Raw genomic sequence first — 63,839 nt, forward strand, 5'->3', positions numbered from 1 at the left:
CACACAAAGAAGCAGAGACCCCACAAACATGTGACAGAACGTCAGGTCTAAGACACCAGTGCTTTCAGAGGTCTGATGATGTGGAGACGGAAAATGTGCTAAAAAAAGTAAGAACGTGCACGTCAACACAGACGAAGCCACACAGGGCGATGAGACGGTTACAGATGAACAGCATGCAGCCATCAGCCCTCAGAGTGTCTGTCACTCACTGCCTGACGTCAGCAGCCGTCACTCCGTCACGGCGTCCTCGCTCGCCTCTTCCATGACGGTCAGTCTGAAATCAACTCTTTGAACACTACAGTGATCAATGCATTGTTGGGTCATAATGTGTGCATAAGGACCTGGATAGTCATCTGAAGCTGGACGCTCTACTCACCTCCACAGGACCAGGATCACAGCCTGAGGCTCCTCCTCCTCCCTGTTGGGTCTCATTAACTGTGTGTTAGAGCCTACCTCCTTCTACAGTAAAGTTACCTGCTGCATTTCCTCCTGCAGAGTTCGACCCAGACTGACGTTGGATCAGGCTGCTGTGTGGTGTGTTCTTATTGTGTTGCATGTTACACACACATTAAAACATTTCAGCTCTTACATTGAACAGACTCTTGATGACAACATTACATACATGTACAAGTAGTTTACATTTTAACCCCTCACAGTAAACAGTTAACACCCAGCAGCAACCTTTAGTAGACGACTCCTCCACAGTCACATCCATGTGGTGTCCTGAGAAGCAGCTCGCCTGTAACAAAGAACGAAGCAGCTCTTTAGTGAAAGCAGACAGTGAACAGCTTCTGTATGAATGAACTATTGCTCTGTACTAGTCAGTGACACTGCCTCCTACAAACTGAAGATCACAGTGCAACTTTATTTAAAATGTACAACCAGGCCGACCAAAGCTACAGCCGGAGTAAACATTTAACACCAAGAGTCAAAGTTCATTAAGGGATTTAGAAACAGGAGGCCGTTTAGTGCTAAGGCAGGTCATTCCACAGTGTGTGCTGCCCTCTGGTGGCCTGAGGGAAGACATTCACTGCATATTCATAACAGCATTAAACTTACTGTTAGTCCCTGCAGCGGTCTGAGCAGGCGTCCAGTGTCTGAGCAGGCGTCCAGTGTCCGAGCAGGCGTCCAGTGTCCGAGCAGGCGTCCAGTGTCCGAGCAGGCGTCCAGTGTCCGAGCAGGCGTCCAGTGTCCGAGCAGGCGTCCAGTGTCCGAGCAGGCGTCCAGTGTCTGAGCTGAACGAGACTGAAAAACAAAGAAGAGGACAAGGACACACAAACATCAGGTTTATGTGCCAATCTGGGACATGGAGGAACTCGGCCAATCTCTGCTTACTCACCAGCTCCTCATCCCCTCTGGGTCTCCTGGAGCCAGTCCTTCAGACATCAGGGCCTCTCAGACACAAGACGCACATGTTACCAGATACTCCACACTGAATCCATTCCAAGGTCCACAGAATTCACAAACCTTTGGAAAGCCGTCTTCTCTTCAGGTCTTCATCCAGTCAAATTCGTCTTCATCCAGTCAAATTCGTCTTCATCCAGTCAAATTCGTCTTCATCCAGTCAAATTCGTCTTCATCCAGTCAAATTCGTCTTCATCCAGTCAAATTCGTCTTCAAATGTTTAAATTGAAACGTCGCTTCAAATTCGTCAAAGACTAAATACCAGAGCTATTCTCTAAACAGGGCAGTGACATCACTTCAAGGGAGGGGCCGACACGGCAGCCATGAAAAAAAAAAAAAAAGCCAAATAAAACTTGGTCTTACCTTTCGGAGAGTTCCCTACGAGGAATACAGGTCATCAGGTTAGACAGAGTGTGTGTGTGTGTGTGTGTGTGTGTGTGTGTGTGTGCGCTTCTTGTGCAGCTATCGATGACAACCAATTTGGGTAGTTTGGTTTCCATAGAGATTTAAACTACACAACATGGCGCTCTCACAGATAACTCTACAAGGTTTGTGTGAGGATGTGAGCAGGATCAGCGAGGAAAAAAAAAAAAGTCAGAAACAGGCAGAGGCCAGGACGGACAGAGAGGACAGGGGACAGAGGACAGGCAGGGGACGGGGCCCACTTCATGAAGGAGGTTCAGCAAACTGCAGCTACATGTAGCAGTGTTATCTATTGAACCTAAAAACTACCAAACCTGCTTTGTGAGGGGCCCCAGCAACACATCAACATCACAGTGACACATTCATGAACAGTGTTCAGAGCTCCCCCCTCAGGAACTGACGGCCCAGCTCTAAGGAGGAGGGCTTAAAGTAACGAGTGCACGTGTGGGCGCGCATGACGAACGCATGTGAACACGGGTGAGCCATATTGACCCCCCCCACCACCAAAAGGTGAGAGTCATGTGACTCTCACCTTTTGGTGGAAATAAATTACAGTAAGATGGACTGAACTAAAATAAGTAATAAATAATAAGTCGGACGGACTAGTGACCTGTCATAATGGGAGATGACAGAAAAGGGATAGAGGCCAATGGCTCGGCGGCCAGAAGCCTAAGTGTGGCACACGGGCCGAAAGCTTAAGAGTGGCACTCGGGCCGAAAGCTTAGTGGCGCGGCGGCCACAACCCCCACACCACCCCCCCACACTTACTGGTTGAAGATCTTCAGGCAGATAAATGGACACCTACACTTGACCTAGTCGACGCAATAACGTACCTAAGCGGTGGTGACCACACGGGGCTGATGGATGGCGGCAGGCTCCTCAGGATGGCGTCCTCTTCTGCAGGTCACCAAAATAATCTTCCACTCGAATGACGCAAAGGATTAAACTTCTAATATTTAAATGGCTACGATGAGTGAACAGTCAAAGAATTGACACATTTTAGGATGATTTTATTCACATGTAAGATCAACAGCATAAATGAGAAAATGAGAGAAAGGTTGTAGAAAAGAAAAGAGTCGGCGTGGCAGCCAGGAAAACCAAGAGCTAGGTAATATGAACGCCTCTGTCTTACTGGTTGTTGATCTGCTTGCTTGTAGATCAGCCTAAAAACAAAACACAACAAAAAAGATTTTAATAACTACAGAACCACAGAAAGATCAAATTAACCTTAAACCTCCTGATGCAGAGTAACCAGTGAATCAGAATGCGTGGCCCCGGGGTTTAGAATCAGTGTGACACAGCTGCTGCTTTTACACGTCAGTAAAACTAAAATTCTTCTTCAAACCAGAGCAGCTGCTGCAGCCGGCGGCCTGTAGCATGAAGCTAACCTGCTCTGAAGAAACACATCAATGCTTATTGTTCCAAAGCCTAAATTATTTGTGTCCAACACTGATTTCATAACTCAGCAGGAAGCCGTTTAACTTCATGGAACAGGCTTTGTGAGCCTTCCCAGCATCATCCAGCATCATCCAGCATCATCCAGCATCATCCAGCATCATCAACACTGAGCCGTCTGAACAGGCTGATACACTAAAGCTTCATTCAGGCTCTGACATTTCAATATGTGCAGTTAAAATCAAAAAGCACAAACTGCACATGAACGTACAACAGGTTTGGTACGTTCATCCTTTAAGGTCATTTTAACTAGAAGCAGGGACGGGCCGTCACTTGGGACTCGACTCCAACATTACACTCCAGACACTCCAGGAGCAGACTTATGGATCAGAGGAAATCGATACCACAAACAAACACGGCATTGGAACAAGCATCAGCACTGACGTCATCTGAAAACAAGACACTTGCATTAAAAACTCTTATCTTATAATGTATTTTACATTCTGTGGGTTTCAGCAGAGACGCCACAGGGCAGGTGTGTTAACCCTCTGCAGATTATAGGCGAGCCAGGCTCCCTGAAGCCCCGCCCCTCAGAGCTAAACCAGTGACTGAAGAGAGTCGCAGCCTAAAAACAAACTGGCATGAAGAAAGAAACCTGGAGATAAGATGTTTTTAATGCAAGTGTTTTATTTTTCAATAATCTTTTTAGGTTTTAAACGTTTATTAGCATCAGTGGCTAACGGTTCACTCAATCCACGCTCGGTTCCAGTGTTTGGTTCACATTGAGGTTCTTTTTCTACTTTTAACACTCAGATGAGCACAAAACACATATTATCCAACTTATCCAACAGTTACCATGTTTTTTTCTATATAGAGCCAGATCATCACAGAAGCCGTGTAAGACGAGCGTTCCTATAGAACAGGTCTGCACCTCGTTCTTTTATTAAACAGCTCATGTTATTTACCTTATTTGCACGGCAGCACGTCATTTCTGTCTCTGCATGGTTGTGCGTATTTACCGCCGCTCTCTGCACACAGACACACACACTCCCACCGTCAGGGCGTGTGTCGCTTTGCCACCGTTGCTCATGATATGCTGGTTGGATAGACCGACCCTACCGACTACGCTAAGCTAAGCGATGCTAACAGTACTGATTCCCGTGTTTCTCTTTTTACTGAAATATATTATTTACATCCCGCTCTGTGAGCATTGACGGGACCTGCAGCAGCTTAGCACATGATTGGATGCAGAGTGCTGTGGGTCTCTGCTCTGCTGCAGCTGAACCTGCTGCGTGAAGCTACAGAGACTGACCGGCTGTGAGTGTTCTGAGGAGCTCGCGGCCGCTGCTTGTCGAGGACAGAAGTCTGACTGCAGAATGATTTCACGTCAGTCTCCAAGCGTCACCAGAGTCTCTAGTTAATTTTGCAAAGTTGCGAAATGTAGCGAGAGAGACGCCAAGTTGCCAACACTCGCCTCCATGCCGTGGTAAAAACGCCTCCCTGCTTTACTTGAACCGAACACAACACTCGCCCCGAACAGTTTGGATTTTTCCTGAACCGTCCCATCCCTAGTGGCTAACGTAGCTTGCAGTTGGTGCATGACTAACCTTTAGGTGAGAGCGTCCCCTCAGGGTTTGGACAGTGTCCAAACGTCTCGAACACCATGGAGCTCCCGCGTCTGATGTCCTCGCCTGGGGTAGAGAGAAAAGCCCGTTAGGATGTGTGAAGCTTGTGGAAACCAAAACTTCTTCCTACTAGTTACATGTAAAGTATCAGAGTCTTAAACTGGGGACACACCACACGATTCTACCCACAATTCCCTGTCAGGCAAAGTCTGCACTAGTTGTGGAGTCAACACAACCTGTGAGGGACACAGACCCGACCTCAGCTGCATCTATTCAAACATGGTGTCGAGTCTGAAGTCGAGTAGGGTGAACAGCACCTAACTGAAACGTGTCGTCAACAGCCAATGAAAAGAGAGCGCGAGAGGACGACAGGAAGTAGCAGGAACAGCAGAACAACGATCCACTCCTCTACTTGATCCAAACTTTTTCTACCTGATGTCTTCTGAGAGTTTGTTGGCAGTTAGCAAAGAACAAATTAGCACATTACTGCCACCTGCTGGTGCATTTGTAAACTATCAGCAGTTTGCTGTGCAACAAATCCTGTAGTCCCCTCATCAGGAGCACGAGGACATCAGGAGCACGAGGACATCAGGAGCACGAGGACATCAGGAGCACGAGGACATCAGGAGCACGAGGACATCAGGAGCACGAGGACATCAGGAGCACGAGGACATCAGGACCCCTCATCATAAAGATAATCTGCTGAGGCCAGCCTGTGTAACGCTGCCAGCTTTCAACTTTGAAAAGCCACGAACATGCAAACAGTGTGCACACAGCTTCAAATGACAGCAGCCAGATTTAACCCCGTTTATATTTAAGGTTTTATCAGTTAACTAGTTACCCCTTACCTAGTGGAGAGTTTCAGTGTTGTGGCTTAGATCCTAAATTCTTTAATCACCAGACATTTATAACAACAACACCCTGTTTACTGCATGTTGAACTAGCCCCTCTTAATTAAAGCACGGCGGTACATCAGGTATAAAGCCAGGGACAGGCCGACACCCCGGCCCGCGGTCACAATTAGCCTAACAAGCTAACACACCTGACGACAATTAAGCAGCGCTAATTAGCATTAGCGGCTAACGTAGCTAACGAGTCAAGGCATCAGCTGAGGTTCAGCTCCTCTCTGGAGTTTGGACTGAATCGTTGAGCCAGGCTGAACACCTGCTGCTGCTACATCCACCCTGTTTATTTAACTTAACCAAACCACCGCAGCACATAAAGGTACAAACGCCGGGAACAGGCCGGCTCCCGGTGCACGGTTAGATTAGCCTAGCAAGCTAACACACCTGACAACAACCAAGCCGCGCTGAGGGTCTAAGGTAGCCGCGGTGCCGCCACCAACCTGTCAGTGAGCTCCAGCTTCCAGAGTTTGGACCGAGTCATAGAATAGAATAGAATAGAATAGAATAGCTCCTCGAAACCAAACGTCTTCGACCCAGTTCACTGACAGAGAGACTCACCCTGGACACCGGAACCGCTGCCAGCTCCACTGCGACAGGCCGCGGCCGGACTGCTGTGAGGGAGGAGCAGCTACCGCTAATTACCTATTAGCATCTGATCGGCGGAACGTAACCAACGGGATGACGTCACCTACGTTTTTAGCCGTTTCATACTCAACGCAAGGGCAGGGCACGCAGAGTGACGCATTGCGAGGCCCGTAATACCACAGGTCTCCGGCGGGGGGCAATAACGCAAGCGATGTAGTTTCCATTTATTATTATTATTATTATTATTTACAGAAGAAGAAGAAGTACGGCGGCGGAGGAGGAAAAACTCAGCGAACCGCGAGGCAGTGTTTGTGTGTGTGTGTGAAAGGAAACGCGTCGCTCGCGCCGCTTGCGCACATTGAACTCGACAACTTCCGGGCCTGAATGAAGAACAGGAAATCAAATGAATTGATAAACACATCATTAGTTATTGATTAGTTATTGATCCCACATCAGGCAGGAAAATAAGAAAGATACATTATCATTTAAAATGCAAACAAAACAATAAAATAACATTTAATCAGATAAAATAAAAACAATTTACTGTTAATTTTAATTTAATTAAATTACATTAAATTAAAAATGAATGTAAGATGAGAACAATATAAACAAAAAAATGTAAAATAATATCATATCAAATATAATAACATCCTGCCCCCCAGTGGCAAAACAAAACTATGTCTGTCAAAGGAAGTTATGAGAGTAATTATTATCAATGCAATACTAACAGTAACCGCTGTGAACAGCAGGGGGCGCTGCAGTTCTGTTGATAAGGACAACGTGTGTCATCTCACAGCATTCATGACTCAATTAGTCTAAAGACTAAAGTCTTTTAGTCCAGCTTTGATCCAATTTTATCATTCAAACATTTTTATTGTCACATTTTTATTATTTGACCATGTTTGAAGCGGGCGCCGGGTCTCAGCAGACGGGTTTCTCCTCGTTGCTCTGTCAGTTTGTGGCAGCAGCAGAACAGAAGAAGGAATTTATTCTTCATGTTGACAGAAACACAACAAACACACTGCGCTGCACAGAGCTCAGCACACACACCTGTGATCAGCACACACACTGCCCCTGTCCAGGTCTTCTCTGAGGACGAGCAATGGGACACCGAACTGTCTCTTCAGATTCTCCTGTCCTGAGTCCGCTCACTCTGAGCTTTAGAACTTCAGATTATTTCTGGTTTTAAAACATTTGAAGGTGTAGACATGTAAATATCTGAATCCACCTTCTGGTCGATGTCCTCAGCAGGACTCCGGCTGGACACATGGTGGCGCTGTGGGAGCAGCGAGCAGCTTCTTCCAGTGTGTTGCCTGGCAGCAGCTGCTGGGGATGCGTGTACGGAGGGCGATCAGTGCCACACCTCATCGTGGAACATCAGACACACATCAGCAGCAAGATGTAGGTCAAGCTTCACGGTTGCCATGGTAACCAGCCTCATCACATAATGTAAAAAGCACCCTGAGCTTTTACTGTGAAACTAACACACCTGGTGCTGTGGACCGACACTTTTCCATCTCCTCCTCTCCTCCTCTCCTCCTCAGTCCTCACAGCGGCACTCTTCACCCTCCACAGCTTCCACCTACTTTAAACCTCACCGGGAACCGCAGAGAGCAGAGCTGAAGCCGCAGAGCTGAAGCCGCAGAGCTGAAGCCGCAGAGCTGAAGCCGCAGCGCCGCGTCCACGTCTGGATTCATCAGCATCAGGAACATGTGGACTCACCGTCTGTGCGTTTAGAGCAGGTAAGACTCTTTACCTACAAGCTGCTGCAACATCACGATCCGATCACTGATAATCCAGCAAATCAATCAATCAGCAAAGTAAGGACCTGAAAACCTCTAAACCCTGAAACGACAAAAACTCACAAAGTGACTTTCACAGAGATCAATGCTTCATGTAAACTGAAAAACACACTTGATGTCATGTTTTAGTCTGTGTGTGTGTGTCTGTGTGTGTGTGAGTGTCTGTGTGTGTGTGTGTGTGTGTCTGTGTGTGTGTCTGTCTGTGTGTGTGTGTGTGTGTGTGTGTGTGTGTGTGTCTGTGTGTGTGTGTCTCTGTGTGTGTGTGTGTCTGTGTGTGTGTGTGTGTGTCTGTGTGTGTGTGTGTGTGTCTCTGTGTGTGTGTGTGTCTGTGTGTGTGTGTGTGTGTCTCTGTGTGTGTGTGTGTGTCTGTGTGTGTGTGTGTGTGTCTCTGTGTGTGTGTGTGTCTGTGTGTGTCTGTGTGTGTTTGTGTTCTTCAACACACAGACGCTGCATGTGCACAGTCCTCTCCTCGTGTTCTGTAACCTTTTAGGTGTGAAATAAAAACATCATGTCTCACAGACACACACACACACAGACACACACACACACCCTCCAGCTGTGACCTTTCACACACCTGCATCATGTGTTTTGTCTTCTCATAAAAACGTGTGTTTCAGTGTCTGTGAGGATAAAAGCTTTATTTTCACATTTCTCTGTGAGCCTGAAGTGACCTCTGACCCTGGGTCCACTGAGGTCAGAGGTCAATGGACTCTATCCTTCATCAGACTGACAGACACAGGCAGCAGAATCCTGGACAAAACACAAGCAAGACGAAAACTGTCCACACAAAGACGGCAACGAGACACACCAGCACTGAATCCCACCGAGAGGCTGCTGAGACGTCCAACTGTGTTTGAAATACGTACACACATCTGATTTTTAAGATTTATTCAAAAGTACTTTATGACTCTACACGCCCCAAAGAGTTAACTTCAACTAGATCCAGCTCTGCCCTCCTCACAACAGCAGCTCCTCATGTAGGAGCTGGCAGCATCTGAGCTGCTCGTCTGTTTCAGAAACTGGTTCACACATCAGAAACCTCAGGCCCCCGGCGGCGGCTCACATGGGCCCCGACGGCGGCTCACATGGGCCCCGACGGCGGCTCTTAAATGGCCTCATGTAATATGCAGCGTGTGAGGATTAGTGAGCTGATGTGTCAGACGGGGAATGAGGCATCAGATCCATTAATGAGGTAAAGCAGCTGAAATATTTAAAGACGGCAGCACATCTGCTGCAAGTAGGACAGAGCTGAGGCTCGGCTGCTCTCAGGCTTTGTCTCCTCCGTGATTCTCTTTGATTCCGTCTCGCTGTGTCAGCTCAGAGGAGCTGGAGCGATGTGGAAACAGGTGAACAGACCCACACAGAGCAACGGCTCAGGCGCCGTCCTGACGTAGTCTGGGGACGGATGCCGGTCCACAGCTCTCCTGGTCTGAGAAGCTCTGACGGTGTGCTCCTCTCCTGCAGGTCCTCCTGTCCTCCACCATGAGTGTCACCTCCAGCTCCATGGCGGGGGCGGAGGCGTGCAGCACCAGCTCGTCTCCGATGTCTTTGGGCTCCAGCGTCTTCTTCAGTGAGGCGACGGCGTCCTGTGTCAGAGACCCTCTGGACTTCTTCATCATAAATGTTGGGGGGAGTCGCTACGTGCTGTCCCAGGAGCTGCTGGCGTCCTACCCGGAGACCCGGCTGGGGAAGCTGGCGTCCTGCAGCCGGGACTCGGCGCTGGACCTCTGCGATGACGCCGACTTCCTGGAGAACGAGTTCTTCTTTGACCGGAACTCACAGACCTTCCAGTAGGTGGCGCAACCTTCTCCTCCGACAGGCATGTGCTTTAAAGCTACCGCTCAGAGTCCGGTCACATGATGTGAGGGAGGGGGGAAGCGGTGAAGAGCTGTGTTGTGGTTGTGTGTTTGTGTCACTGTGGCTCCGCCCACCTTTACAGACATGCTAACTGCTAGCAGCTAGCTTCCAAAGACCTCAGCAGCTTGTTGGGTCCTCTTTGACCACGTTAATTGAAGTTCATGACTGACAGGTGATTCATCCAAGAGACGAACAGTTTAACATGGAGGTCTGTGGGGACTGAGTCCCCGTTGAAGCGAGGCGGCTGATTGGTCGATGTAGCCTCCCTCTGGAGGTGTGTTTGGAGAACAGAACATGGAGCACATGGCTTTTTAACAATGACCCCGCGGCTGTGTGAGTTAAACCGCACAGAACCGCGTGAACACTCACACACACTGTCACAGAGAAACCACCGCGCTGATGGAGGAATCATTTAACCGGACCTTTAGCGGCGCTCAGAGCGGGTCGGGTACAGGCTGCAGGTGGTTTCCTCAGGCGTCAGCTCAGGGCACCTTCAGCCCCCGATGGTTGTTCATGTATTCCATGCTCTGTCCTCCTCAGTAAAGCTGTCCGTCTGTGTCCCTGTCCACAGGTATGTGATGAACTACTACCGGACGGGTCACCTGCACGTCATGGAGGAGCTCTGCGAGATCTCCTTTCTGCAGGAGATCGAGTACTGGGGCATCGACGAGCTGCGCATCAACTCCTGCTGTCGGGAGCGCTACTACCGCCGCAAGGAGCAGAAGGAGACGCTGGACGTGCAGCAGGAATTTAAAGCCGTTGACGACGAGGACGAGGACTTCGCGGGCGCCGCCTGCCCGGCTCTCCGCAGGCACCTGTGGGACCTTCTGGAGAAACCTGATTCGTCCCGTGCTGCCCGCGTCTTCGGCTCACTCTCCGTCGTCTTTGTGGTGGTGTCGGTCGTCAACATGGTGCTGATCTCACTGGACCTGGGGGAGGACGTTGGCGTGAGCGGCGTCGGCGCGCCTCTGGTGCTGGACGCTCTGGAGTACGTGTGCGTCATGTGGTTCACAGGCGAGCTGGCGCTGCGCTTCCTCTGCGTCAGGGACAAGTGCCGGTTCGGCCGCAGCATCCCCAACGTGATCGACCTGCTGGCCATCCTGCCGTTCTACGTGACGCTGGCGGTGGAAAGCCTTCATGGAGGATCCACCGAGCTGGAGAACATGGGCCGCGTGGTGCAGGTGCTCCGCCTCCTCAGGACGCTCCGCATGCTGAAGCTGGGGCGACACTCAACAGGTGCGCTGCTTCCCCACTCAACTCTCTGTTAGCACAGTTAGCATGACAGGTGGAGGGGAAACGGGAACGTCGACCGAAGGCCGCCATTAGACGAGTTACCGTTAGCATGAATCACATGACATCTATGCAGCTCATGGCGTCGCAGCTACGCTTCACTAGCTCGCTCATGAAGTGCAGGATAGCTCATTTATAGCTACAACTGATCGACTGATACAGGTTTATTGATCGACAGCTCAGCCGGTCGGTCGGTCGACATGTGTCTGAACAGGTCTTTGATTCATTTCCGTCCTCACGTGTTCTGGATCTGTCCGAGGAATTCAAACATGCAGGGAGAGAAGAAGAGCTGAGAGATGACAGGCGAGGGAAAACAAAGAGCAGAGAAACATGATATTCATTCATATTTTGGCAAATTCCTCCAGCAGACGCAGGAGAGAGGGCGATTATATGTGTCAGCCTGGGACGTGCGAGCGCTTTGATCTGAGGGATTCTGGGAAAGAGGATCATCCCTGGACTCGACTCATGAATAATAAATAAAGGGAACGTGGAGAGAGAGAGAGGGGGAGGAAGACGAACGGATCTGAGCTGTAGTTCTCAGCGCGGCCTGGTGGCGGCAGTAGTCTCTCCCTGCTGTAATGTCAGGCAAGGTCACGCGGTCTGTGTGACGCTGCAGCACCTGGGCGCCGGCCGTCCGGCAGAGCAGCATTGTCCTTATCTGAGTTTCCATGACGACGGCTCAGACATTTAAAATCATGGATCAGAGCGTGATGCAGAGAGATGTGTTCAAAGACTGACAGCAGCTCCTTTCAGACCGTCCCCGGCTCGCTGGCGTCCTCCTCCTCCCAGAGGACGGCGCAGAGATGGCGAGTCGTTCCGGGGTGTGAACGGCGGCTCACACGGGGATGTATTTATAAATGTCTCCTTTTTACAGACCTCACACTCTGCAGATAGAGTGTTCGCCACGTGCAGACGACACAGACCTGGTTTTACACAGAAAGTGGAAATCTTCCGGTGTCCTCTGTGTCTTTTTCTTCCTCGTGTTCGTCCTGATCCCTCTTTTGTCTTTTGTCTCCTTCCAGGCCTGAAGTCTCTGGGGATGACCATCGCTCAGTGCTACGAGGAGGTCGGCCTCCTGCTCCTCTTCCTCGGCGTCGGCATCTCCATCTTTGCCACGGTGGTCTTCGCCCTGGAGCACGACCTCCCCACCACCACCTTCACCAGCGTGCCGGCCGCTTGGTGGTGGGCGACCACCTCCATGACCACGGTGGGGTACGGCGACATCCGGCCCGACACGGCTGTGGGGAAGGTGCTGGCCTTCCTCTGCATCCTGTCCGGGATCCTGATCCTGGCGCTCCCCATCGCCATCATCAACGACCGCTTCTCTGCCTGCTACTTCACAATGAAGGTGAAGGAGGCGGCCATGCGGCACGGGGAGATGCTGAAGAGGCTGGCCCGCGGCTCGGTGGGGGAGGTGGTGGCGGTGGGAGGAGGAGTGGGTGGAGGCGTGGGTGGAGGCGTGAACCTGAGGGACGCCTACGCCCGGAGCATCCTGGAAATGCTGAGGCTGCATGGGCGAGAGAGGGCGAGCACCCGAAGCAGTGGAGGGGAGGACCTGTGGTGGTAGAAGCGGCTGAGCTGTGACCTCAGAGGTCAGAGGTCGAGACGTTGCTGATCCAGAGGATCCTGAGTGCAGCCTGACAGTGAAGAACCTCAGAGTCTTTCTGACATCAGTACTGTGACAGTGTCAATCATGTGATGTTTCCGTGGTGATGTAGCTAGGGGGCGGAGCCACTGATCAATTCTCAAACCAGTGAAACCAGCAGCAAACCAGCTGAACTGTGGAGCTGTTCAACCGCCGTCAGATGGAAGCCGCCATTTTGTTTATCAGTCTAAGTTAATTTGCTAGAGTTAGCTCTGTAGATTAGCCACTTGCTAATGTTAGTGTTATTGTTTCCTGTGAGTGTGACTCCACAAAAACAAGGCCAGCACACACACACAGACACACACACACACACACACACACACACACACAGACACACACACACACACACACACACACACTGACACAGACACACACACACAACACACACACAGACACACAGACACACACACACACACAGACACACACACACACACACACAGACACACACACACACACACACAGACAGACACACACACACACAGACACACAAAGACACACACACACACAGACACACACACAGACACACACACACACACACACAGACAGACACACACACACACAGACACACACACACACACACACAGACAGACACACACACACACAGACACACACACAGACACACACACACACACACACAGACAGACACACACACACACAGACACACACACAGACACACATACACACAGACACACACACAGACACACATACACACACAGACAGACACACACTAGCCATTTTAGAAACCTCCACCTCAGCAGCATACAGCACGTAGCATAACTTATACATTTTAAGGTTGGACCAGTCTACCTCACACACTTTACCCACAATGCACCACAGCATTAGCAGTTGTCTGTCTGTGTGTCGGTCAGCTGGAGAGAAGAATGAGGGGAACAGACAGACGGACAGTTCACTTCCTGGTTTTAGTCTCTACAGTGATGTGAAGCTGCTGTCAGGATGCAGAGCAGCACTAACACACTCTGACAGACCGCCCGGGTCCTGGTTTGTGTTTTCATGCCTACATAATGTCATGTTTGCATTAGCTGTGTGTGTGTGTGTCCGTGTGTGTGTGTGTGTGTCTGTGTGTGTGTCTGTCTGTGTGTGTGTGTGTGTGTGTGTGTGTGTGTGTCTGCCTGTGTGTGTGTGTCTGTCTGTGTGTGTGTGTCTGTGTGTGTGTGTGTGTGAGTCCTGCAGGCTGTCTGTGGGTCCTCTTTACTTTCTGTGACTCAGTCATGCAATAAAAACATCCTCCTGAGGTCAGAGTGCTCTTTGTAAATATCACACGAAGATGGAACTCAGAACACCATGGGGGGCAGACTCAGACCAGATCAGCCCACAGGTCCAGGACCTGTGGTGGAGGAAGTACCGAAGCTTGGTACTTAAGTAAAAGTACAAATACCCAGCAAAATATATACTCAAGTAAAAGTAGAAGTGCTACATCAACAATCCTACTTAAGTAAAAGTCTTAAGTACTTTTAAATGTACTTAAAGTATTCAAAGTAAAAGTACTCACACACTGAATATATATGATTGATTTGCAAAGGATCTGAACAGGTTAAAATAATCAAAGAAATCATCTTAAAATTGGTTAATGTTATGATTCATGGATGGACCTGTGTTAGCAGACAGCAGCTAACTAGTTAGCTCACTGAGCCAGAGCACCGGCATCATGACTGAGGCTCATTATAGAAACACAGCTGCAGCGTGACACCAGCTCCATGCAGAGTCTGACCTCACATCAGTCCACACTGTGTTCATCACATGGAACAAGGAACTACAGACACTGGAGACATGTAGTGGAGGAGAAAGGACAGGGGACAGCTGCAGCATGGAGTCAGAGGAGAAAGGATGAGCTGTTATTTTTACTGAAGTATAAATACATAAAAAATTACTTAAGAACAGTAACAAAGTACAAATACTTAGTTACTTTCCACCACTGTCCAGGACAGGTCCAACATCACCCAGCACCTGACTCAGACCACTCCGTCAGGACCGAGGAGGGGAAACTGCAGCACTGCTGATGTGTTCTTTAGAATCAGTCCTCAGGTACGATGACTTCCTGCCTGACGCCTTCAGAACTGACCTCAATTCTCAGCACGATGCCTGCGGCTGCAGCCAGACCCAAACTAGAACATCTCATTTACATTTTAGATATGAAAAACAGAGAGAGACAGAGACAGACAGAGAGAGACAGCATCACAGAGAGGGAGAGACAGAGAGACAGCATCACATAGACAGAGAGAGACAGAGAGACAGAGACAGAGCTTCACAGAGAGAGAGAGAGAGAGAGAGAGAGAGAGAGAGAGAGAGACAGCATCAACGGTTCAGGAAGAAAATCAGAACTGTTCGGTTCTGGACATGCGCATCAAGTAAAGCAGGGAGGCGTTTTTACCACAGCATGAGACGAGTGTTGCCAACTTGGCGTCTCTCTCGCTGCATTTGGCGACTTTTCAAACGTTTTTTTTAATCTACAGCTACTAGTGCCTCTCTGGTGACGTTTGGAGCCTGACGTGAACTCACTGCAGGCAGCTACTGTCCTCCAGCAGCAGCGGCCGTGAGCTCCTCCCCCGCTTTAAAACTCTCACCGCCGGTCAGTCTCTGTGGCTTCACGCAGCAGGTTCAGCTGCAGCAGCACTCTGCGTCCACCCGTGTGCAAAGCTGCTGAAGGTCCCGTCAATGCTCACTGAGCGGGATGTAAATAATATTTCTATGGCAAAAATAAGCTATAAGCTTTTCCTGAAGAAAATGCAAGTGTGATTTGAAGCGCTGCTTTACTGCTGATGTGAAGGATTGATCTGAACTGATGGAGAATCAGAGCGGTTCAGAGCTGTGTGCCTCTGTGTGTCAGCCTGTCACCATGGTAACAGCAGAGGAGACCTCAAACACCACTCCAACTTTAAAGCCTGGCGCGATCCGGAACAATCCGGAATTAGAAACTTCTGAATAGACAATAAGACAGAGTGTGTCTGAGGTTAGACTCAGAACTGTGGACAGTGTGGACATCCATCATCTATCTGAGCTTCTCTGGTCCAGACATTTAGGACGCTCAGAGTGTGTGTGAGACGCTCAGAGTGTGTGTGTGTGTCACACAGTTTACCTCTGAGCTGCTTCCTCTGATCTAACAGACGCTGAGGACAGTAAAACAGAAACACATCAGCAGGTATGACACAAGACACAGACCTCCGGTCCTCGTGGACACAGACCTCCGGTCCCCGTGGACACAGACCTCCGGTCCTCGTGGACACAGACCTTGTGGACACAGACCTCCGGTCCTCGTGGACACAGACCTTGTGGACACAGACCTCCGGTCCTCGTGGACACAGACCTCATGGACACAGACCTCCGGTCCTCGTGGACACAGACCTCCGGCCCTTGTGGACAGTCAGCTTCACTCTGTTTAACGTCCTCCTTTCACTTCCTGCTGTGCTGAGTTCGGTCCTCCTGCTTCAGTGGTCCCAGTGGAGGACATGTCTTCTGCCTGCCGGCGTGTCCCGTCTCTATCCTCGGCTGACACATTCAGCTCCATCCAGGACAGCAGACGAACCCTCTGAGGCTCCTCCTGAAATCAGAGTTTAACTTTCAGCGTCAGAAACCTGAAGGAGAACCTGAACATGAGGACCCTCTGATCCACATCCCCTCCTCTGATGTTCCTGTGAAATGACCTCTGACCTGTGTGAAGGTCAGGTGTGTGTGTGTGTTCACTCAGAAATAACAATCACACCTGGGAGAGTCTGGGGATCATCGCCGCTCTCCCAGAATTCCCGGCGTGGGACGCCTCATTAGCCCAGTTCTGTTCAGGGGGAAGAAGCTGGACGCTCCAAGGACGGAGCGGCTGGTTCCCTCGGCTGTGACGGGAGGAGCGAGGAGAGGAAACCAGGCCAGATCCACGTCAGTCCCATCACAGGAGTCTCCAAGTGGGTCAGTTCACACCTTGCGTTCCTCCGAGCTCCGCCTCCTCCGTCAGTCTGTCAGCAGGACCCTCAGGTTATTATTATACCTCAGGTATTATCCAAAGCGGACGGCTCAGGGGACCAGAGGCACTTCCTTTATTTAAAACCCTCAGCCTGATCACTGACACTAGTCCAGAGGAAAACCCCAGACCAGACCTGAACAGGGGAGGTGCAGACCATGGCCCCTGAGCTCAGCCCGGAGTCACTGTGGATCTTCATCCGTGTGTTTGTGTGTTTATGTTGTTGTGTGACGCTCTGACGTGTGTTTACATCCTCAGCTCTTCATCAGCAGCAGCAGCCTGCAGCCAGACTTCATCACACAAACATCTGAGTCCTCCTGAGCTGCTGTTTAATGAGATTATAAATCAATAACAGTGAGGGGGTGTTTACAGCCTGCAGCTGTCTGAGGACGCCAACATCATATCTGCCTGTAAACACATCCTGAACATCAGACGCTCGTCAGACTCTGAGCTGTGGACACTTTCATGAACGCTGATAATGCTTCGTGTTGCTCTGCCGCCCTCTAGTGGACACACGCTGTCATGCTGCATCTGCTCCAGATGGACTCGACCGTGACCGGGCTCCATCAGTCGGAGGACAGCCGCCTCCAGAGACGCTGTCCCGGCTGGGGGCCTGACCCCGCTGCAGGTGTTCTGTGAGCCTCTGCTGGCTGCTTCTTCTTCTTCTCTATTTTTAGCCTCCGTTTGTGATGTGATTGCGTCATGACGCCGCGTGGGAGGCCGACCTGAAGAAGAAGAGCTCGTTCACGCTGAACCTGAACACCCCCCCACAGTCCTCCGACACCTCTGATCAGTGATGATGCACAGCAGGCTGAGGGTGACGCAGCTGTCAACATGTTTTTAAAACCGCTCCATACTAAATGTGTTTTAATACAATAAATTTAAAGGTTCTATTTTATTCAATCGTCCACGATAACAACATGTGTGTGTGTGTGTGTGTCTTGAAGCTCCACCACAGACCCGGAGCCCTGTGTTTGAGGACTGTCAGTGGTGCAGCGGCTCCAGCAGGGGGCGCCATCACAAACAGCTGCAGGAGCTGTCTGGAAGGAAAACATGTTTTTCACGTCTGCCTGCTGTGACCCGATGGGGGGGGGGGGGGGGGGGGTATTTATAGGCTGATAACGAGCATGTGTCCTTCAGGACCACGTTGCACACGCACACACACACACCTCAGTCACAAACACACACACACACACACTCCTCAGACACACACACGGAGCCAGGCTGGAAAAACAAAGTGTTTATTAAGACAACAAAAGGCCTGAGTACTCAGGAACATCAGAACTCCGGTACGAAGTGATTCAACACAAGGAAACATAAGAAACATCAAACTCCTCCTGGAGTTCAAACAGGTGAAAAAAGCACCACCAGTGCCCCCCACCCACCCCCACCCACACAGAGGCGGGGTGTGTGTGTCCAGCTCCTCACGGAGGCTCGTGTCCCTGCCGGGCCGGCTCAGGTGAGCGGCTCCCCGGTGACACGGTGCCGGAGGGCCGCGTCCTGTCAGCGGAGCACCGTAAACAAACCCCCCCCCCCCCCCCCCTCCACACACACTCCGGGAGGTGTAAATAAATGAAAACACTTCCGGCCGCGCGCCACCGTCACTCAGAGCCATTGTTCCGGATCCACGCGCTCACATCAGGATCCAGTGCCGGTCTGAGCCGAGCCGGACTGAGCCGAGCCGGACCGACACTTTCAAACATAACAACAACAACGCGGCTCATCAGCCGGGCGGCTAGCAGCTAGCCATGCTAACCGTTAGCCGTGTGGGCAACAAACACAGACACGTCGATGAAAACCATGAAATTAGAAAACAGCTAGCAGTCCGTGGGTCTACACAGTCCGTGGGAACAGTCTCGGTCCCCGAGGGGGGACACGCCTGCTTCTCCGGGCCGACCGTGACCGTATCAGCACGGCACACTGTCCGTCGCCCGGGGGAAGTCTCCACAGTCTGCGGCGGAGAACTGCAGCCTCCTCACGGCCTCTTTGATTAGGTTCCCCGATAAAATCAGCTCCTGCAGCAGCCGGTGCGGGTCGTCGTCCTCCACGCTGATCCGCTTTTTGTTCCACGGTTTGATCTGGTCCCAGTCCTGGTCGCCGTTCGATCCGGGGATGCTGTACGGGCTCGCCCTGCTGCCGCCCCGGTGTCCCCGCTGTCTGAGCCGCATGCAGCAGCCGTGTCGTTTCTGCGCCGGAGCCCCCGTGAGGGCCGTGGGTTTGACCCCAGCGGACGCGTGCAGGCAGGACATGGACACGGACACCGTCTTCTGGTGGCCGCCGGTGTTGTTGTGGAGCTGCAGCGCCTCGCCGATCTTGGTCACCAGGGCGTCCACTTCTTTGGAGTCCACGGTGACGGACTGCTCCAGAAAGATGTAGTTCTCCTTTCGACACGGCATGGTGGGGACGGGGTTCTGGTTCGGCTGGGTCTGTGGTGGTTCCGTCGAGGGATGAATGGGGGGCGCCGCGCCGCTGCTCGCTCTCAGCACGCCGCTCCGCACGGACCAACAACTCCGCTTCATTTGTAAACAATGGGTGACGCGAGGCGGACTGTACCAAGTCCCCGCGGGGGGGGGGGGATCTCTGCACCCCACACACGCACGCAGCGGCGCACCGCAGCCTGCACGCGCTCCCCACACCTAATCAATACAAACCAATAAAACCAATCATCACTTTCTGACTTCACATCTGACCCGTGTCACGCGTGGACCGCGCGTCTCCGGCGCCGTGCTCCCCCGCAGCTGTGGGCCGCTCCTTCAACATGGACGTTACATAACGGAGTCTGCCGCTGTCTGTCCGGGCAAAACAAACAAAGAGCTCCACACCGAGCTGCCCCACTCACCACGGGCCGCCATCTTATCCGCTCACAGCGTGCGTGACACACACACACACACACACACCTGAGAGGGCGCGCGCACACACACGCTAAAGAATAAAGAAACAATACAAACAACATGATCATGTAAACAAACAATGACGTCAGAGAAGCTGATGTTCACAGCTGTTACATAAAACACAATAAAAAGGGATGAAGTGTAAACACAGCTCCACCGTGTGTGTGTGTGTGTGTGTGTGTGTGTGTGTGCAGCTTGTATACAGTGACAATAGAAGCGCCGCGCGCTGTGTGTGTCTGTGTGTGTGTGTGTGTGTGTGTGGGAGAACACGGTGTACATTTCTGATTCTAAGAACCAGCAGCCGGGCTAAACCTGACGCTCCAGTCAAACAGAGCCCTCATCACCATATAAGGAGCTACTATCACTGCCACCACGTGGTACAGCAGCCAATCAGAGGGCTGCTGAGGTTTCCTGTGTGAGGGCTGTTATAAAAGAATCCAACAGGAGTGTCACCACTTCCTGAAACACACAACAGCAGCAGGGCTGAACACACACACACACACACACACACACACACACACACACACACACACACACACACACACACACACACACACTGCTGCCACTGTGTGTGTGTGTGTGTGTGTGTTCAGCTCCACTCACAGTGTGGCTGTTTGTTTTCAGGTGATTTCATGCGGGCTGTAAATCAGTAATCAATAAACATTCATCACCTCCATAAACGTTAGTCCTCATAGCCATAGGGTTGATCAGACTCAGTGTAACCAGCAGAGCTGCTGCGGTTTGTTTGTTGTTGTTGTTGTTGTGTTTGAACATGTGTTTATCTGAGGACCACAGGTCTGTGCTGAGGCCCTGACAGGTCAGAAACACCTGATGCTTAAATGTACTCAGAAGAACCAATCAGATCGAAGAGGATGTGTGGAGGTTAGCATGCAGCAGTTAGCATGTTTCTCAGTGTGTTCTTGTGTTAGCATGTAGCTAACACAGCTGCCCCGCCGCCCCTCACGCTCTGCTTCATCGCCCATTTCTGGTGTTAGAAGACAAGATGGCGACAGCTGGAGGCCCCAACTCACAGAGCAACACGTGCACCTGTGTCTGTGGAATATTGGGACTGACACCTGTAAGGGTTAAACACAATAACCAGGGGGGGGGTGCTCACCGCCACGCAGGCCCCACGGCGCTGCTCAGAGGGCCGCGAGCCTGTGGCTCCATGTTGATCCACAGAACCGCTGCTTCACACATAAACCAGCGAAGACTTTAAAGGTGACGTAAAACTGGGAGAATCTGTGAGTGTCTCCTTCTCCCTGTGAGGTCAGGAAGTGAGCTGGAAACTGGGTCACACACTTCCTCATTCCTCCCCGTCTTCCTGTACATGAGTCAGCAGCGCTGGGACCTGAGCACACAACGGCTGTTTGTGTGCACTCACAGGGTGTGTGTGTGTGTGTGAGGGTGACCTCATCCTCTTCCTGTGTGTGGACGCCTGACCAACAACAGCAGATGTTTGTGGAAACATCCGGAGCTCCGGTGCGGCCATGGATTCATCCACCGCCTAAAATATAACTTCAGAAATACGTCGCTGCTCTCAGACAGGAAACTGCATCGATTTTAGATAGAAGCATGAACAATAAGGAAAACAACACGACTCAATCACCCTAGAAACATACTTTAAAAACTTAAATATATAAAAGTCCAAATTTAAATTAAACAAACTAATCTGAGCTGCATGTTGCAGACTCATCGTCAGCACCACCTGTGGTTTAATTCTGACAGCACACGTGTTGACGGAGCAGAATTAAATCAGTAACGTGTTTGGACAGATATTCTGTGTCAGTCTGCCGCTGCTCTGAGTCTAATTTAAGGAGAGAGGTTCTGATTGGACGGCTGTGTTTGTAGTGATGGTTTGGCTCCGCCCTCTGAGCGGAGCGGACAGCCAGCAGAAAAGAAAACAGGCCTTTCAGCCAGAGGATCAACTTTGATAGCAGTTGGAGCGGCGCCAGCCGCCGGGTTCACCGAGTTTGTTTCCTCATTCAGAGACTGAGGGAGGGAACCAGGGAGCGGCCATTTTCCCCACGCTCCCAGACACAACTCTCTCTCCCTGTGGGAGGAATGTGAGGCGGGCGCACATGGCAGGAAGTCATATCACAGGATGTATTTGTTGCTGTGAGAAGTGTCATAAGTATGTGGACACAGCACAGAGCGGCTCAGTGAAGGTCCGGCTGAACACAGCTGGACTGCACGACCAGCACAAACACAAACTTTACCCATGAAGGTTTGGAATGTGATGCTGACAAACTCGCAGCATGCAGGGTCCTGCAGGTTACAAAGGAACACCAAGTCCAAGTCCCCCCTCTGCTGCCCTTCAATGCTTCATGTTCTGTTACATAACCTCACATGAGGCGGGCACCGTGTGCTCTCCCAGTGTGTGCAGTACATGAGCGGTTAAAAGGTGAGTTTGTGGGTGCAGCCCCGCGGCATTGTGGGATTGATAAACAGAGACTATGATGACAGAGAGTAAAACTCCTGCTGGGGCGCAGAGACCTGATCACTGCACCTCGTTACTGATTCTCTGAGCGTACACACACCTTACATAACATGTGCCCTGAGTGTGTGTGAGTGTGTGTGTGTCTGTGTGTGTGTGTGAGTGTGTGTGTGTGTGTGTGAGTGTGTGCGTGTGTGTCTGTGTGTGTGAGTGTGTGTGTGAGAGTGTCTGTGTGTGTGTGTGTCTGTGTGTGTGTGTGTGAGTGTCTGTGTGTGTGTGTCTGTGTGTGAGTGTGTGTGTGTGCATGAGTGTGTGTGTGTCTGTGTGTGTGTGTGTGTCTGTGTGTGAGTGTGTGTGTGTGCGTGAGTGTGTGTGTGTCTGTGTGTGTGTGTGTGTGTCTGTCTGTGTGTGTGTGTCTGTGTGTGTGTGTGTGTGTGTGTGCGTGAGTGTGTGTCTGTGTGTGAGTGTGTGTGTGTGTGTGAGTGTGTGTGTGTCTGTGTGTGTGTGTGTGTGTGTGTCTGTGTGTGTGTGTGTGAGTGTGAGTGTGAGTGTACTGCTGACTGTGGTGTTTGGTGTTCACACATGCAGTCAGTTAACACAGACAGCCTCCTGATGGAGTTTGGAGGGCTGAACAATCGCCCCCTGGTGGTTGGTAATGGAACTGCCCAGCAGCCAGCAGGACCACAGACAGTCTCTCACCAGGGACAGTGTCCATGAGGTCACCTGGCAGCTGTCTGCTGCTATATTGGCAGTGTTTGAGTCCAGCTGAACTGCAACACAGCCCCCCCCCCCCACCCTTGCAGCCAGCCTCTAGAGGCTGCGGGGGGAACTGCAGTTTTCCACTATTCGACGTGCTCGAGCAGGACACGGACTGCTAGTTATTAGCTCAGGGATGCTAAGCACTAGCCTATAGATGCTAGTGCGTGTCAGCACTAACTCCAGTGGAGAGATCCACTGTGGGCCAGGATCAGGTGGGTCCTCCAGCCAATCAGAAGGCGGCTCACACCCTCTGTCACAGCAGCACATCAGCTCTGCTCCTGTCCAGTCATGTTTATGGTGTCATGTGACCAGACACAAGAACACGGTGTTCTGCTGACAAAGATCATTCTTTCAGTTTCTCTTATCTGCTGCACACACACAGACACACACAGACACACACACTCACACACACTAACACACAGACACACACTCACGCACACACAGACACACACACTCACACACACAGACACACAGACAGACACACACTCACGCACACACACACACACACACACACACACACACACACACACTCACACCTTGGGAAACACTGATCCAGATGTAACAGCTCTGACATTATGTAACTCAACGACTTTCTGCTGCGTCTTCAGACAAACTGATCCGGACATGGAGATAAAAAAATCCAAACTTCACAGTTCACAGACTGTTAATCTGAACAAAGCACACAGCTGACTCACACACACACAGGATGTGGAGCTCCTGCAGATTAAACCGCTGTGTCAATAAAAATCAGATTATTTTATTATAATCTATGTGAATCTGGCTTCAGCTCAGTGTGTGTGTGTGTGTGTCTCTGTTTGCTTGTTGCTGGACGATGCACTTGTGGCAGTCAGTTACTATTTCTGAGAATCCACCCCTCCACACGTGTACCCACCACCCCAACACACACACACACACACACACACACACACACACACACACACACACACACACACACACACACACACACAGGTTGTAGACTTGGCAGCTCATGTTATTACACTTTCTTATTTTATATTCTTCTTATTAATAATAATGAACAGATGTTATTTCAGAGTTTTGATCAAACTGTCCTTCCTGTGTGAATAATGCTGCCTCAGCAGAAAATGCTGCCAGTAGCTTCAATCACGCCCACCCTAACATTAACCACATGTTTACACACACACACACACACACACACACCACTGATCTGTGCACAACAGGAAGAGCTGCTAATCTCAGGACCGCTCTGCACCTCAGACACAAAGCATGAAAGTGTTAATAACTCTGAACGTCCAGACATGCAGCCACCCGGAGCGTCACTGCCGGGTCGCTAACGCTACGGTCCACAACAAGATGGCTGCCACAGCCTGAAGATAACCCCGCCCTCAATCATTCACACACACTCAGTCACAACCATCGACAGTAAAAACTATGGACAGAGCTCTGTGACGTCACCCGTTTGTTTCTGAAGAGCCGTTCTGAGGCTCGGTGGGAGGTTCCAGGACGTTGATGACCGCCGCCATGTTGGCAGCGTCACGTCCGCCAAAACTCCAAATATGGACAAAGAGAGGGAGCACGAGCAGGGTTTAGGGGGGCGGGCGATCGTGGAAGCAGGAAACTCACGCTGTGATACGTCAACTGTCTGTCACTCAAGCGGCGACGCCCATAAATATGCGTAATTTTAATAATACAAGCCAGCCCCCAGTGGTTGCAGCGTGAATTACAAGTTTTGACACTTCCGCATGGGCTTCAGGTCTGAGCCTTCTTCAGTCAGAACCTCCTTCTTCATACAGTCAGAACCTCCTCCTTCACAGTCAGAACCTCCTCCCTCACAGTCAGAACCTCCTCCTTCATACAGTCAGAACCTCCTCCCTCACAGTCAGAACCTCCTCCTTCACAGTCAGAACCTCCTCCTTCACAGTCAGAACCTCCTCCTTCATACAGTCAGAACCTCCTCCCTCACAGTCAGAACCTCCTCCTTCACACAGTCAGAACCTCCTCCTTCATACAGTCAGAACCTCCTCCTTCACACAGTCAGAACCTCCTCCTTCATACAGTCAGAACCTCCTCCCTCACAGTCAGAACCTCCTCCTTCATACAGTCAGAACCTCCTCCCTCACAGTCAGAACCTCCTCCTTCACACAGTCAGAACCTCCTCCTTCATACAGTCAGAACCTCCTCCTTCACACAGTCAGAACCTCCTCCTTCATACAGTCAGAACCTCCTCCCTCACAGTCAGAACCTCCTCCTTCATACAGTCAGAACCTCCTGCTTCACAGTCAGAACCTCCTCCCTCACAGTCAGAACCTCCTCCTTCATACAGTCAGAACCTCCTCCCTCACAGTCAGAACCTCCTCCTTCATACAGTCAGAACCTCCTGCTTCACAGTCACACACACAGCAGATAAAGTCAGTTAACACAGACAGACAGCCTCCTGATGGCAACAATCGCCCCCTGCTGGTTGGTAATGAAACTGCCCATGTCAGCCAGCAGGACCACAGTCTCTACCTCCTCCTTCACAGTCAGAACCTCCTCCCTCACAGTCAGAACCTCCTTCACTCCAACATGTGGTTGATGAAGGTCTGATGATGGGAAACAGAACTCTGTGTGAAGCGTTAGCAGGTTCTGCAGCAGGTTCTGCAGCCGGTGGAGCTCCATGCTGCTTCTGTGGAACTTTATTTCAGGTTTTAGGGTGAGATCCAGTCTGTGCTGATGATGGATCTCCTCCTAGCAGCTGTTAGCTGCTCGTCGATGGACTCATGATGAAGCAGAGTCATCATCAAGAACAAAAAGAAAATAATCAGTGATAGAATAGAATAGAAGTATATTCTATCACTGATTATTTCTTTTTGTTCTTGAGACATAAAATAAGTGAATAAATTAACAAGATAGTTGAAAGTAAAACTAAGAATATGACCTTAGGGGGCCAGAGCCGAGCCACGGAAACCAGGGGCGAACCGGAGGAGGACCCTCCAGGGTGTGGACCCCAGAGATCAGGCTGGAGGTCAGTGGTGATTGTGATGCTCTAGCAACGGATCGGTTAGCAGACTGGGACCCCCAGGGAGCCCAGGTAAAGTCTCAGGACCACCACCTGGCTCTGGAACGGATGAGAGGGTCCAGTGGCACCGAGGGGATAAATAAGGTTAGCCCAGCTGGCTCTGTAGCGTCAGACACAGAGGAGACAGTTCTAAAGTTTAATCTAATAATAAACAAACACTGGACTGACGGGACACAGTCAACATGGAGGTTCAGGTCCAGGTGAGTCCAGTGACGCAGTGGAACAGCTTCATTAATTCCTCTAAATAAGGAGAAGATCAGTTTGTTTGGAGGCAGATTAACTGTTTATGTAACTGACACACTGAGAGAAGACAACAAACATGGAGCAGACACAGCCTGATGCAGGACGCAGGTGGAGACCAGAGTCAGCCGGCCGGAACCAGCTCTGACTGCAGCCAAACCTCCCGGGGTCTTTATGTCGGACCCTGTGAGGAAACCAGTCCAATCCCATTACTGTCAGGGACGCTTTCACTGGATTGCATAATGATCACCAGGTTAATCTGAGCGTCACTCCTGATCTGCTTTCCGCTCGCTCACCTGGTTCTCGGTCAGTCCTCTGCAGCAGGATGTCCAGACCGGCCTCGCTCTGCGTCCTCCTCCTGGGTCTGCTCCTGCTCAGTCACACTGTGGCGGTGTCAGGACGCCGGTGGACAGATGAGAAGACAGAAGGAAGGTCGGAGGACAAGAGAGAGCTGGTCAGTGATGACTGTGCCTGTGCTCTGTGTCTGTGAGGTGGTGGTGTCATAAACCGTGTTCTTACTCTTCAGCTACACCTGCTCATCGTCTAAAACTGGGGGCGGGGTGGAGCCGTTTTTTAAATTACTTTAAATATTAAATCATTCATTGTAGTCCAGTGAGGAGCGTGGAAGCGGACCAGGTCTACACAGTGCAGCAGCTTCAGCTCCAGCCAGACAGACAGTTACCATGGTAACACAGTGAGGCTTGTTCTGCTGACCTTTAATTTACAGATTTATTTACATTGTGCAGAAGAACAGGATGGTTATGATCTGTCTGTAGTATATTGATCAGTTTAACTAATGTCACATGACGTGTTTGTTTCATGGGTTTTTATCATAAAACGCTTATCGGGCTATAACGGCACAAATCATATAGAAATAAAGCGAACAGCGCGGTCACGCCACATTCTTCAGGCCATCATTATATTTATAAGACAGTACCGTCTGGTCCCGTCCTTCTTGCAGGTCTGCAGGATGCATGACGGTACATGTTGCTAAGTGACCGTGGGATGGACACTACTTTTCATGATGCATTGTGGGAAACATTGAGGGCCCTGTGGGGTCTGTCATAGACATATATATGTAGGCGCCTTACTGAGCATGACATGAAGTAACTAACACAAATGTCTTTGGTGCCGGTTCGATTTCCAGATATGTTTCTGTTCATAAAACGCTTTATGAAGTTCGGTCCATTTCATTGTGTTATTTTAGTGGTACATATGCCACATCCAATATGGCGGCCGCGGTGACGGCCGGCCCGCTCAGAGAGGCGGCTGCGCAGTATACAGCCTGAGAACAGCCGGTACCTCACACATGATGTGATAACACGGGCTGTATTAGCAGCCATGTTAGCCCAGACAGGCCTTTGCTAATGAACATTATCATTAAAACACTAAGCTAAGTGAGCATGCTAATCTTAGCCTGCTAGCTGTAGCTGTTCCACTAGCATCGCTGACATCAGCTGATGGGTTAGGCTGGTTCTAGGAGGTTCTGACTGTGTGAAGGAAGAGGTTCTGATGGAATCAGACGGTGGGCTCATGTCATGTTCCGGGATATGATGAGTTAAACCTCGGAGCAGTGTGCTGTCACAGGGTCTAATGTTCGCCTCAGAGTCTGTGTGACAATAAATAAAATGATCCACACGCTGACATACTTCACCTCTCCCTCTCTCTGACAGCTGACCGTCCTGCAGAACGTTCTGGAAAAACTTCAGAGCAGGAAGTTGTCCACGTCGGACAGAAGACAGAGCCGCCTGCCGGCCGTAAGACACACGACCCGGTCCACAACACGTAGAGTTAATGAGGCTACAAGCTAACACCAGCTCAGTGACTTCTGTGTAATGACATCATTATTATTATTAACAAACCTTTCACACGTTAACTCCTGGCACTGACGTCATGGTGAAGCGTCGTGAACGTCACCTGTGCTGCTCCGTCCCACTCATTCTGGACAGGCTCATGAGCGCCCCCTACAGGCAGACAGTGTGACTTCTCTGTGCAGCTGCAGAGCTGAGGGTTCAGGGACTAACCCCTCTCCCCCTCTCTCTCCCTCTCCCCTCTCCTGCTCCTCCCCCCTCTCTCTCTCTCTCCTCCTCCCTTCCTCTCCTCTCTCTCCCTCTCCTCCTCCCCCCCCCCCCCCTCTCCTCTCTCTCCCTCTCCTCCCCCCCCTCTCTCTCTCTCCTCCTCCCTTCCTCTCCTCCTCCCCCCCCCCTCTCCTCTCCTCCTCCCCTCCCCCCCCCTCTCTCTCCCTCTCCTCCTCCTCCCCCCCCCTCTCTCTCTCCTCCTCCCTTCCTCTCCTCTCTCTCCCTCTCCCCCCCCCCCTCTCTCCCTCTCCTCCTCCCCTCTCCCCCCCCCTCTCTCTCCCTCTCCTCCCCCCCCCCTCTCCTCTCCTCCTCCTCCCCCCCCCTCTCTCTCTCCTCCTCCCTTCCTCTCCTCTCTCTCCCTCTCCCCCCCCCCCTCTCTCCCTCCCCTCTCCCCCCCCCTCTCTCTCCCTCTCCTCCTCCCCCCCCCCTCTCCTCTCCTCCCCCCCCTCTCTCTCCCTCTCCTCCTCCTCCCCCCTCTCCTCTCCTCCTCCCCTCTCCCCCCCCTCTCTCTCCCTCTCCTCCTCCCCCCTCTCTCCCCCTCTCACAGTGTGAGGTCGGGGCGTGGTGCTCGGTGAAGAAGGGTCCTCGCTTCGGTCAGCTGTGCGACTGTCAGAGAGGCTCCAGGTGCAACTTCTTCTTCCGCAAATGTCTGTGACCTTCATCGTGTCTGCACATCCTCCTCCTCCTCATGTGTCTTACCACCACCCTCCAGTGACACACACCTGGATGAGTCTACAAACACTGGATCCTACGTTTCCCATGATGCTCCTGGGCAGTGTTTCTACCTGTGTACCTCTTAATGCTGCAGCTCATCATAGCTCTGCAGGATCGTCTGCATTATTGATCCACGATCAGTCGGTGTAGTCTCACTAACAGTCCACACTGTAGTTCACTGACTCACTGTGTCAGCTGGCCGTCCACATACTTTTGTCCATACAGTGTCTGAGCATGCTCAGTCACACCACGTTGTGTCTTCTCTGTACATAGTAATACTTGTGTGCATATTAATGTGTGTTACAATGGCACTGCCTGCGTTGTAAACAGCAGATTACATTCTGTGGATACTTGTGGTAAAGTTTGCTGGAATCACACTGTTGTGTCGTTTATTGAACACAAGCCATCCCTCTGCATCGAGGTGATGTCATCACAACACTCAGGACTCCTTTCACTGGACGCTTTATTGAACTCAGCCTCAGTAACACCAGCTGACTGTTTTAAACACAGACATGTCAGTTATGAACACACAACCTTTTCAGCAAAAACACAAAACGTGAACAAACAGAACAACAAAAACTCAACAGGAAGGCAGGAACCAATCAGCAGTCAGACCTGAGGTGATTGACAGCAGCGGCCTTCAGTCAACAAATAAAACTTGGAGTCCACAGCTGAAGAGTAGGAACTAAAAAACAAACCTGATCCAGCTCAGACTGGAGGAGACCCGCGTCCTCCGTCTCAGTCCCACGTCAGATGCGACTGTCCGGCCAGCGACATGTACTCATCCAGCTGGGCGTCCAGGCGGCTCCGGGACATGGACATGTACTCATCCAGCTCCTTGTCTAGTCTGCTCTTGGACAGGGACATGTACTTGTCCAGTTGTGCGTCCAGCTCTTTCTTTGTGGGTACGTGGTCTCTGCTCCAGCCACGTCCTCTGAAGACAGCGGCCCCGCTCCTCTGCTGAGTCTGTCCTGCTCACAGAACAGATACATTGATTATTGATTACCTGAACATCCTGTTGTTTGTCTTGAGGAAGAGTTTGTGCTGATGAACCGACCGGCAGGCACTTTGTGGACCTTCGTCTTCCTCAGGAGTCGCCGCCACCCGAGCTGTGTGCGCAGGGTTCCTCGTCCTGTACAGAGTAGGGTTGGGCGATATTGGCAAAAAAATTAATCATGATTAATTGTGGCATTTAGCCGATAACGATTAATTTGTCGATTAATTGATGACACTGACATGTTTTTGTGTTCTAGCATGATACCGACAAATCATCAGTCAAGTTAACCCCTTCATTCTAACAGGTTAAAGTAGTGATTAGGCACCAACCAGCCATGGACATATGTATTGATAACAGAGGCGCACACTGCTTCAAAATAATAATGAAGCAAACATTAAAGTAGCTTTGTCCTTCAGATGTTCTGGTCTTCAGGTCACAGAGCAGCATGTCAACATTAACATTAAACAGGACAAACAAGTTCAGAAAAGTCACATCAGTGATTATTAAAGTTAAAAAATGTGTCTGTGCTGTGGAGTCCGTAAATAAAGATCGGAGTTCATTCTTTTGATACGAGCAAAAATCCAGTTACTATGGCAACAACCAATGCTCCACGCGTCACCTAATGCATGTCGCGGCACTATATACAGCTGTAGCCGGCGTTGTGTCCTCGTCGCGCTTTCTTCGGCTTTCTTCGTGCTCCGGCTTATGGTGACAGACGTTGAACTAATGTTAGAAACATGCTGCTCCGCATCATTTAACTGAACACCACTGCCTTCCGCCATTATTGTTATTGTGGGCTCACATGTGCGCGGGTCATGGTGAGAGTACACCGTAACGCTGCATGTTTCAGAACAACAGAGCCTCCATCAGCTACTCACTCCTGTAGGTGGCAGTGAACCTGGCTCTCCAGCCGTACTTGTTCCTGAAGCTCCAGAAGCCCCGAGGGTGGGAGGCCGGACGGCGGCGAGTCGCCCGCTGCCAGCCGAGTCGACTCCAGACGCTCCTCCTCTGAAAGATGAGGCAGTTGTTATTAAAGCTGACAGGATGGTGTGTGAACAAATCACTGCCACGCCCACAGTCCCTCCCTAAACTCTGCGACTGTGGTAAACCTCAGATTATTACTGTGAACCTTCTCTAAGGCCAGGGGACACGGCGGCCTGTCCACACACAGCTCACCTGTGACGGCGGCTCCGTCTTCACAATCAGGACCAGCTGCGGCATGCTGGGCACGCTCACGACGGGGTCAAAGGTCGCCATCATGGGCCAGGTCAGCTGAGAGAAGCTGACAACAGAATAATCTAAAAGGAAGATTACAGGACAGAGAATGGGAGCAGCTGCAGAGATGGAAGTCTTACCGCTCGTTGAGGGAAACCGCCGAGGTGCCTCTCAGGCGAACGTTTGACGGATTCATGGCGTTCTGCTCCTTTGGGACACAAACCAGACACAGAACACCACATGGGAACAACGTCCTCACTGCGTCAGAGCGGTCCGTGAACACTCAGCGGCTTCATGTTGTTATAAAGAAACTGAAATTACCTCAAGATATTTAACCCCTGCAGCAGGATTTCACTAAACTAAGTGTTAATCTGAGGAAAAAGCACAGATTAACATCATGTTAGAGCCTCGGTCAGGTGTAGAGCTCCACCAGAGCCCCAGCACGGCTTCTAGTCCGGGCTTCATCATTGATTACTCTAGTTCCCTGCAGCTGGTCCAGAACCCCGCGGCCAGGATCATCTCTACCTCTGAGGACTTTGTGGTTCTGGCCCGAGCTGTTCCTGGATGGCGCCAATAACATCAACGTCACGACAAGTTTGTGGGTGATAACCTGAGTGTAGCCCGAGTACAGTACAGATTATAATCTGTACACCAGATAAATATAATCTGGTCAACAGCCTGTCCTGTTGTTTCCAAGGCCTCCAGCCAGAAGTAGAACTGACTGAAACCCTGCGGACAAACATCTATCTGTGTTTAACTCTTAGTTTGAACTCTACTTCATGCTCTGACATGTTTGACCCGCAGACCGCCGCCATGTTGTCACCGCACAGACGAGCTAGCTTTAAGCTAATGTTAGAAACATGTCGAACATTAAGCTAATGTTAGCTTAATGTTCGACATGTTTCTGGCTGTGGTTGTAATGTTGCTGCTAAATTAGCTGAAACCTCTAGCAATTAGCAAAGAAACACACACACACACACACACAGACACACACGGGTTAGCGGCCATTAGCTGCAGCTGGCTGGATGCTAATGCTAGGTGCGGTCTTACCCTCGGTCCTCCGGGTCCGGCGGTCGTCAGACCTCCAGCGGTGGTCCTCGGGTTCACACTACACACACTTCACAGGTGAGTTCAGCCAGGTGACGTAGCAGCGACCACCTGCTGCTCCCGCACCACAAGACTCCCGCAAATACTCAAACCCCGCGTCCAGCTCCAGCAGCGGGTTCACCGACACCCGGAGAGAAAAGGAGGCCGAACTACGCTGCTGATACTGGGACAACAACAGGAAATGAAAAGCATTAAAACATGAGCCCAAAAGTCATTTACAAAGTTTAATGATATCAGTTTTAAAACGTATTAAAAGATTAGTGAGTGGAAACAAAGTTCAGCTGCTAAATACAGAAATACACACGTTTCTGAAACAAGCCGAGGTTCACGAGCAGGACGCTCTGTCCACCAGCAGGCGGCGCTGCAGGCTGTCTGTCAGACTGACTGTCAATCAACAGGTCCCACAGAGCGAGAGAGAGAGAGGGAGGGAGGGGGGGCAGGGCAGACTCAGGGCAGTGATTGGCTCTCTCACGTTTGGCGAAAGTCACGCGCACAAACAAACTTTCTGACGAAACAACTCCGTGGTTAAATGTGCGCTTCCGGTCCCAGCCTTCAAAATAAAATCCCTTATGAGGATCACAGGTAAAAACAGTTCTCAGCGACGTGTAGACGTCATCTTACACACCCGCGTGCCTCCAACAGGTTTATTATGCTAATCATATAATCACAATTATATCCATGCTGATCACATGACCACACACCAAACATCTGTTTCTGCTCATTTAATCAACAAACTGCGTGATGACGTCGGCTCCTTTGGACATGATGATGCAGAAGTGTGTGTTTCACAGACCGGAGGGTTCAGAAGAGTTCTTCTACATGTTTCAGTGAATCACCAAACAATCAATGACAGGAAGATCAATAAGAGGCGGAGTCAGGACCATTTCAAATATGATGACCCCGGACCGGTTCTGACATAAGAACCATTTCGAACCTTCTCTCCAGGACCTTTATTGTGTAGGTCTCGGATCGTCCAGACTTCCTGTTATGTCTGGCTGTCGGGGGAGCATGACACAGCCCCCCGCCCCGCGCCTCCCCTCCCACCCCCGGGCAGACAGTCTGGATCAGACGGAGGACACGCGGACACGCCGACAGACAGACAGACCTCCGCGTTCCACCGACGCAGGCAGCGGAGCACAGCCGAGCGGAGGGAGCCGATCACGGTGAGTGGAGCCGCGGGAGCCCGCTGGGAGTTGGAGGGTTTCACGATCATACGAACAACTGTTGATGCGGCGGCGGCGGCTCCGGCCAGTCCGCGGGAAATCAATCAGCCACTGTTCGGCAGAATACATAGCAGCGGGTGACGTCACTGGTCAGTGACAATGACGTCGTTTAATGGCAGCTTTTGAATCAAATTAAATACAGAAAGGTGAATCTGTAATGACTGTCTGTCTGTCTGGGGATCAGCTGTAGGACTGTCCGTCCCTGTCTCCCTCCCTCTCTCTGTTCTTCTGTCTGTCTGTCCTTCTGTCTGTCTCTTCCTCTCTGTCTCTGTCTCTCCCTCTCTCTGTCCTTCTGTCTCCCTCTCTGTCTCGCTCTCTCTCTATGTCTCCCTCTCTCTGTCCTTCTGTATGTCTCTTCCTCTCTGTCCTTCTGTCTCCCTCTCTCTCTCTCTGTCTCCCTCCCTCTCTGTCCTTCTCTCTGTCTGTCTCCCTCTGTCTTGCTCTCTCTCTCTGTCCTTCTGTCTCCTTCTCTGTCTCTCTCCCTCTCTCTCTCTGTCTCTCTCCCTCTCTGTCCTTCTGTCTCTCTCTCTCTCTCTGTCTCTCCCTGTCTGTCTCTCTCTGTCTCTCTCCCTCTCTCTCTCTCCCTCTCCCTCTCTGTCTCCCCCTCTCTCTCTCTGTCTCTCTCTCTCTCTGTCTCTCTCCCTCTCTGTCTCCCTCTCTGTCTCTCTCCCTCTCTGTCTGTCTCCCTCTCTCTCTCTCTCCCTCTCTCTCTCCCTCTCTGTCTCCCTCTCTCTCTCTCTGTCTCTCTCTCTCTCTCTCTCTCTCTCCCTCTCTGTCTCTCTCTCTCTCTCTCTGTCTCTGTCCTTCTCTCTCTCCCTCTCTGTCTCTCTCTCTGTCTCTCTGTCTCTGTCCTTCTGTCTCTCCCTCTCTGTCTCTCTCTCTGTCTCTCTGTCTCTGTCCTTCTGTCTCTCCCTCTCTGTCTCTGTCTCACCCTGGTCGACAGGTTTGATGAATAATCAAAAGAAAATGATGGAACAGCTTCAGCCTGATCGTCAGCAGTTTGTTTCCGATCACTGATCAATAAGTTCTGTAGATATCAGTTCAGTCAGGGCCACATGTGGCTGCTCAATCAGTCTCATTAATTAAACTTAAAATATCAATACCTCCATCCAGTGCCAGATGATGGCAGACCTGTGATCTGGGCTCCTTCGTGGTTTTGGACCCTGATGGTTTCAGTAAATCATTTGTCCTCAGCGCGTCTGTTTGGTTCGTTACTTTCTGAAATAATAGTTTGATATTCTGTCCCAGAAGCAGCTTTGTGACAGTGACAGGTGACCATGTCGGTGCTCGGCCCCGCCCCCAGCAGCGCCGACGCCTGCCTCAGCATCGTCCACAGCCTGATGTGCCACCGGCAGGGCGGAGAGAACGAAGGCTTCGCCAAGCGCGCCATCGAGAGCCTGGTGAAGAAGCTGAAGGAGAAGAAGGACGAGTTGGACTCGCTCATCACCGCCGTCACCACCAACGGCGTCCACCCCAGCAAGTGTGTGACCATCCAGAGGACGCTGGACGGGCGTCTGCAGGTAGGGCGCTCTGATCAGAGTGTGTGTGTTCCTGTTGTGACCTCTGACCTGGTTTCCCTGCTGGGCTCTGGCGGCCCCGGTCTCAGGTGTCTCCGTGTGTTTGGTCTGTGATAATAATGGAGCAGCAGCCTGGGTGTGTCTCAGACTGTCACACAGTAATTATCACACCAGAAGATGTAAACATGGACCAGTCTGCACACACAGTCCTCACAGGGACCGGCAGAACCACCACAGAACCCTTTTAAACCTCTGCCTGTAGAATCTCTAACACTCTGCTCTAAGCAGGACTTAAACATGTGAACCGTGAGGCACCTGGACTCAGGAATCCAAGCTTGCGTTGGACCAGTCAGCATGTTGTAAGGGAGTACTTGTAGTTTTGGGAGGACCTTTCTCAGAGCCCCACGTGGATCTCTGGAAGCTTTGCACAAACATTCTGAACCACATGACACTTCATGGATTTATCTGCCATGACACAAACTGGAACCTCATGTTTCTGCTGTCAGAGACCGGCCCTGCAGAGCCCGGGAGAGGACATGTCTCCTCTGCAGGACCTCAGCTGTGTCCTTTGCTCCACAGCTCCTCGTCTTCTGCTGGGTTTGGTTCTTCAAAGGAAAACGGACCGATCACAAGGCTGCGTCGACTGGACACTGAGCTCTTGGTTGATTACATCACCTGGGGGAGCAGTGTTTGTTAGATCAGACTTGTCTTCTCTAACTGTCCACTGACTTTCAGTTTCCTCCATCTTTATTTACACTGTTGAAGTGTCTGTATGGATCCATGGAACCTGAAGGACCGTCACATCCAAACAGAAACAGGAAAGCTGATACAAGAGGCTGTGTGAGGAGGAGGAGGAGGAGGAGGAGGAGGAAGGGGAGGCTGGCTTGTTTTGTCTGAAACACAGGAAAGGGGCTGGGTTAACTTAAGCCAGGCTGTGTGTGTGTGTGTGTGTGTGTGTGTAACTTCTTAGTTTGTGAGGACAATCTTAACAGTGCTCAGAAGACTGTGTGGGGGTCCTGGGTTTGGTCTTGTGGTCCAGGTCTGAACCAGGTTCTGGGTTTGTCTTCTGTAGACTGTCTGTCAGTGAGAGTCCTCACAGAGCTGGAAGAACAGGCGTGTGTGTGTGTTGTGAGTGCAGACAGACGGGCAGAGGACAGGAATGTGGACTCGTCTGAGACTCTGATGGATCTCATACCACAGACTTTCTACACTGTAAGAAGCAGCAGTCACACTCCTTTCATCCGGAGTCCAGGCTCTTATTTTGAAAGTCCGGGCTCATTTCTGTCAGGAAGTCGAGACGAACAGAAGAAATGAAACAGCTGTGATTAGCAGGGGTTAAAAGCCGGGTTATCCCTCTGATAACAATAACAGGTTAAACACTGTCAGCGCCAGGCAGACTGAGACAGTCTGGTTTATATTTCCCAACATGTGTGACTCCATCATGTCCTGGCAGAGACGGTGGCGTCACTGAGTTGGCTGGTGTGGAAGTCTGATAGTAGCTAGCATTAGCTAACCAGCATGGACAGCTTTGACCACCGAGCTAACAGTGACACCAGCGAGGTCCGGGTCAGAGCCTGTTGGTGCTGCGAACAGACATCACTGCACACTGCTCAGGATACAAGCTAAATGCTAAAAGCTAAATGCTAAAAGCTAAATGCTAAAAGCTAAATGCTAAAAGCTAAATGCTAAAAGCTAAAAGCTTAAGTGGAGTCATGTGATTTTGATGTTGAAGTCATGTGATCATGGTGTAGTGCTGAGCAGCAACCTCCAGAGCAGAGGTGAAGCCTGCCGGGAAGACCTGCAGTTCCTCCACTGACCACTAGAGGCTGGAGTCAAACAAACATGTTTCCAGCCTCTCTTTAACTCACTGATTATAATAAGACATGAAATTACACACAGTCAGATGGTGAGCGTCCTGCTTCCACCTTTCTGTACACACCAGAAGAACCATTGATGGAACCAGGAATGATCCAGACACGCCCAGAACTCACGGCACTTCCTCCCGGATGCTGATTGGCCTGAACCGCCCGTGGTTCAGCAGGATTCGTGCTCGTGAAGGTTGAAGCTGCGGCAGAGCGGCGTGCCCGGCGGGCTCAGGCTCAGGCTGTGAGCGGGTCACTGATCACATTCTTTTTGTTTGTTTGTGTTAAATGTTTTGTCTGCAGTCGTGTCCCTGCCCTTCACCTGTGCACACAGAACACACTCCACCACTTTATTCACAACAACCTCTCACACAGAACACACACACACAACAGGAAGTGGACGGAGTCAACTCATTTCTTTAACTAATGAAGCAGCTCGGCCACAGTTTAAACACCTGAACACCTGTAACAGGAAGACTTTTTACAGTGTGTGTTTAAGTCAGACATGATGTCATGTTTGTGGTTTGTCCTCATGGTTTAACCCTGCATCACCTGACACACACACAGTGTTTCCACGGTAACCTCTGCTCTCCATGACTCAGTTTGTTCTCATTGAGTTTGTTTAAATTTCCAAGATGGACGTCTCCTCACAGACTGTGTGCTCCTCTCTCCCCTCTGTCTCTCCTTCTGTCCGTCCCTCACCTGTCTCACCTGCGCAGGTGGCAGGAAGGAAGGGATTCCCTCACGTGATCTACGCCCGCCTGTGGCGATGGCCCGACCTCCACAAGAACGAACTGAAACACGTCAAGTTCTGTCAGTTTGCCTTCGACCTGAAGTACGACAGCGTGTGTGTGAACCCGTACCACTATGAGAGGGTGGCGTCACCCTCCGCCACAGGTAACACAGCGGCTGCCTCTGATTGGTTCAAACATGCTGTGAGCTCTTCCTGCCAGACAGAATGAGTCTTCTTCTCTGTTTGAGTGACTCAGTGTGTGAGTGTGTGTGTGAGTGCGTGTGTGTCTCTGTGTGTGTGTGTGAGTGTGTCTGTGAGTGTGTGTGTGTGTGTCTGTGTGAGTGTGTGGTGTTTCAGTCGCTCTGTGTTCAGTCTGACTCTTCTACTGGATGAATTTTCAGTTTCGTTCATAAACTAATCTCCTTCCAGGATCTAGCATGTTGCTAACATTGAGTGCAGCTATATTTAGCATCACGATCTTGGTGTCAGGATGTTTGAAGGCGTCACGTGACAAACGGGATGACATTGACTGGACCCACTGCCAGTCTGCTACAGGAGACCATGTGACACAGATACAGGAAGTGACTGCTCTGTGAACTGTCTTCCTTCAGGTCCTCACTCTCTGATAAAGGAGGAGTTCATGCAGGACTGTCTGCAGGTCAGCCTACCCCCCCACGCTGATCCCTACAGCCAGCCCCACCCTGTCAGCATGTATCCCAGCATGCCCCTGTCTCCTCCAGGTCAGTGTTGGTGGAGTTGTGGTGGTGCCGTCTCAGGTGATGTGTGGTACTAAAACTGCTGTGTCTCCTGCAGGCAGCAGCGCCATGACGCCTGCGGGGGGGATGGGTGTGGGTCCGGAAGGCCCCAGCCTCCTTCAGATTGCCCCGCCTCAGAACCACGGGGGCCAGAACTCCCCACCCCACCCGAACCCTCCTCACACTCCGCAGCCTCCACACCCACCTCACCCTCCTCACCCTGCTCACGCTCCTCACCCTCCTCACCCTCCCACTCCCAGCTCCCCACACCAGCAGAGCCCCGACTACAGTGGTCCCCCCAAATCTGGTACAATACCTGTGCGGTCATGTCCCTCAGTGTGTTCAGTGATGTGAGACTCACCGTTCCTGTTTCTCTGCAGTCACCTGGACAGGCAGCAGTCCTGCTCCCTACAGCCCTGCAGCTCCCCAGCATGTCGGACGGGGGCACCAGCAGCAGCCGCCATTACATCATCATCACCACCACGCTCCCAACACTCACTTCTGTATGACACCATGTAACCCGAGCACGTGAAGTATCGCCACAGCACCAGCCAGGTGAACTTTGTACTGAGTCAGTGTTTGTCTCTGCAGGGTCCCAGCATCACAGCACGGCTCCGTATCCACAGCCAGTGTCCAACCACCCAGGTCAGATCCTGTCCGAGTCAAAATGTCTGATCCGTAGTCTTTGTACAGTCGATGTAGTTCCTTCATGTCTCTGTCCATCAGGTCCAGAGTTCTGGTGCTCCATCTCCTACTTTGAGTTGGACGTTCAGGTCGGTGAGATGTTTAAGGTTCAGTCCAGCTGTCCCCTGGTGACTGTGGACGGTTACGTGGATCCTTCAGGAGGAGATCGTTTCTGTTTGGGACAGCTGAGTAACGTCCACCGCACTGCCGCCAGCCACCGTGCCAGGTGAGCGGTCTGATCAGCAGGTGGCGCTGTTTGTCGGTGTGATTGTTCGAACAAGTTGTTTTTGTCCTGCAGGCTCCACATCGGGCGGGGGGTTCAGCTGGAGTGTCGGGGGGAGGGAGATGTCTGGATGCGTTGCCTCAGTGACCACTCAGTGTTCGTCCAGAGCTTCTACTTAGACCGGGAGGCAGGCCGAGCACCTGGTGATGGAGTTCATAAAATTTACCCCGGCGCTTACATCAAGGTGAGTCGATGTCTGTACGTCTACGGCGACCGAGCGGAGGCCTGAAACACACTGCAGGCACAGTGGGAGCGGTTATCCCAGCAGCCTGTGTCCCTCTGTGCAGGGTATGACCAGCGACCAGACACCGATAAAATGAGTTCTGCAGAGTGCTTTCCCTCTAAAATATGAGTGTGTTTATGGAGATTTATTCTGAATAGACATCATCTGTGAGTTCAGACACTGAGAACAAGTTGGCACTTTATGAACATCAGCCTCTCTGAGAGATTTAACACCTCTTGTTCCTGCTGAAGAAGCTGAGGACTGAACCTTTACCTCCATCTGCAGGTGTTCGACCTGCGGCAGTGTCACAGACAGATGCAGCAGCAGGCCGCAGCCGCTCAGGCGGCCGTGGAGACTCAGGCAGCGGCGGTTGTCGGCGCGATTCCTGGTCCCAACAGCGTAGGAGGGATTGCACCTGCTGTCAGTGAGTATCCCATGTCTGTAAGTGAGGGCAGAGAGAGCTCCACCTGCAGGACAGACAGAAATAAGCAGCCTTTACTTTGAAAGGTGGACTTCCTGTGCTCATGTGTCTGTGGCTCCCTCTGCAGGCGTGTGTTCGACCGCAGGTCTCGGCGTGGACGATCTGCGCAGGTTGTGCATCGTGCGGCTGAGCTTCGTCAAAGGCTGGGGGTGCGATTACCCCCGGCAGAGCATTAAAGACACCCCCTGCTGGTTGGAGGTCCACCTGCACCGAGCGCTGCAGCTGCTTGATCAGGTGCTCCACACACTGCCGCCGCGGGAACACATGCTCTGACACACCTGCGGCGGACCACCAGCTCGCACCTAAAGACACTCAGTCGATGAAGATCCTCAGTCACCCGGGTCATTTTCAGTCAGGAGCCTGAAGCAGGGCAGCTGGACTTGTTGGAGTACCTTGCAGACGTTTCGCTGTTCCTCCAAGCAGCTTCCTCAGTTCTAACTGTTTCGGTGGTGAATACGGGTTTATATGTGGTGGAGGACCGATGTGGGTGGGTCTCTGTGAAACTCACGTGACTGTGGCCGTAAACGTCCCAAAACATCTTCAAGGACCTCTAACAAGTCCACCTGCTTCTACACCGTCAGGATTCATAGGCTCCGCCCACCCTGTCCTCTTCCACATAGGTGTCATCGCACCACCTCATTGGTCAGGTCTGACAGACAATCAACAAACCGCAGCAGCCCTCCTGCCATTCCATGGTCACACATCCCGGAGTCAGGTCACATTTGGACGCCCCCTGGTGTCTGATTGTAGTATAGGTCATACGCCCCACCCCCTCCTCATTAACCAAAAAATTTAATCTGTTTTTCTGTCAGTGTGTTGATGTTTAGCTATTTGATGCTGTAAAAGGGGTGGTGGGGGGGGGGGGGGTGATTGATAGCAGTTGTCATGGAAACACCTGCAAGCAAGTTAAGAAAAAAAAAGTCAAATGTTGATGGACTGAACTCTTCAGGGAACCTAAAGTAAATAGCGACAGCTCTCTAAGAGTCTGAATTCTGACCTCCTCTGTGGTAATTTGAGTGAAGTGACCCTTTAACTGCTGGAATGTATAGATGGAACTCAGCCGTTACCAAAAACAAACCATCACCACGAGCACGCTCCATGCTTTCATGTTTTTTATGTTCCAGTGTTTCCTGTAACTGACCTTTATTTATTTTTTTAATTGATTATGAACCAAAGATTAATTTCCGTTGGATGACATCACGTCTTGTTTACATTGTGATTCAGCTCAGGTTTAGCTGATCAGATAATTCATCGTGTCGTCAGATTTTTTTTTTTCTCTTTTTATTGCATTTTACATTTGAAAGCCTTTTTATACTGAATGGGTCTATAGCTCTGTAACAACTGCTGTTTATTCAAATTAAACTTTCACAAGAAAAATAAATCAGCTTCTGGATGTTACGCGTCCTGTTCTCTCGCTGTATGTTGCGGTGCAGGAGCTCAACAGATCATAAACATGAGTCCTTGGTGTAAACAGCTGTTTGTTGTGGTTTGTAGCTGGGTGAAAAACAAACGGACCGCTCGGCGGAACAAAGACTGAGCGCCTGAAGAGTTTAAATGTTTCATGCTCGGCCTCTCATTGGTTCTAACTCCAGCCAATCGCGGACAAGGATTTTGCATAATATTCCTTTAGGGAGGGGGTTTAGGAGTGACACCTGTTCGGACCAATGGCAGGAAAGCATTCTAAAACATATGAATATTAATGAGGAGGGGGCGTGGTCTGACGGTGGGGGTTGGCCCGCAGCGAACATGGAGGTTTAGTTATCGCCTGGTGTCCGCTGGAGCAGCAGGGCCGAAGTGATCCCGGGTTTGTTTTCAGTTTTCTTTGTTGTACTTTGTCTTTCCGCCCTGTGCTCGGGCTGCGACATGGAGATGAAGAAGCGGATCAGCCTGGAGCTGAGGAACAGGAACCCAGCGGAGGTGCGTAACTACGGCGCGCTTTAACGTCTTTATTTCCAGAAGGGACTGCTGGAGGATGCGGGGTCGGAGCTCCGCCGTGACGATGCTGGGAGCGGGGCAGCGCTGCCGGCGGAGCGACCTCTTCACCTCCGACATTTTGATTCGTGTTGGATTTGTTTCAACATGGAGGAGAGTCCGCTCCGCGCGGGGAGCCCGCCGCGTGCCGCACGCTCCCTCTCGCGCTCTCGCTGCTCGCCTCGCGCAGCTAGCATGCGAGCTAACAGGCTAACCTGCGAGCACGGAGCCCGCAGCGGGCGCGAAGCAGGCGGGTGGTCGCTGCTGGTGCTCGGTACGAAGGAGGGGAAATAAATGCCCGGTGTGGCGACTCGGTTCGGCCCGGCTGGTTTGACCGAACGGTCCTCTGCTCCACTTTCAGAGAGTTTCCGCTCTGCGATGTTTGTAATCTGATGGCGCGTCAAAGCCAGACTCCGTTCTCAGACCTCTCATTTTGAGCGTTCTTTGTGAACCGAACTGAGCCACAGAGCCGAACACGGCTTCTCACACTTGCTCGGCTGTTGTCGGTCCGGTTAAACCAACAACAGGGGCCATTTTCTGGTCGGACCGTAAAGTTTTCAGAGCGTCTCGCTGCTGTTCCCGCCCACTCCGCTGCGGTGAAGCTCCAACTGAACTCACACCACACAGCTGGGTTAAAGGTGGAGGTGTTCAGAGGAGACGGAGCTGCTCGCTGCCTCATCCGGAGTGTTTCCCTCCATCACTGAAGTGTTTGCAGCAGTTGGACTGTAGGCTATAGGGTAACCCAGAGGGGCTGAGGGTACTAGTGAGGGGCTGAGGGTACTAGTGAGGGGCTGAGGGTACTAGTGAGGGGCTGGGGGTAACCCGCGAGGGGCTGGGGGTAACCCGTGAGGGCTGCGGATACTAGTGAGGGGCTGAGGGGTCCCGGGCGACAGGTGTTCACGGGGCGGTGTGTGTGGACACAGTGATGGTTCAGTGAGTGTGTGTGTGACTTTACACACAGACAAAGCTAAAGTTTCATTAAATACACGTGTAGGAACTGATAAAATAAAACAAGTATAAAATGGGTAAAAATGTTCTTGATGTGTGTAAAACTCCATGAAAGAGTCAGAACCTGACACACTTCACCCAGCTGTGTGTTGATGAATGGTCCAACAACAGGTCTGCTGATACACTGGTTCATTGTGTGCTGTCATGGTCTTCAGGTGGTGGAGCTGGTGGTGGATAACTGTCGCTCCAGTGACGGAGAGGTTGAGGGTCTGACGGACGAGTACACGGAGCTGGAGATCCTCAGCATGGTGAACGTCGGCCTCAGCTCGCTCTCCAAGCTGCCCTCGCTGCCCAAACTACGCAAGGTCAGTCCCCCCGGCCGCGGGGTCATCGCCGCCTTCGTCTCTGTGCGTCTTCCTCACCGCTTCCTCTGTTTCAGCTGGAGGTCAGTGATAACACCATCTCAGGAGGGCTGGACGCGCTGGCAGAGAAATGTCCCAACCTGTCCTACCTGAACCTGAGCGGGAACAAGATCAAGGAGCTGAGCAGCATCAAGGCTCTGGTAGGTCTCCCCTCTCTGCCTTCCTGTTTTGTTTGGTGGACAGGACTCGTTTTCCTGACGCTGATGTGGTCTCAATCTGCAGCAAAACATGAAGAGCCTGAAGAGTCTGGACCTGTACAGCTGTGAGATCACCGCGCTGGATGACTACAGAGAGGGCGTCTTCGAGCTGCTGCCTCAGCTCACCTTTCTGGACGGATACGACCAGGAGGACAACGAGGTTCCCGACTCAGAGGGCGACAACGGTGAGACAGAGAGAGTCCCTGCGGCCACATGGTGCCGACGAGGTCCGAAACATAACGACGGCCTCTTTGTTCCTGTAGAAGGTGATGAAGCTGGTCCACCTGGAGACGACGACGATGATGATGATGATGACGAAGAGGAGGAGGAGGAAGGCTCTGAAGGAGACGACGAGGTTGGCCTGTCGTATCTGATGAAGGAGGGAATTCAGGTCAGTGTGTGTGTTGTTGTTCTACATGTTGGCCACTGGGTGGCACCACAGCAAGCAGCTTCCTGACTCCTGAAATGTTTCCTGCTTCCAGGATGAAGAGGATGATGGAGATTATGTGGAGGAGGAGGAGGATGACGAGGAAGAGGAGGAGGAAGGAGGTTTGTGATGATGAAATATAAGATGATGTGTTCAGGGTCATCACGATGTTCACCCTGAAAACACCAGAAACAATGTTTTTTATTACATAAAATGATTCAACAATTTCCCCCTGGGATTAATAAATGTTTCTAATTTTAATTAATAGATTTCTTTAATTCCCATAAATCCGTTTTTAACCCGTTTGTGTTCTGATGTAAAACCTTTTCTTCAGATGAGGATGGCATTCGAGGAGAAAAGAGGAAGAGAGATGCAGAGGACGATGGTGACGACGACGATGACGAGTAGCTGGCCCACCTTCACACACCATAACTTTGACCCCCCCCCTTCCCCGAGTGACCTCTGACCTTGCCGGGTTTGGCCTCCGAGCTGCAGACAGACAGGAAGTGATCAGGTTCAGGAGTCTCTCTCTGTTCCACAGATACATTTCATATTATTGGTTCTGTGAAGTGGTCTCAGACATATCATGAAAACATTAAGCTCTCACTGACATAATAATAATAATAATAATAATAATAAGCCAGGATGTGTGTAAACAGCTTTACTGCTGAGGTTCCACTTTGTTTTATCCGAGGAAAACACGCAGCATTATTGATGCTTTTTAGGATTTGTAAGATAATATCTCATGGTCTACCTATAATCAGGGAAGCTCAAGCCACAGCTGATTTATTTTGAAAATAATTCGGTGTAATTCAGTGTAATTTCATCCCAGTGACCTTCCACCCTCTCCTGCCGGTGGGTGTGTGTGAAGGATCCGGAGCTTTGTGGTTGTTGTGGCGCTGACGAGCTGTTCTGCAGTGCGGGTCTTTGTGACGTTCGTTTGACGGAGTTCTTTTAAGGAGCCTCGTTCAGAGGCGTCTCCATCACGGCCAAAAATCTAGAAGTCATTCCTCCCGTTCGTAGCAGTGCACTCTGGGATGTGTAGTCCTGTCGGTCTGCGGCTCCCGGCTCGGCGCCTGCCCGCCTCCTCCCGCTCTCTGTGTAAATAGAAGTGAACTGTTCTCTGTAGGTTTCGTGGTTCCGTCTCTCTGACCCTCTTTGAATTGTTGTGTTGAGTTTGGAAACGTGGAGTCGGAGCGGACTCTCCTCTCCGACTCCATTTTATTTTTTTATTCCTGTCTTCTGATGGTGTTGCTGTAACCAGAGTGTTTTTGAATAAAACAACTGAATTCTCCACGTTTCCTCTTTCAGTCCACAAAAAACAGGAGGACCCGGTCTGCCACAGGAACAGGTTCCTGGGCCAGGGTTCCTGCTGCATATGGGATTTATATGGATCAGGGTGTCCGATCCTTAAAAAGTCTTGAATTGGATTTTTCTAAATGTTAAATATTCTATAAACGACGGTAATCCTTAAATTGAGTTCAGAGGTCTTAAAAACTGCACAGATCAACTAAACGGTGTTTTGTGTTTTTTGTATAAGACGTCAGAACGAGCAGAACATTTCTTCGGTTCTGTGTGGACGGATCCTCCCGATGTGCCGAGTTTCTGACTTCAAGAACTTTGAAATGCGTGAACTGAAGTGGTTCCATGCTTTGTTGCATTTCAGAATCAGAAATACTTTAAGCCCAGGGGGAGCTGTTCCAGGCGCTCCATGCATGATCAGAAACAGGTTAGAAATATGAAATAAGGTATAACAAGAATAAAATAAAAAGTAGAATTCTAAAAGTAAATCAAAAATAACTTGGGAGAAACAAAGTAGGAAAAAGTAAGAGAAACATGGCCGTGAAGCAGTCTACATATGTCGTGAATGTGAGGCGTTAAAAAGGTCTTAAAAGGTCTTCATTTGGCCTGATCCTGCAGAAACCCTGGATTTAGAACACGACTGGAGAAAAATCCAAACATTCATCTTAAACAGATTTTTTTTATCTTTATTCTACAAGACTCAGTAAAAACAGAAAGTCCTGTCCTCCTCAGCAGGACGCCATGATGGAGTCACTGTGAGCAGCAGTCACATGACCAACACTCAGAGAGTCTCTGACCTGCAGCTGTGTGGAAACTGCACGCAGGCTGTACCTGTTGGATTAAAGCTGTTCTCAAACATGTTGCCCAGAGGCGTCTGGAAACCTGTCAAAAGACCTTAAACATTTAGCAGAAGACATTTACAGTTTTATCGTTTAAACCAGAATTGTGAGTTCAACGTTTTCTGTGTATTTTATTTTCTGTTTCTGGGCTGCTGTAGTTGCTGCAGTTATCCTGCAGAGGGCGGTGCTGCCAAACCCTGTCTCTAAGGACATGGTGTCTGATGTCTGCTCATCAAATATGGGAGGAAAGATTCAGATTAACACGTCCACAAGAAGATGTATTGATCTCAGGCTGAGTTCAGACAGCTGGTCTGATCTCACTGTGTGTGTGTGTGTGTGTGTGTGTGTGTGTGTGTGTGTGTGTGTGTGTGTGTGTGTGTGTGTGTGTGTGTGTGTGTGTGTGTGTGTGTGTGTGTGTGTGTGTGTTTGTGTGTGTGTGGTTGACAGGTTAATGATGAGTGTGTGACCCTCTGAGCTTCCTTTTCTCCATATATGGACGTAGCGGCCTGTGGTGGGAGGAGCTTCAGTGTTTTTGTGTTTACACATCAGGATCAGAAAGAACTGACGTTGATCATAAAGTTTTATGTTTCTGGGCCACGCGTCTCTACAGCGAGCAATGAGGCTGTGTCGGTTTTCCTCGTCACGCTCGGCGGGTGTGTGTGTCTGTGTGTCTCCATTTCTGTGCAACTTTCACAACACTTTGTGCGTCTCTTCATCACACTTCCTCTTGAAAAGCTGCAGCGTCACTGTTGTTCCTGTTTCTGAGGTTCTGATGCAAAGCAGTTCAATCGGGTCCCTGTTTGAGCGAGTTTGTTTTCTTTAGGACAGATTTTGTATTTTTTGGCCCCACAATTTGCCTAAATCAGCTGCACACACACACACAGACAGACAGATGCAGGGTTTGGTGTGTGTGTGTGTGTGTGTGTGTGTGAACGGCTTTGGTTTGTTTTCATGTTCCACCCGACAAACAAAACACGTCGCCCCCCCTCCTCCTCTGTCCTGCTGACCTCTGATGTGAGGTGGTGAGGTCACAGGCCAGCCCGCGTTGTCATGGATACAAAGAAAGTTTGCATGACAAGCTTCAAACCTTGTTTTGGTGTGGTGACCCTCGATACAAACGATCCAGGTGACGAGCTTCGTCTCAGTATATTAACCCTTGATTATGACTCGTACATGTTAGAAGAGGACGGTGTGCTTTGACCACGTTAGGTGGTTTTTATATCAGGAGTCAGTGGGAGAGACCAAAGATGGCCGACAGCTGGAAGGAGCAGGCTGATCTGAGTCTGCCTGCAGGTGTGAGCTGGAGGTGCTGCACAGGAGAGCTGACAGCTCAACACTGCAAGTTGCCTAGCAACAGGAAGACATTTCTGTGACTTGTGCTTATTTCTGCTCAAAAGTCCCTGATCAGGAAATCAGCTGATCGATCAGAGATCATTGATCTTACCTCCAGATTCTTGCTGATCACAGATTTGACCTGTTGCCCCAAACAACCTCTATCCTACCCACACTGAGGCACTCCCAGGTTAATTAACCCAATCCTAACATCAACCTAATATAATCCCAATCCAGGTTTAAACCAGTCCTGGGTTTAACCTAACGCTAAACCCACACCTCAAACCAGGTTTTACTGACAGACTGACATCGTGTGGGTGTTTTTTTTATCCTGGTAACAGTGTGACAGCAATAGAACATGTACACACACACACACACACACACACACACACACACACACACACAGTGAGCTCTAATTAAAGTTGCTCGTTAACACTTCAGGAGTCGCAGCGCTTCAGTTTGCAGCTTTTATTTTAGCACATGAACTGATTGGGACTCACAGCCCAGCCCAACCCCAGCTTCACATCACTACTGGACTACATCTCCCATCATCCTCTCTGGGTGTAAGGCTACAGCAGTCACAGTTTGCTGCCCCAGAGAACAAACGACACAATAAAACCATGAGAAAGAAAACAGGAGGATCGAACAGCAGGAAGACCTTAAAGGAGCCGTCCGCTGCTCAGGCCACAGGAACGTGTGTCAGAACCAGCACGCTCCAAACACACACACACAGACCGGTGGGACTCCAAGCACAAGAACCCCTTTGAAAAAATAAAACTTTAGTCTGAGCGGTCTGAACCTGCAGCTCAGCTGTGGTTCAGGTCCAGTTCAACAGGAGCCTTTAAACTGGGCATGTACCTTTAATCACAGAGCTAGCTGCTCCTGTCCAGTCGTACCCAGGTTATCTGGACCAGGACCCGATGAAAGGCCCATGAAACAGTCAAATATTAGACCCATCATTACATGTTGACATTTATAGCCACAAGTAATTGTGTCAAACATTCTCAGGCATCTCATCACAGTTCTGATCAGCTCTGTTCTTCAGGACTTCATTAAAGTGGGTTGTTGTAGTTTATTAACCTCAGCGAGCTCAGGGTTGAACAGCCTGGTTATAGAATGACCTTCAGGTTTCCTGACAGGAAGCGAGCATCATACGAACAGCTGCAGGTCGTTAGCTTTAGCTGAATAAAAAGCAGCCAATGACGGGTAAAATTAGCTTGAACAGCTAAATTAGTTTAGCTAGTTGTTATTAGCTAGTTGTTAGCTCGTTGCTACAGCTTAAAGCTGACAGTGAGTCCTCTAAAGTTAGTTTGGTTAGCGTTAGCATTGTTGCTATTACATTATGGGTTGAGCTACCTGTTAGCTCGGTATCTGTGATTTAATCAGGGTTGGTTTAGTTTGAGGCTTGTGTTCCACTGTCGGCTTGGCAGACGGTCCTGATCCGTTCAGACCGGATCCATCTGCAGTTCGAGGCATTCAGGTTTTCTGAGGATGAATTTCATGTGATTGTCCAGGTCAGTCCAGGTCTGGACGAACCTTTGCACCTGAGTTTCCAGCTGAGACTGATGGTGGATGGTTTGTTTGAACATTCAGGAAGAAGAAAAGACTCTGAGGCGGATTGGCTCAGGACTCTGAGGCGGAGCGGCTCAGGACTCTGAGGCGGCTCAGGACTCTGAGGCGGAGCGGCTCAGGACTCTGAGGCGGCTCAGGACATCCAGGCCGCTGTTTATGAGCATGCATAGACATGTTAAAGGCCATCGTACCTGAAGGAGGTCCAGGACAAACCCAGGGTGGACCAGTACCCACATCCCTGACTCTAAACTCATACATGTACCGTTTTATTATGTAAAATGTTTAAATGACATCGACAGGACCAGGACCACACAGTCGTACCAGCTGGGTCTGACAACATCGTACCTGACACTTTGAAGAACCTTGAAGGAAAGAACTGGAAGTTTATGGATTTTTTGAAGAGTAACTGAACCAGAGGAGCCTCAGACACCTGAGTCTGAGAGAGGCAGGAAGATCCCTCAGGTGAAGAAACACAGCACTGAGATCAGTTCTACATCATCCAGACCTGCACTCAGACCTGCAGCTCCTTCATATTCACCCTGTGTTCAGACTGAAACCAAAGACAAACACACAGCGGGTCAGAAGGACGAGATCAACCACTACGTCTCTAAGCTCTCCTCTTGGCACGTCAGGAAGGTTTTCTTTAAAGGACCCGGTTCTGTAAACGTTCGCGGCTCGCTGTGGTCTGGTGGAGGACCGGCTCTCCAGGCTGCTCCGGGCTGTACAGTGGTTTGGTCAGCAGGTTTCTGGAGGAGCTAACAGTCGCCGGCTCGCTGCACACGTGTGTGTAAATGGACATCAGGAAGTTTCTGACGGACGTCAGGAAGGTTTGAAGCGGTTTCTCCACGGAGCCCTGATGGTTCCAGGAAGGAACCTGAACCTTTTTAATAAATTAAAAGTTCCTGCAGTTCTCAGTACTTTCTGCTAGAATGACCCAGAATGCTCTGGGTCACATCAGGCTCTTGCGGTCTGGGTTGTGTTTGGTGCTGTTGGAGGGGGTGATGGAGGAGGTGGAGTCCAGCTGTCGGTACAGCACCCTCAGCTCCTTTACCTCCTCCAGGACATCCCTGGCCTGACTCCAGGCCGCCGCCGCTTCCTTCAAGAGTCTCTCAGCCTCAGCTCGTGCTCCTTCACTCGACTCCTTTCCCACCTTCGGTCTGGGCCGGTCCCCCTCAGCCTCTCCCCGCACCTCCTTCAGCAGCCGCTCCGTCTTCTCTAATTTCTGGCCGATGAGGTCCTGCAGCTGGCTGACGGGCGCCGCTGTGCCGGGCGGCTTAGAGGGCGATGAGCGCACCGTCGCTGCTGTTTTGGTCTCAGAGTGCGTCAGGATCTCATCCATGGAGGCGCAGCGGTTTTTCTCAGCCACCGTGAGGCGCCTTTCTGGCTCGGGGGTTTTCGCGGGGCCTGTCTGCTCCCACATCACTGCTACCCCACGAGGAAGGCTTTGGGATTTCACAGAAGTCTCTGCAGCCTGTGCAGAGAGCGCGCCGTCTGTTTTGGACCTGGAACAGTCTGGACTGAGGTGGGACACAGATTTTTCAGCCCTGAAGCCATCAGCTCCCAGAGGAGACGCAGCGTCCTCCTCCTGGATCAGGTCCAGAGTCAGCATCCCGTCTGAGGAGGAGGTGGAGGCCTGATGGAGAGAGAGGAGGTGGGTCGGTCAGCACCAAAGATCAACTCAGGAAGACAGATACTCTGTGGTACTGAGGAACTAAAACCTCCACATGGTCCTCAGTCATCATGGAAACCTTTAAACAGCCTCACAGAGTCCCTACTCTACCTGCTGATGAAGACCATGTCCAACCATCCACAGACCTGAGTATGACCTGCTGAGGCCAGAACTCATCACTTGTGTTTAGGTCACAGATGGTGTGTGACACTGTAAACATGATGTAGGAGGAGGAGGAGCTTCATACTGACCACAGCCAGCAGGTGACCTCTGGTTGGCAGGCGCCGGTTGTGAGGAATCTTCACTCGGTCTCGGGTCAGATGAGACAGCTGAGAGTCTTCAGCTGTCACCTGAAACAAACCAGCAGCGGCTCAGATGATCATAGTTTATAATGTGTGTTAGCATGTTAGCATGTTAGCACTTCCTGTGTCTGCACTTTGTCTGTAGGTAACATGAGATCACCATGACGATTGTTTACTGACTGAACAAAGGCTACATGCTAACAAGTGGCTAAATGGGACTACAGACGAGGTCATTAAAGGTCATCCAGGTGTTGTAGAAGAGGTCAGAGGGTGAACCTGGTGCTGATGGTGCAGTCATGTGACCGTGACTGTAGCTGCTTTGTAGCGTAGCATTAGCTTTAAACTGAACACATCAAACTTCATGCTTCAGCTCTCAGGGCTCCACAGATGGAGAACGCCACCACATCAATAGGACACTGGCTCTTCCTGGAACAGTGTGTGAGAGCGAGCATTGATCGGCTTATTGATTGACAAAGTATTGACGGGTGGAAAGCGTGAAGCCTGACTGGACGTGTTAGCAGAGAGAGCGAGAGCAGCTCTGACACATTTACAGAACTCACTTTAAAAAACATGTCGGTGTTAAAATAAAAACAGGAAGTCGGCAAAGACTCGGATCCTTTAACCCTCTGAACACTGAGCTCAGCGAGCCCTGAAACATAAAGTCCAGGTCATCACATCAGCCGCAGGAAGCTGCAGGTCAGACAGACTCGCCGCCTGTTGGTCATGTGACTGCTGCTCACAGTGACTCCATCATGGCTGATCTCTTAGTTTTCACTGAATCTTGTTACTGTAAATATTTAGTTTTTTGGAGAATGTTTAACTCCTTATCACCCAGCACTGTGTTCATACCTCATCCAGAATCCGGTTCTTGGCTCTGGTGATGGCAGCGTTCAGGACGTTGATCCAGGATTCTTTCTCCTCTGGACTGACAGCCAGGAAAACCAGGTTAGGAACCTGCAACACACACACACACACACACACACAGGGTGAACTCATGGCTCACAGACACACACACCTTTCACACTGATCAGCTGTTCGGGTGTCATTTTGCTGTGGAGCGTTGCATTGTGGGACTGATTTCAGAACGTTGTTAAAGACTGAGTTCAGAAACATGTAGAGGATCAGGGATTGGACACACCTGCTGACATCACACATTACAGCTCTGGATAACCAATCACAGAGCAGCCCCAGCCCTGTGTTTCACAGCCTCAGTGGGAGGCTGACAGGTGGCTGTGTGGTGTTGTGAGGACTTCGGTCTGCCTGTCTGGACCCTGCAGGGCTCACACTTCGTGGTTTTAAAGTTAGAGTTAAGACAACACATGGGCACCGCCATCTTGACCTGTGTGAGCAGCAGTGTCCACGAGCACAGCCGCTCTGGGGAAAAGTAGCTGCTATGATGCTAACTAGCTACGCAGGAAGTGAATCTTTAGCACATAGTCATGTGATCGTGGAGGGCAGCTGGACGAGGAAGGCAGGATCGTCGGCCATCTTTACAAACAGAAAATGAGTCGGTCCTCACAGCCACAGAAAGACAGGCCTGTGTGTGTGTGTGTGTAATAGAAGCTGCCACCCTGTCTGCAGGACACTTGATCCCCCCCCACCTCCCCAGAGCATTTTGGGTATTTGTGGACATCTGCTGTGTGTGTGTGTGTGTGTGTTGCTGTCGAGGAAAGTGTCATTAAGCAGAATCTCCACCTGTGTTTACCAACAGTCAGCTGCTGAGTGGAAACAGGGACCACCTGCTCGCCATGTTTCAGCCCGGCTGCGCTCACGCCACGCACTCTGGTTCAGGCTGAGCAGATGTGTGTGTGTGTGTGTGTGTTCTGAGGTCATAACCTGCTGCACATGTGCAGATTTAACTGTAATACGAGCCGCATGGGAACATGAATAAACTATACACCGCCTGTGTGCCAGTCAGGTTACAGTTAAATCAAAGCCGCTCCCTGAACCAATCAGCAGCTGACCTGGAAACATCTGGCTCCACCCACAGGTGACCCACAAACAGATGAAGTCACACATCAGAGATGTTTACAGTAAAATGAAGCATGTGTCCCTGTGTGTGTGGAGGTGTCCCTGTGTGTGTCCCTGTGTGTGTGAGGTGTCCCTGTGTGTGTCCCTGTGTGTGTGAGGTGTCCCTGTGTGTGTCCCTGTGTGTGTGAGGTGTCCCTGTGTGTGTCCCTGTGTGTGTGAGGTGTCCCTGTGTGTGTCCCTGTGTGTGTGAGGTGTCCCTGTGTGTGTCTGTGTGTGTGTCTCTGTGTGTGTCCCTGTGTGTGTGAGGTCTCCCTGTGTGTGTCCCTGTGTGTGTGAGGTGTCCCTGTGTGTGTCTGTGTGTGTGTGTGTGTGTCTCTGTGTGTGTCCCTGTGTGTGTCTGTGTGTGTGTGTGTGTCTCTGTGTGTGTCCCTGTGTGTGTCTCTGTGTGTGTGTGTCTCTGTGTGTGTCCCTGTGTGTGTGAGGCGTCCCTGTGTGTGTCTCTGAGTGTGTCCCTGTGTGTGTCTCTGTGTGTCCCTGTGTGTGTCTCTGTGTGTGTGTGTGTGTCTCTGTGTGTGTCCCTGTGTGTGTCCCTGTGTGTGTGAGGTGTCCCTGTGTGTGTCTCTGTGTGTGTCCCTGTGTGTGTCTCTGTGTGTGTCCCTGTGTGTGTCCCTGTGTGTGTGAGGCGTCCCTGTGTGTGTCCCTGTGTGTGAGGTGTGTGTTGTTGTACCGTGTTCCCCGGCGAGCTGCAGCGCTGCAGGCGGAACTTGCTGTGGTTCTTCTTGCTGCGGCTCTTGTTCTTCCTGATCTCCTCACAGCGCTCATAGTCGGACAGATCCAGCACCTCATCAGCCCGGCCCAGCTCCTTCACCTGCACAGGCAACAAGACACGCAGACACACACTGTGATCAGTCCTGTTCCAGGCTGAGCCTGTTTGGAACATTTGGAACTCCATTTCCCAAAAAGCTTTAGGGTTGTAAACAGGAAGTGGCCTCAGTCGCCTCTAACAAACACTGATGGACATCTGTGTGTGAACAGCTGTCCATCAGTGTGTCAGAGTCCTCGAGCTGCTCTGCTGCAGTCGCCTGAGACATGAGGACCTGAGACATGCCGTCAAACAGGAAGCAGCTGCCTCCATCATTAGCTCCGACACAGCAGTTGATAGCATGTTAGCATGTTTCCAGCAGCTTCACCTCAGCTGGTTAATCTCCATGGAAACAGCATCCATTATTAAGCAGCCTCAAACTGAGACTTCCTGGGAGGGCGGCCTCCACACAGACACACACAGACACACACACAGACACACACACAGAGACACACACACAGAGACACACACACAGACACACACAGAGACACACACACAGACACACACACAGAGACACACACACAGACACACAGAGACACACACACACAGAGACACACACACAGAGACACACACACAGACACACACAGAGACACACACACACAGACACACACACAGAGACACACACAGAGACACACACACACAGACACACACACAGACACACACACAGAGACACACACACACAGCAGGGTAACCAGCTGAACAGATGGAGTCTGTACTGGTTCTGTGTTCAAACTGCAGAATGTGTGTGATTAGCTGTGCCACCTGTCAATCATTCAGCTCGGAGCGGTGCGTTCAGGCGGCGTCCGTGCTGTGACGGTTTTATTTTCAGACTGGAACTTATTGATTGTGATGAATGTGATGGTCAGAGGTCACTGCAGCTGCGTTATGTAACTCTTCCTCTGGGGCTGAATATTGATTATTGATCAGGCTGTGTGACTGATGATGAAGACGATGACATCATCAGGAACAGTCATTCCAGCACACACGGTCAGCTGCGTCGTCATAGCAACGTAACATAAACAACCAAAACAAAGCTGAAGCTGTTCAAACCTGGCTCAAAGACCAAGATCCAAAGACCACGTCCAACAACGGAGCACAGACCCAAGACCACATGTGTGTGTGTGTGTGCGTGTGTGTGTTAAGCCCCAGTAATCCTCACACAGCATCAGTGTCGCACATGATGATGATATGTACACACACATCTGTCTACATGTGTGATCAACAATTAATCCTGACTTATTCTGATAATCAAATAATTCTTTAAACCTAACTGTCAAATATTTAGAGCAGAGAACATGATCACATGACCTCATGAAGACGCCATGATCAGAGCGGCCATGTTGTGAACATGAGCACATCCACCCTCTGACCATAGATGTACAACAGACACCTGGAGAGGAAGAAACTGTCACTTCTGAAGGATGCCCACGCTGTGTGTGTGTGTGTGTGTGTGTGTGTTTGTGTGATTCTCTGGTGTCACGCAGAGTTTCTATTCTTGGTTGGACAGGAAGTTGAGCTTCTTCATATGAAGCGAACCACCACATGTCCTTATTTAGTCAGGTTTTAGGAACCTTGGTTTCCTCATGTGACCTGTGATGGAGGCAAACAGACGTTCTGAAAGAGGAACCAAAGAAAAAGCCGCTTCCAAAAAAAGTCTGTTTCCTGACATGAACCCAGAAGCAGACGGTCGCCGTAGAAACGCGGCTGTGTGTCTGTGTGTGATGACAGTTCTACAAAGAGGGTCTGTGACATGTCCCCTTCGTGTAATAACGTCTCTATGAGGACGTCCTGAGTGTCAGAGGTTCTGTGAGGACGTTCCTGCTGCAGCAGTGAAACCCGAGCTCGCCGTGTGTCTCAGCTCAGACTGAAACCCGACTCCTGCAGAACGTCATGTGTAGAAAGTGGAGGAGAAACTTTCAGTTTACAACCAAAACAAAGGAGAAGACAGAGACATGACAAAAACACTGAGCTGCACAGTGACGCCCCGAGGCCGTGATGAGGGGAGCTCTGGATCCAGGTCCTGGTCCTGATTGTGTTCAGATTCAATACCATCATGTAGTGACTCACCTCTTTCTCACAGATGAACAGCTGGTCCCCTCTCAGAACCACAAATCGGTTCTTCCAGATCTCTCTGAAGATCCCCTTCCCGCAGAACTTCCTGATCCAGCCCACCTTGTCAGGAGGAGCGTTCTGCAGCGCCGCGTCCGGTGGACCCTGACGGAGAAGACACAAGGTTCTGAGAGCAGGTAATAAACAGGTTATCAATCAATAACACTCCTCAAACACCCTGTCCGCTCTGTGCTGCGTTCACGGTCCAGGTTTTACCCAGTGATGAGTTTGTGTGTGCTGCGTTCAGGGTCCAGGTTTTACCCAGTGATGAGTTTGTGTGTGCTGCGTTCAGGGTCCAGGTTGGAGCCACAGATGTGTGTGTGTCTGAGGTGTGTCCGGGGTCTTGTTTTGCGTGTGGTGCGTTCAGGGCGCTGCTGGTCAGATGTGTTATGTAAGCCCATTAAACGGCTGTAACGGGAAACCGGAGCCGCTCCGCAGATTACCCGCCGCGTGCTGCGTTCACTGACACCCATCAGCCCTCAGTTCGGGGTTTTGATCACTTTTAACAACTGTTCTCATCACTATTGATCACGCCTTTATTCTGAAAGCCGGAAGTGCAGTCTGCAGCGGCCAGCGGCTCTGGCTGCCTTCAAAATAAAGGCTCGAACTAATCCTTCGGGCTTTTGTTCCTCAACACTCGGTTAAACGTGATAAAAGCGGCCGTCACGAGCCGCCGGTGGCAGCCGTCGGTTCCGGTATCACTTACCCGTTTCCCGGAGTTGTTCTTCTTCATGCTGGCGGCTGTCAGGCTGCCGGCGGAGCAATGATGAGCGCACTTCACCCACTTTCACGGTAACTCCGTTATGTGTCCACAGACCGGCGGGAGGAGAACATAAAGCGGATTAAACCCGGCTAAAGTCCGGCAGGGAGGACCGGGACCTCCGCCTCAGCTCGCCGCTTCTCGCTTGTTCCTGCTCGGTGTGACTCTCCGCCCGCTGTGTCTGCTGCTGCCGGGGGTCCGCTGCGCTCTGACCGGCCAGGAGCTGCTCTGTGAGTCGGTGTCCGGTTACTCCTCCTCCCTCCGCCGCCTCCTCCTCCTCCTCCACCCATGGACTCCCCGCTGGCTCAGCGGCTCCTCGGCAGCTCGGCAGCGCCCCCCTCCGGTGCGCCCCTGCAGGGTGAGACTGGATCAGGGTGAGTTTTCAGAGGATGGACGTCAGACAGTCCAGTATGAGAGGAGCCGCTTCCACACGGTATCAGTGATTAATGATCAATAATGATCGGAGAGCCGGCTAACAGCTGTGAACAGTGAATGTTCCAGGCTGATGATGGTGGAAATAACATTTAGACACACTGTCCGTCAGCAGGTCCCTCACAGAGACCGTCCCTGTTTATTGTCCCGGGAAACATTCCTGTGTGTGTGAGTGTGTGTGTGTGTGTGTGTGTGTGTGTGAATCCTCCATGTGAGACAAATAAAGATGATGTCTAACAATGTGAGGTCAGAGAGTCAGACAGATCCAGGGTCAGGTCTGGGTGTGTGTGTGTGGGGGGGGGGGGGGGCTCTGGATCTGGATCAGCATGATAATCCGGTTCAGTTAGGCCTGGATGTTGGCAGATGTTTACAGGCGGAGGTCTGATCTGTTTCAGATCACAAACTGGGTCAGACTGAGCGATGGAGGCTGATCTGCAGATTAAACCAACACGCTTCATTAAAGGCACAACACACCCAAAACAACAACAACGACAGCAGCAGCAGCAGGGGCGCTCTGATCCTGTTTAATCAGAAATCTGATCCACATCTGATTTACTGTCAGCTCACACACACACACACACACACAGGGTCTGTTCTGAGGCTCTTCAGGAATCATCTTTATTTGTGTCACAGGATGTTGTGAACTGCACCTTTATTTTGATGTGACTGCTCCTTTAATCTGTGATGTTACTTGAAAATAAATGTATGTATATGTATGTAATATATTAAGAATATTATATATTAATTTATGTAATGCTAATTCTAGTATATTTTCATAACCCATTGATCTGATCTCTGTGGGCAAGTACCAACTGGACAGGACTAACACATAGACACACAACCAGCACACTCACACCTACAGGAAATTTATTTAATTAATTCATTATTAAATAAATTGAAATAAATAAATCATATAATGATGGCAATGAATGGCAGAAGTCTAAGCAGGGACACCCAGACTTCCCTCTGACCGGACACTTCCTGCAGCTCCTCTGGGGGGATTATTATTATTATTATTATTATTATTATTAAACGGTGTATGAACTAAAGCACATTTCTTCAGTGGTGTGATGCTGTGACTCTGCTGCCCCCTGCTGGCTCTGACAGAAAGCTCGTGTGTTCTGGCACTGGAACGAGGCGACTCTCTCCCTAAATCTTTCATCAGTCAGAAGCAGCAACAAATCTAAAACCGTTCTCTCTGACTGTTGGGGTCTGCCGTGACTGTGACTCCTCACAGCTCTCAGTCGGAGCTGCAGTCAGAGCAGAGAGCAGACCCAGGTCCAGGTCCCATCATGGCTCACAGAGCGGGATGCAAATAGAATATTTCAATGGCAAAATTAAGACAGTGGCAGTTGAACATTTTCAATTATGCAAATTATGTAATGAGGTCATGTAGTGGGGCAGCCAATAGCAACTGTTCTTACTGAGGAGTTGGAAGCACTGGAGCCTCTTTGAAGCACGAACAAGCAGACTGGAAGCTTCAGCAGCAGCAACTCCCAGAGTTCAGTCTGATTTACAGTCACTTTATTCATAAGCATGAGGTCATTTAACATGAGCCGAGACCACTTCAGGGTCAGTGGAGCTGAATACTGGATTCTGATTGGTCAGTTGCGTTCTGCCACCTCTTCTTTCTGATAAACAGAGGATCCTGACCAATCTGTGAAGTTATGATATTGAGGATGCGTTTACAGCAGTGATTCCAGATTCAACCCCCCAACCTGCATATGGCTGAACAGCCGTACTTCCTGTTTCCTGTCAACAGGTGTCCTTCAGTCCAACCAGACGAGCGCTCTCCTCCCATACACACACACACAATCTGACACACACACACTCTAAACCTCCTGTGTTTCGTGTCGCTGGTGTGCTGTGATGTTTTACCCATGATGCTGCTGGGTTTGTGGCTTTCAGGGCTGCAGTCAGACGTTCAGTGATTGGCTGCAGGAGAACTCCCTGACCATCATCGCCATGGACGTCGCCCTGCTGTTACTGCAGGTAGTAACACTGCACTGCCTGCAGAGGGCGCAAACACGCCTTTGTCACAGTCTGAGGGTTTGTGTGTGTCTTCACTGAGTCACCAGCAGATCACTTTGACGTGTCAGCACTTCCTGTCTGCTTCTGATTGGATGGTTTTGAATCAACATGGCTGCCTGTTTGTGGTTATATGACACAAATATTTATTAAGGGTGAAGAAGAAGGAAGATCACGCAGCTCTGTATCTGTTAGTAGATGAGGTACTGAGGTAGGTACTGAGACCAAGCAGCACAAACTGCAGTTCCTCCAGTGTCCACTAGAGGCTGTCTCATACAGTGAGTCTGGACGGTAACTTATGTTACTCTAGCTCCATCACACTGAGTGTTTCCGCCTCTCTGCAGGTGGCGCTGTTCGTCATGGCGGAGTATCTGTACCGTGCATTTGGAGAAGGCCGCGCTCTGAAACGGACCGATCTGCTGGCTGGCAGAGACCACGCCCCCACCGATGACCTGGGGGAGCCGAACTACGCCTACCATGACCAGGATGGAGCTTACATAGACCCCCATCACCTGCCTTATCACCACGACGACCACGGCCAGGTGTCTGTGGACCAAGTGCAGAGCTACTAACCTGCTGCAAACATTATAGGCTCAGGTTCTGGTTCTGGAAACATGAGCCTCCAACCAGCCTGCGGTCTTTTACCCTCTGTTATCTAACAGACAGCTTCTCAGAATACTCACACACATCTTAGAGCAGGCACAGGCACAATCATACTTCACAGTAACATATCATGGATGAGATCATCGGAGTGACATCACATATATGTCCATAGTAAGACATATGGACAGACTGTCTCCACAAAGTCCAGCGGGCCATGCTGCTGACACAGGTTCCTTCCAGAATTCTTCCAACACAGCCTGTGTTCAGAGGGAAACCAGAGTAAGATGAAGCGTTTAGACAGAAGACTTCTGGTCCATGATTCATTTAAACATTAACAGTATATCATAAGATTACATGAGGTTTATGTATTGTTTTGAAAGGGGGCGTGGCCTTTTGAAAATATGACAGCACGAATTGTGATGCCTTTGAAAGTCACCCTCATGTCATGAAGTGTCCCCCTGAATGTTTATCGGGCGCCCCTGACTACAGAGACACAGTTTCCAGATTCAGGACAAGTTCCAGGACTTTCAGGATTTTATTCAGAAGAAGACGCAGAAAGAGTCTGAAGGCTGATGTGAAGGATTCTCTGAGTTGCTGGAGAATCTGCGCTCTGAACTTCATTTGCTGAAACACAGGTAAGAACTTAGAAAGGTGAAGCTCTTGGCCCGGATTCATTCCGCACGGAGAGCGCGGCGCGGCGCTGTGCGCATGTTCTGTCAGATTAAAGCTGCTTCTCTACTTTTCAAACGGAATCTCTGCTCGTACATGTACATCTGCGTCTGTTTGCACCGACTACATCGAGCAGACAGGAAGTCAGTCACCAGAATAAAACTCGCTGATTTCACATCGCTACCGGCGGCGAAACAGACATGTACGAGCAGAGATTCCACGCTGCGCGTTCACGTCGGTATAAACCGGGGTCATAAGTAGAAAAAGTCTGAGTGCTGCAGCTGAAGCGCTGCTTTACTGCTGATGTGAAGGATTGATCTGAACTGATGGAGAATCAGAGCGGTTCAGAGCTGTGCGTGCCTCTGTGTGTCAGCCTGTCACCATGGTAACAGCAGAGGAGACCTCAAACACCACTCCAACTTTGAGAGCCTGGAAACGATCCGGAATTATAAACTTCTGAATACAAGTTTGATAGAGCAGCATGTGATGAGCGTTTTAAGACTGAACTGGAGTCTGTAGGAGCAGATACATTTGGCACATGAGCCTCGTTGAAGGGCTCTCAGAGACTCCCATGTTAGAAATGATGCAGAAACTGCTTAATATTTGAAAAACTATAATTTTTTGAAAAAAACTACAAGTTGAGCAGGAACGTGCTCTGTGAGATGAACACGGTGAAAGTTGAATGGCTGATTTTTAGAGGGTGTTTTTACATTGGAAATGCATTAGGAGGGGACAGAGAGAGCGGATACAGGTAAACATTCAGGTTGCCATGGTTATTCAAAAATCAACCTTTGACCTTTGAAAATCCATGGCAACCGGATCAAAGGCAGGTCCTACTCAGGCCGTTGTAGGAGTGAGAGCGCAGCTCAGAGCTTTAGTTGTGGTTTGACTCTGAGCAATAAAGGTGTTTGTGAACAGTTTCAGACACAGCAGGATATTTTGGGGAGTTCCGTGGAAACGAACCTACCTGAAGTGGAAAGCAATAGGCGTCCTAACGGAGAATAATCTCAAGCTGATTACTGGACTAAACACAGAACAGAAGGATCAGACAGGAAGAAGGAGACACACAGCTGCAGAGGAGGCTAACATCTCAGCAACAGGTTTCTTCATACAGTCAGATTCGTGGTGAGTACCAACAGTAGAGAGTGATAAGTGCAACTTCATGGTTTTTTTTTAAAAAAACCTGAAGGTGAGCCTGAACGTGCTCTGTGAAATGAACACGGTGAAAGTTGAATGGCTGATTTTTAGAGGGTGTTTTTACATTGGAAATGCATTAGGAGGGGACAGAGAGAGCGGATACAGGTAAACATTCAGGTTGCCATGGATACAGGAAGGCAGGGCCGTTACCATGGGGACAGGCTGACACACAGGAAGCATACAAAGCAGCCATGTTTGTAGTCTTTGTCAGACTTTAAGCATTGTATCTGTCATATTGATCGTCCTTCAGCTGTGTGCTACTTTTCCACATTCACATCACACAGCCTGAGCTTCTTATGACTTTAATTAGTTTGATTGCCATTGCTAGGCTATCAAACTATTGTTCTTCACCCTCTTTAGTCTGATTGCAGAGCAAACTTGTATTATTATATGTTGATGAAGCTTCTCAGTCATCCAGGTCATCATAGAGCAGATTGAAGCAAGGCGTCTGGACTTGTAGAGTTTTCTTGAAGACGTTTCTCTGCTCATCCAAGCAGCTTCATCAGTTCTAACTGTTTGGTGGGAAACATGGTTTATATGTGGTCACAGACCTCAGTGGGTGGGTCTGGGTCAAACAATACAACAAACAAACAATAGCACTAAATGTTTCCATGGTTACCTGTGATGGTGTGGCTGACTGGGCCAGGTGTGTCTAACGACTATGAGACTACCGGAGGTGGACTGGTGGACAGCCCTTTGTTCTTGCTGTGAGTCTGTGCAGACCTCCTGGGATGGATGGAAGCTGCTGTCTGTGGTAGAAAGATGATGTCTGAGGCCTCCACCTCTGTTAAGGGAAGGTTCTTCCAGCTTCACATAGATGCTTCCTGACTCCTCTTTAGACCATCTGTCCTCTCTGTCTAGGATGTGGACATTGTTGTCCTCAAAGGAGTGTCCTTTGTCTCTGAGGTGGAGGTGAACAGCTGAGTCTTGTCCTGAGGAGGTGGCTCTCCTGTGCTGAGCCATTCTTCTGTGGAGTGGTTGTTTAGTTTCTCCAATGTACAGATCAGAGCATTCCTCACTGCACTGGACTGCATATATCACATGCTGTGTGTCTCCCTGGGAGTCTGGTCCTTCAGGTGAACCAGTCTCTGTCTCAGTGTTGTTATGGGTTTGAAATGGACCGGGATGTGATGGTTGTTGAAGATCCTGCGGAGTCTCTCTGATACTCCTGACACATATGGAATGGAGATGTTCTTTCTCCGCCGGTTGTTGTCCTTCTTGTTGTTGGGGGGTCTTGTTTTTGTGGCTTTGATGAGTCCAGGTAGCCACAGGTCTGGGGCAGGTCACAGGGCCTTCCTGATGTGGTGTTGCTCCTTCTTCTTCCCCTCTGAGCTGGTGGCTACAGTCTGTGCTCTGTGCTGCAGGGTCCTGATGACTCCCAGTTTGTGTTCCAGTGGGTGGTGTGAACCAAACAGCAGGTCCTGGTCCGTGTGTGTGGGTTTCCTGTACACTCCCACACTGAGGCTCCTGTCCTCCTCAATATGTACTGTGCATTATTATATTTTCTTCCGTACAGTTTCTGCAGTTCTATCCTACTGTCACGTCTGCACCTTTTATCTAACAGGGATAACTTTGCCACCAGTTCGAAAGAAAACTTCTCAAAACCTATTTTCTAACTCGCCGCCATTTCCACATCTTTTACAGGATCAACATGAAATTGCAGACATTTGTAGAGCAAGCACTTGTGATGCTCACGGTTTTTACATTTTTTGTCTGAGTGCTTTGGTTTGGACACACCAAGCAGCTGTTCAGAGGGTGCACCCCCATTAAAAACATGATGTGCCCTGAGAGGAGTAACAGGAGGCTGACACACCTCTCTCTCCAACATTAATTAGCCTAATTAGGCAGGCAGAGCTGTTACCATGGTGACTGACAAGAAGCATACAAAGCAGCCATGTTTGTAGTCTTTATCAGACTTTAAGCATTATATCTTTCATATTAGTATTCGGCTACTTCTTTATCCATCATTACACATGATATCTGCCATATTCATTGCTATGGAGCTGTTTGCTACATGTCCACATCGCATATACTGTGTTGTAGAGCAACATCTTGTGATTCTGACTGTGTCCATATTTTATGTCTGAAGGCTT

The 63,839-nt window shown here is 50.4% G+C and overlaps 5 protein-coding genes across 8 annotated transcripts; 3 read left to right on the top strand and 2 right to left on the bottom strand.

Annotated features, from left to right (window-relative positions):
- The first annotated feature begins 9,473 nt into the window (after nt 1-9,473).
- On the top strand, nt 9,474-12,853 carry kcnv1 (potassium voltage-gated channel modifier subfamily V member 1). The gene is made up of 4 exons (XM_028425224.1): nt 9,474-9,485; nt 9,604-9,929; nt 10,568-11,232; nt 12,309-12,853. The coding sequence occupies exons 1-4, from the start codon at nt 9,474-9,476 to the stop codon at nt 12,851-12,853; spliced, it is 1,548 nt and encodes a 515-aa protein (XP_028281025.1).
- A 5,265-nt stretch (nt 12,854-18,118) lies between these two features.
- gbp (glycogen synthase kinase binding protein) lies at nt 18,119-19,426 on the bottom strand. The gene has a single exon (XM_028425115.1). The coding sequence runs from the start codon at nt 19,415-19,417 to the stop codon at nt 18,806-18,808; it is 612 nt and encodes a 203-aa protein (XP_028280916.1). The 5' UTR covers nt 19,418-19,426; the 3' UTR covers nt 18,119-18,805.
- Nucleotides 19,427-33,420: 13,994 nt separating this feature from the next.
- LOC114448233 (mothers against decapentaplegic homolog 4-like) lies at nt 33,421-41,498 on the top strand. 2 transcript variants are annotated; one of them, XM_028425067.1, is made up of 11 exons: nt 33,421-33,536; nt 34,848-35,116; nt 37,695-37,872; nt 38,320-38,448; nt 38,522-38,770; nt 38,844-38,966; nt 39,055-39,108; nt 39,190-39,373; nt 39,446-39,614; nt 39,939-40,077; nt 40,202-41,498. In XM_028425067.1, exons 2-11 carry the CDS (start codon nt 34,874-34,876, stop codon nt 40,405-40,407), a joined length of 1,674 nt encoding a protein of 557 aa, XP_028280868.1. In that variant the 5' UTR covers nt 33,421-33,536; nt 34,848-34,873; the 3' UTR covers nt 40,408-41,498. The 2 variants fall into 2 exon arrangements, with proteins under 2 accessions (XP_028280868.1, XP_028280867.1); XM_028425066.1 differs by having other exon boundaries at nt 34,845-35,116; nt 40,202-41,497.
- A 350-nt stretch (nt 41,499-41,848) lies between these two features.
- On the top strand, nt 41,849-45,393 carry LOC114448255 (acidic leucine-rich nuclear phosphoprotein 32 family member E-like). 3 transcript variants are annotated; one of them, XM_028425102.1, is made up of 7 exons: nt 41,850-42,051; nt 43,269-43,418; nt 43,493-43,615; nt 43,698-43,857; nt 43,939-44,063; nt 44,155-44,221; nt 44,434-45,393. In XM_028425102.1, exons 1-7 carry the CDS (start codon nt 41,998-42,000, stop codon nt 44,505-44,507), a joined length of 753 nt encoding a protein of 250 aa, XP_028280903.1. In that variant the 5' UTR covers nt 41,850-41,997; the 3' UTR covers nt 44,508-45,393. The 3 variants fall into 3 exon arrangements, with proteins under 3 accessions (XP_028280901.1, XP_028280903.1, XP_028280902.1); XM_028425101.1 differs by having other exon boundaries at nt 41,853-42,051; nt 43,936-44,063; XM_028425100.1 differs by having other exon boundaries at nt 41,849-42,051; nt 43,698-44,063.
- A 3,236-nt stretch (nt 45,394-48,629) lies between these two features.
- Nucleotides 48,630-57,072, bottom strand: LOC114448243 (pleckstrin homology domain-containing family O member 1-like). Its single transcript, XM_028425081.1, has 6 exons — nt 56,764-57,072; nt 56,016-56,162; nt 53,814-53,954; nt 51,965-52,069; nt 51,065-51,163; nt 48,630-50,777 (listed from the first exon to the last, which is right to left on the bottom strand). Exons 1-6 carry the CDS (start codon nt 56,788-56,790, stop codon nt 50,094-50,096), a joined length of 1,203 nt encoding a protein of 400 aa, XP_028280882.1. The 5' UTR covers nt 56,791-57,072; the 3' UTR covers nt 48,630-50,093.
- Between the last annotated feature and the right edge of the window lie 6,767 nt (nt 57,073-63,839).

This window comes from Parambassis ranga, chromosome 16, assembly GCF_900634625.1.
Source record: "Parambassis ranga chromosome 16, fParRan2.1, whole genome shotgun sequence".
Classification (NCBI taxonomy): Eukaryota; Metazoa; Chordata; class Actinopteri; family Ambassidae; genus Parambassis; species Parambassis ranga.

Excerpts from the sequence above, each read along its gene's own strand:
- LOC114448233 (XM_028425067.1), top strand. The coding sequence starts at position 34,874 with ATGTCGGTGCTCGGCCCCGCCCCCAGCAGCGCCGACGCCTGCCTCAGC. Across the intron at positions 38,967-39,054 it reads CGCTCCCAACACTCACTTCT|GGTCCCAGCATCACAGCACG; the intron begins GTATGACACCAT and ends TTGTCTCTGCAG. Across the intron at positions 39,615-39,938 it reads ACCCCGGCGCTTACATCAAG|GTGTTCGACCTGCGGCAGTG; the intron begins GTGAGTCGATGT and ends CTCCATCTGCAG.
- kcnv1 (XM_028425224.1), top strand. Across the intron at positions 9,930-10,567 it reads CGGAACTCACAGACCTTCCA|GTATGTGATGAACTACTACC; the intron begins GTAGGTGGCGCA and ends CCCTGTCCACAG. Across the intron at positions 11,233-12,308 it reads GCTGGGGCGACACTCAACAG|GCCTGAAGTCTCTGGGGATG; the intron begins GTGCGCTGCTTC and ends GTCTCCTTCCAG.
- LOC114448255 (XM_028425100.1), top strand. The coding sequence starts at position 41,998 with ATGGAGATGAAGAAGCGGATCAGCCTGGAGCTGAGGAACAGGAACCCA. Across the intron at positions 42,052-43,268 it reads GGAACAGGAACCCAGCGGAG|GTGGTGGAGCTGGTGGTGGA; the intron begins GTGCGTAACTAC and ends CATGGTCTTCAG. Across the intron at positions 44,064-44,154 it reads TGATGAAGGAGGGAATTCAG|GATGAAGAGGATGATGGAGA; the intron begins GTCAGTGTGTGT and ends TCCTGCTTCCAG.
- gbp (XM_028425115.1), bottom strand. The coding sequence starts at position 19,417 with ATGAAGCGGAGTTGTTGGTCCGTGCGGAGCGGCGTGCTGAGAGCGAGC.
- LOC114448243 (XM_028425081.1), bottom strand. The coding sequence starts at position 56,790 with ATGAAGAAGAACAACTCCGGGAAACGG. Across the intron at positions 53,955-56,015 it reads TGTTCATCTGTGAGAAAGAG|GTGAAGGAGCTGGGCCGGGC; the intron begins GTGAGTCACTAC and ends TTGCCTGTGCAG. Across the intron at positions 50,778-51,064 it reads GAGGTCACCTGCTGGCTGTG|GCCTCCACCTCCTCCTCAGA; the intron begins GTCAGTATGAAG and ends TCTCTCCATCAG.